The 71,603-nt window shown below is 40.2% G+C and overlaps 5 protein-coding genes and 1 pseudogene across 7 annotated transcripts; 1 reads left to right on the top strand and 5 right to left on the bottom strand.

Moving 5' to 3' along the window:
* Positions 1–9,586: 9,586 nt before the first annotated feature.
* On the top strand, positions 9,587–14,515 carry tmem150aa (transmembrane protein 150Aa). 2 transcript variants are annotated; one of them, XM_030791691.1, is made up of 8 exons: positions 9,634–9,830; positions 10,428–10,475; positions 10,641–10,727; positions 10,950–11,017; positions 11,970–12,097; positions 13,123–13,300; positions 14,214–14,387; positions 14,442–14,515. In XM_030791691.1, the coding sequence occupies exons 1-8, from the start codon at positions 9,766–9,768 to the stop codon at positions 14,513–14,515; spliced, it is 822 nt and encodes a 273-aa protein (XP_030647551.1). In that variant the 5' UTR covers positions 9,634–9,765. The 2 variants fall into 2 exon arrangements, with proteins under 2 accessions (XP_030647552.1, XP_030647551.1); XM_030791692.1 differs by having other exon boundaries at positions 9,587–9,830; positions 14,214–14,515.
* A 4,421-nt stretch (positions 14,516–18,936) lies between these two features.
* On the bottom strand, positions 18,937–21,219 carry rnf181 (ring finger protein 181). The gene is made up of 6 exons (XM_030791971.1): positions 21,161–21,219; positions 20,525–20,623; positions 20,220–20,353; positions 20,022–20,137; positions 19,510–19,584; positions 18,937–19,405 (listed from the first exon to the last, which is right to left on the bottom strand). The coding sequence occupies exons 2-6, from the start codon at positions 20,608–20,610 to the stop codon at positions 19,346–19,348; spliced, it is 471 nt and encodes a 156-aa protein (XP_030647831.1). The 5' UTR covers positions 20,611–20,623; positions 21,161–21,219; the 3' UTR covers positions 18,937–19,345.
* A 219-nt stretch (positions 21,220–21,438) lies between these two features.
* On the bottom strand, positions 21,439–28,429 carry vamp5 (vesicle-associated membrane protein 5). Of its 2 annotated transcripts, none has more exons than XM_030791469.1 (3): positions 28,144–28,429; positions 25,311–25,454; positions 21,439–22,897 (listed from the first exon to the last, which is right to left on the bottom strand). In XM_030791469.1, exons 1-3 carry the CDS (start codon positions 28,144–28,146, stop codon positions 22,727–22,729), a joined length of 318 nt encoding a protein of 105 aa, XP_030647329.1. In that variant the 5' UTR covers positions 28,147–28,429; the 3' UTR covers positions 21,439–22,726. The 2 variants fall into 2 exon arrangements, with proteins under 2 accessions (XP_030647329.1, XP_030647330.1); XM_030791470.1 differs by lacking the exon at positions 28,144–28,429 and adding an exon at positions 27,145–27,156.
* Positions 28,430–29,775: 1,346 nt separating this feature from the next.
* LOC115827912 (vesicle-associated membrane protein 8-like) lies at positions 29,776–35,869 on the bottom strand (annotated as a pseudogene).
* A 4,795-nt stretch (positions 35,870–40,664) lies between these two features.
* Positions 40,665–44,656, bottom strand: LOC115827559 (vesicle-associated membrane protein 8-like). Its single transcript, XM_030791439.1, has 3 exons — positions 44,508–44,656; positions 42,250–42,414; positions 40,665–41,504 (listed from the first exon to the last, which is right to left on the bottom strand). The coding sequence occupies exons 1-3, from the start codon at positions 44,538–44,540 to the stop codon at positions 41,316–41,318; spliced, it is 387 nt and encodes a 128-aa protein (XP_030647299.1). The 5' UTR covers positions 44,541–44,656; the 3' UTR covers positions 40,665–41,315.
* Positions 44,657–46,014: 1,358 nt separating this feature from the next.
* On the bottom strand, positions 46,015–54,479 carry ncaph (non-SMC condensin I complex, subunit H). The gene is made up of 17 exons (XM_030791813.1): positions 54,268–54,479; positions 54,080–54,170; positions 53,870–53,959; positions 53,621–53,738; positions 53,229–53,383; positions 52,538–52,727; positions 51,120–51,199; positions 50,300–50,511; positions 49,901–50,046; positions 49,595–49,701; positions 48,812–48,931; positions 48,480–48,587; positions 47,895–48,038; positions 47,289–47,399; positions 46,933–47,009; positions 46,435–46,510; positions 46,015–46,074 (listed from the first exon to the last, which is right to left on the bottom strand). Exons 1-17 carry the CDS (start codon positions 54,477–54,479, stop codon positions 46,015–46,017), a joined length of 2,097 nt encoding a protein of 698 aa, XP_030647673.1.
* Between the last annotated feature and the right edge of the window lie 17,124 nt (positions 54,480–71,603).

Here is a 71,603-nt window from a genome sequence, read left to right on the forward strand (position 1 = left end):
TGTAAGGTTTTTTTTCATAACCGGTTGCTGTAGCTGTTGGAAGTCATGAAAAACGCAAGAAATCATTAAAAAGTGACACTGCGACAGCAAACAAGCACATGGCAACTTTTAGGAAAATAAAGAGTTGTTAAAAAAATTTGTTTGCCTTTTTTGAAGAATTATTGTCTACAAAGTGGTTTGGGTTTGTTCCCTAGTTCACACTGAGTGGTGTAAATATCTAGTCATGAGTTCGTATTGTATGGCTACAACTTCCATGTTGTGGCTCATTTCACTATGCACACCAACCCCCCCCCCCCCCCCCCCCCCCCCCGACCCCCACCCCCCCACCCCCACCCCCACCCCACACACACACACACACAACCACACAGACAGTACCAGGTGTCTGAATGCCGCATAGTTGATTCTGTCTAGGTTGGCTCTGTTTTTGAAGTTAATCACAGCTTGTCTCCCATATTGTGGTAACAGACGCAGGTCAGTCAGATCAATGGAAAGATCCTCAATGCTTTCATTAAATCTTCTCATGTACTGTAACCAAATAACACAGGCAGATTAAACTCACCAATAAACAATGAAGACTGATCCTAAATGCCAAAACATTCATGCCAGCTGTTTGTGGTAGTAAGTAAACATAATCAATCGTGCTGAAGAACATTTAATCTTCATAAATAGAATCACTAATAGTGTTACTAGTAAAGCGGTTTGTGGTGTTTATCTTGTTTATTCGTGAATGAGGTGTGTCTTTTATACCAAGCTCGCATTGAGGAATTGGTCCATGTTGAAAATTTCGTTCATGTGCATCGTGTAGAACAATGATATTCCTGAACTGCAGCCACTGTAGCACAAAACACACAGAGAATATTCCAGAAATGATCTAACCACAAATATTTCACATAGATAAAATTAGTGTGAGGAAGGGCTTACTGATATATCTCCGCAGTACTAATGTTGAGTTTTAAGACTGGATGATCCTGAGAGCTGTTTGCAGCCTGGGTGGTATTATAGGGTGGTGTTGTGGTGGTACGTGGAGAACCCGTGGTTGTGATGGGGATCTGGGTGGTGTTTGCTGCAGTGGAGTTAGCGTCACGTGAGATGTTGTAGAACAGGAAGATGTCCGACTCGTTGCTGGGCTTTAGGCTGCTGAACAAATTGTCCTGCGTATCCAGGAACTTTTTAAGGAGATAACAGTTAGCCAGACAGTTAGACGAGAATATTCTGTATTCACTAATCCCTCATTCGTTCTAATGATGGGACTAAGTCTTTTCAGCTGTAACACATTCATAAACCTGTTTTAGATATCTATGTCATAGATTTTTAACCACCCACACTGTCATATGTGTTTATCTAAACTCTCTGTATTAAATCCATATCTGTGTGTTTTATTTCAGTTTTGTTTTTTTTTAAATGTCTTAGCCAACCTTTCCTCACCTGAAAAAGCTCCCCGTTGATCCAGCTTCGGCAGGCCAGCGTGTGAGCGTTTCCACCGAAGAACAAAGCGATAAACACCATGATGATAAAGAGCCACGAGAAGAGGAAAGTTAGGCCTACAGCACTGAGGAAACACAGACAAGCTCTGTAAGTTTCATCACAGCAGCGTTAAAAAAGAAAAATATGAAGGCTCGTACTTCAGGAATGAGATGTTTACGCTTAAAATTGATTTTCAGAGTGAATGGTGGAATAATCATGATTTCATAAAACTTATAAGTGTCCAAATGTAAATATGTGTTTTTTATTTCATTTATATGTTTTCTGTTATCAATATTGAACACAATCAAGCAAAGCGTGGTGAAGTTGTTGTAAGGTGATGAAATGCATACTAACGCCCTGAGTAGATAGACAGCTGTCAGTCTTATCTGGGTCTCCAGGTGGGCGGGGTAAACAGTGGGATTGACCGTCATTGGTATTCCCATTGAGAGGGCAGCAGTCATGAGGAACACAATGACCAGAATCAGGGTGCAGAACAATACTGCCACAGCCCACCTACAGAAACAGACAGTTCAGTTAACATGACATTTGACTTCTTCAATCCCTACGGAGAACTCTACTGTTACTCTTACAGCAGGACAAGGTCAGAGAATGTCACTTTGAGGATGTTAACATAAGTTGTCATGGTTCTTTAAACGCTTTTTGTGTTAGACGGAAGTAAGTTTATTATACTCTGTGATAACTATGTTTAGTTATGCAGGTATACAGATAGGTACAATACACTTAAGTTGTTGTCATTGCCTTCTTGAGCAAATGTGAGTAAAAAGGTCACATTGTAGATCCACAACTTAAACTTAACTTAAATTTAATAAGAGAGATTATTAAACAAAGACTTACATGAGATGAGATCAATGTGAAAAGCAGATAAAAACATACATAAAAAAGATTCGTTGAAAACAAGAATATCAACATGGAAGAAGTGAGAGGAGGGTCCCAAAACACATAAAACAGATTTAACTCCATTGCTGAAGTTATAATATGTCATAGAATAAATGTTACCTGACATAATCATAATAATCAATGTCATCTCCGTAAAGGCTGAGGGCAGAGTGAAAATCAGCCGCTGCGTCAGACAGAGACTCTAGAGAGGGAAACCTCCGACTGCTGTTCTCAAAGATCTCTCTGGTTATGTTCAGGTAAAACACAACCTCTACACATCAGGAGAGAGAGAGACAGAGAGAGAGACAGAGAGAGAGCAATAGAGAGAGAGAGAGAGAGAGAGAGAGAGAAAGAGTGAGAGAGAGAGAGTGAGTGAGAGAGAGAAGAAGAAGAAGAAGAAGAAGAAGAAGAAGAAGAAGAAGAAGACACTGAGCCCAGGGTAAAACATAAACGGGCAAATGAAATGCAGATTATTATTTCTGCCTATTATTTTATTTAAAATTATGCGCAAATACTGTAATTACACTTATTTCAAAAAGTTTACAAAAATATTCCATAAAATGAACACAACATAAATGAATTTTTCATTTCATTTATTTATTTATTTTTTTACCTGCAACGTTTGGTTCAATCTGACGACTAGTTATTTGTGGAATGGAATGAAATGAAGAGTTGGCCTGGAGAGATACCCAACATTAGTAGTTTACTATATAAAAAAAATCATATTGCAAATAAAAATTCAACACTCATAAACTCAGAACTGGTACATTCAGCACTCACCTGTTCCACAACATTGTCAAGACTAGGCAAAGTACCCAAAACTCCAATGTTCACATCAGGAAGCTGTTCAGAATTTAAAAAATAAACTGTAACCCATGGCAACCATGAATATTAAAGCCACATTCTGTACCAGAGCAACGTCACCAAAGGGCAAAGCAATGAGACAACAGGACATCAATGAGCTACTGATATTAACCATTAATTATTTTCTCATAGCATTCATTGATTTGGGTTGTCCGTACCTGATCGTAGTCGGCATCTGTCTCTAGGTTTGTTGTATTCAGGAGATTACAGCTTTGTGAACAGTTGATTTTGATACTCTCCACTCGCTGTCGTAACTGCTGCAGGCCTGAGTACATGCTTGTTTCCCTATTCCGCATTTGTGTCCTCAGCGTTTTGATATTCAGTAGATTATCCCTGGAATCGGTCACATCTGTCGAAATGAAACACAGAACAAAAAGAAAAAAGAAAAAAAAATGAAACACATGATAAGTGTATGGTAAAAAAATACAGCATTTACTCATTACCATCGCAGAGACCAGATCAATGCCACGATTTCAAATGTTCAGATGCATTTGAGAAAATGGGGGTGTGGCAATGAATATTGTATATACTCTAACTAATGTTTTTATCTATTTATATTCAGATAGGTCAGACACCTGAAGAATCAAATTCTGACCTAATGGCCCTAAAACTGTAATCTCAGTCTAATACTCTTACAAACCGTCTTCCAAACACCTCTAACATAGATAAATCAAAGATTCAAACATTCCTCAAGAACCGCACTAGCTGATTTGAATGGGGTTGCAGAGAGAACACTCATACTGGGGGAGCCCCTGAGGGTTAGATTTGGTTTATGATACAGACATCTTTAGCATTGTTTAAGATTTGGAGATCAGTGATATACCTTGTACAGTTAGAGTTGTAGCCCGTAGTGCATTGTTGACTTGAGTGCTGAAAGATGAGATTATCGCCTCGCCAATCACAATCCCTGTTTCTGTGGGAAAATCATGTATTTTCTTTAAATCTAAACACACAGACAGACACACACACACACACACACACACACACACACATTGCTGCCTCACCAATCACAATCCCTGTTTCTGTGGGAAAATAATGTAATTTTTTTTTATATCTCAACACACACACAGACAAACATTATACACACAAAGAGTAAGACAAGGACCTATTTATTTCTTCTAATTACCATTTACTTCCTCCGTGATGTTTGTTTGGGGAGTTGAAAACTGGTCAACAATGGTGTCGATTCTCTGTAAAGATATTTTTCTTGTCAGAAATAGGTTGGATGGTACTGGTGATAAAATATTGAGAATATTGCTGGAGGTAAAAAAACAATAATAAACCACGAAATAACAGAAACGTGGTTAGAGGGGCTCATGTACTTTAGCGGTTGCTTCCAGAGCTTGCCAAATATCTCCAGCGTTATTTCTGAGATGATACAGGTTTGGCCTCATATTTTCACGCACTCTGTTGTTTGTGGTAAAAGTCAAGGTCACTCCGGCCCTGCAGCCATTCAAACACATGCACACACACGCACACACACACACACACACACACACACACAGACACGCACATACGCACACACACATACACAGAGAGAGAAAAAGGGAGTAACACGTAAGCAAGAAAAATTAAAGATAACAGTTACCCTGTCTTGAAAGATGATAATTGTAACTATGCAATACTCACATGTAAGCTATGATATGTGTTTACGGGAACAGATGTGGATAGCAAGTGTAACACAGATATATTGAATCAAAGCTCATTGAATCATAAAGAATAAGAAGAGTAACAACAATTTCGTTCTCACAAGAGAAGTATCGTCACAGCCGACATGCACGTTAGCAGAGTAATGTCCCTCCGATACCACGGTAACTGTGATGACACCGATGAGAACAGTGGTGGTGATGATGATGACGATGGTGATGAAGATGGTATTGTCTCCAGAGAATTTGTTTTGGGATGGAAATATCGCCAGGCAAGCACTGCACCCATAACGGGCATAATTATGACATACAGCAGTGCCAGAATCAAGCAAACCACGTAGCCTGCCTCATACCGCGCAACCTGTAAAGACGTTATTGTTACAACACATTCATTAATTTTGTTAACTATCACAAGTCAACAATGCAAAAAAAAAGGCACACACCACTGCTGATTATGAGCACTTCATTACCTTGTAATAAACACATATTACTAAAAGTCTAAACAAGTATTAGTAAAAATATGTTTGTATGACGTTTGTATGTATATATAAATAATACGAAGCTGTATAATAGTATTATAAGGCTGGTCTCAAATACAGGACCAGAATCAGAGGGCACTGGCTCTCACAATATTTGTTTCATATCCTGTATCTTCATAACAGAATGTTGATAGCTGACAGAACTAAATGGTATTTCAAAAAAACATAAATAAATAAATTAAATAAATAAATAAATAAATAAAAACACAGTGTGACAGGGTGGAACTAGTGTGACTCCCAGGCTCCCAGGTTTCCAGCGTTGCATGTCTTTAGTAAGCATTGACTTTCAATGTTATGAAAAGTATGAGAAAAATGTATCTGCTGCTAAACAGACTGTCTGAACAATCAGATTTCCATGTAATTTTAAACCCGTTTAACAAGTTAACACACACACACACACATACACACACACACACAAAAACAAAAAACAAAGAAAGGTAAAGGTCTGTGACTGATTCCGTACCTCTGAAGTGTCTTGTTCCTCATTTCTGGATGCTTTAGATGCGATTTCTAAAGTTAAACACAACAGAACTTGTTTTGGTGAATGCTAAAAAATCATACAAGCATTGTTTTCATGATCACAAACAGCATACAGACTAAGACTGACCTAATGCATGCTGAATGCTACTATTAACATATGGACTCAAAAGTTAAAGTTCTGTTTTGTTCCTGTTCCAAGGAAATCTATTAAATCTACTTAGCGCTGACTCTCATGTCTTGCTGTTTTGTTACATCGAACACACTGTACCCCATACTTACTTGTAGTGCATAGACACGGTACGATAATAATTAAACTCAAACAAACAAATTATGAATACACATTGGTTACACCACATAACTCAGTATAATCTGAAACATACAGTAGTACAAGCACCATAAAAATGTTTAGCCCATCCCATAAAACAGAATTAATGAAACACAGCATTAGGCACAATTAAAGTGAAGAATACATCTATGTTAGTTAAGCCAGGATGTACTCACCAAATGGAAAGTCATTGGGTTGCACAGCTTCGAGGAACAGACGGGCAAAGTTGTACAGAGGCTCCAAAGAGTCAATCTGACTCCGGATTGGTTGCCCGGGTTCTTCGGTCAGATTAAATGGAAACTGGAGATTGTCACGACTGGGACACTGGATTACTGAATCTCCCCAGCCCAGTATAACCATTAGCACCACCAGTGAGCTGATACGCATTACAAGCATTATGACAGGACCGATGGTACCCTGAAAAGACAAAGAAATAACACTCAGAAGTATTAATCATACAGTAATGCAGAGTCAAAGTATTCTGTCCACCATTTACCCAGAGAGATGAATTTACTTTGTTTCTTTATGATAACATTTGTTCTGCTGTCTCTGTCTCTCTATGTTTCCACATTCCCCTCTTTCATAATAAAGTTATTATGAGATGGGGTGATTGAAAAATAAATGTTAGTGTTATTTACACTCATTTTGGATTTACAGCATGTAAAATGATGCCATTGTGGTAATGTTTTAAACTATGCAAAATGATGACATTATGTTAATGTTTCAAACTATTTCTATTACCCCCTGAACCTACAACTCAAAGATTCACAGACACTAAAACTGATGTGCCTATTTGTACAAATTAAGCAGACAAAAATGGACCTGCAGTGACGTATTTGGAAATGAATCAATTATAAATGAATCTCATAAATAATAAGTGATTGAAAGCTCAATTCTGGTACAGTAGAGTTCCATACCTGTTGAAGTGGGATTCATCGGTGAGCTCATTAATGTGAAGTTGCGTTCACTCACACTGAGTACAGTGCTGCCTCTGCATTAGCATGACTAATGAAGGTTTGACGGAGTTGCATTGCGAACTTATGTCACGGAGGAGGGGAAAACCCGTTCCACAGGCTTAGGCTTATTCATGTTTTTTCTCAAGAATGAGGAAAATCAGTAGAATCACACACACAGACACACACACACATGCGTACATGCAGATACTTGATGTCTAAACTAATTAATTTTTCTTCCCACGTACATTACACATAGTATGTGAGATGTGAGATATTCTCTGTGAGCACATATTATTCACTTTTCTTTTCTGCCCGCTCAATTTGTTTCAACAAGTCATTATTATTATGATATGAAATGTTTTCAAGTTTAAGCAAAGTCATGATGATTATTGCTTCTGATGATACTGGAAAGGGTCACCAACCACTCTCAGTTCAATGAGTGGTAACTATAAACTTTGATGTCAAAGTTTATAGAACTCTGTCTGTAACTGATCCAGGATCTCAAAATAGGTTGTAAGCCATCACTATATTTACAAAGGCAATTTGCCAACCGCGCCAAACAGCTTTACAATGTGACTGACAAAGTATAGATGGGTATTTGCACGTGGCTATTTTAAGACACACTTTCTCAGCTTGTTTATACGTTCCTCTCTAGTTTATCAACACTAACCTGTATCAAGCTTCATCTCATTGGTTGGCACTAATCGTCTCCTCTGAACCAATCTATCTTGGGTAATGGAGTATTTTTTACACTCTATGTTGGGCTTCAAATGTTAGCCAGGCAGTCCATAAAGAACTACAATAATGGTGCGATCTCGGCCAGCCCAAAAACGAAGAATTTCTGTCCCTTAAAGTGACATACCCTGGGTTGTTTAAGGTTGGAAGCGAAGGGTAACAGGACCGAAGGTATGTAGACTGCGAAGTTTTTATCATATCGTAAGCCAACTTTATCATAACGTACTCATATTGCCTTGATAGTTATTTTTCCACCTGCATTCATGGTAGATAATGATTAACTAAATATAATTTCACTAGTGTCGTGGTTGCTGCTTGAACGCAAGCAACGCTAATCTATCACCAGACACCGTTAATTTACCCTTAGGTAGACCACCGTGTGCATCGGTTAGCTATCGTTAGTTAACACTACCTGGTCAACTGAAATGTTAGATATTGACATTACTCATTTGTTTCGATGAGGATCTTACAAAGATTGATTGTAACAGCTGTTGGTAGTCTGCCAGCGGCATAATTTACTCAACAAGGTCGGGTGTTTATATCTTTATTACCATTCTAGCTGGCAAGTTTCAGCCATTAGTTTTTTTTTTTTAATCATCTTTGACTATTGCATAATATCAAGTGTTATACAGCAACTGCAAAACGGCTCCCGTTTACATTAAACTAAACTTTACTACATGACAAGCTAAAGATACTAGTCTACAACACATCGGTGTGTAACATAGGTTAACCGTTACCTAGCTAGCTAACTTCGATTAACTGTTGCTAATCAGCTAGCTAGGTAGATCAGCTGCTTTCACGTAAACTAGCAGTACTGGAAATATATGTTGTATCCCATATTCCGTTGAGAAGCCCATTGACGTATGATACGATATCTTTTTTCTGTCAGGTGACATCCCATTGTTTAACTGCATTTGAGCAGCAGTAACTTATGCTAGCGAGATAGTCTAATGAAGCCAAGCACCTTCAAACATTTTGTCAAATATGGGAATGCTTCTAGAAAAACAGAAGGAGGAAGTATATCCGTATCTAAATGGTCAATATTTTCGTCAGATCCCCTGAACAAAAGCTTAGTGTCAGTAAAGGTTTCATATTTCATATGCTATTCTGGTGCATTTTCCGTTTTCATCAGTTTTACACAAGCTGTTTTTGTAGCCCACGAGAGGAAAGGGAAAATACAATTCTTTTAAACACTACGTGACATTTGCGGGGCATATATTCAGACATTTACTTTTAAGAGGGTAAGAATGACCGACATTTGTTACGTGAGTAGCTCTACACAACAGTTTTCACAAAGTGACATTTTGCTCAAGATTTCTGAGTAACTACACATCTCGTAGTTTTTTTTTTGTTTGTTTGTTTTTTTTTTTAACATTTTCCCTGCTGTTCCAGCCATTATAATTAGTTAACCAGAGGCTGTATGGAAAAGTAATGTAATCATATCTTTCCAGCTTGTGCTCTTTGTCATTGTTACTGAATGGAGCCACAGGCAAATGTTTCTTTGGGAGAATAACTGATTAGTATTTTCAACTTTCATTTACATCCATTGTCTGTATCTGGTCCTCCTCTTCATTTTATTTCCCTTTGCACAGTAGCAATCATTGTAATGTGCTTCTCTCTCTCTCACTCTCTCTCTCTCTCTCTCTCTCTCTCTCTTTCTCTCTCTCTCTGTAGGAAGTAGCCAGGGTGCGGAGGGAAAAGGAAGTAGTGTCCCATCCCTTTCCGTCTCTCATGTTCCTTCCTTGTGTGGCCCCTTCTGTGTGTCGTCCTCCCGTCAGCTCCCCTGTCTGTCCTGCCCCCCCTGTCATCTGCCCCCCCGTCCCCCATGCTGTGGACAGGCCTGCCACTCCACCAGCCCAATGACTGCCTGGATCATTCTGCCTGTCGGCCTGTCTGCGTTCTCCATCACAGGGATATGGATAGTGTGAGTGGTCTGTCGGTCTGAACGTAGCCTTTCTTCTTCTTCTTCTTCTTACTCTTCCTCTTGTTATTACTATATTATTATTATGATTATTTCATATTTTAGTGAAGACAGTGAAAATTTGACCTGTAATTTGACCTAACAATGGTCCCAGCAGTTCACTAAATTTCAAGTGAGGGATGCAAATCACAGTCAAAGCAGATTAGCTTCCTGTTTTCACGGGCGCTAAGTTTCACAGGTACCAATGAAAAAACTCTGTCCTACATGAGAAACTGTACCATAAACAGAGAGGCAGGAGGAATGGGACTATTAAGCAACAAGCCACATGAAAGGAAATGTTTCTTAGCTCTTATACAGGAGGTCTGTCAGCCAGCGAATGATAGCTATGCTCTGATCTAAGACCTGATCAAAGCCCTTAAAAACTGAATTAACTTTGCAAGTGAATAACATGATCAGGTCAGCGCTGTCCAGTGGGTATCCACAGGACTGGAGTTGAAACAAAGTGTATTAAGGGTTAATACACAGGGAGATGTTGTGTTTTCTCACTAAATGCTTATTGTACTATTTTTTTTTAATCTACTTTTTTTGTTGTCACTATAGCTACGCGATGGCCGTAATGAACCACCACGTTTGCCCAGTGGAAAACTGGTGAGTAGCCAGTCCTGAATAAGTTTCATTGTACAGGTTTTCTTTTTCTTTTGTTTTTTAAATGTAATCCTTAATTCACCAGGAATAATCCCAGTGGAGACTGACAATCTCTTTTGTAAAGTAGTTGTGCATTTGAAGCTCTGATTAATCCCGTTTCATATACAGGTCTTACAACGTCACATGCGCAGAGGAGACAGCTAAACCAGGTTTCCCCAAGACATGCTGCACCATCCAGGACATCCCCCTCATCAGGTCTGTCTCTTTTCATTCATCCATCCATCCATCCATCCATCCATCCGTGCATCCATGCATCCCTCCACCCATCCATCCATTGGCCTTACATCCATCATACTTTGGCCTTTGGCCATTTATCAGTCAGTCAGCCAGCCCCTTTCTGGAACAATCTATCTCTCTGTTCATTCATTCATTAATCCACCTCATGTGAGTGATATTGTGCTGTGTGTTGCATTACAGCAAATGTGGGTCTTACCCTCCGGAGAGCTGTCTGTTCAGTCTGATTGGAAATGTGGGAGCGTTCATGGGTAAGAGTGCACACACGTACCTCTCTCAGTATATCTCTCAGTATACACCCCCCCCCCCATGCACTAACCTTCCATAGAAAGCATAAGAATGGTCCATTTCATCACAGCCAGTTGAGTTTCAAGTACCCTTGTTATCTTTTTTTTTTAAATGTATTTTCATCAAATTATTGTGCTCCAAGACTGTGGAGGTTAGCGTGCGGAAGCCTTGTTTCTCCTCTCTGTGTAAAGTTGAATGGTTTGTGTGTGTATGTGTGTGTGTGTGCGTGTGTGCACATACGCATGTGTGTGTGCGTGTGCGCGCGCGTGTGTGTGTGTGGTGTTAATGAGAATGGTATTTCTGAATGTTCTATAAATAGATATGGCTGCCCACAGAAGTTGTCTTTGTCTCACTCTCTCTCTCTTTCTCTTCTCTCTCCCTGTCTCATGTCCTTCAATGCACTCTTTCTGTCTCTCTCTCTTTCTCTCTCTCTCTCTCTCTCTCTCTCTCTTTCTCGTTCTCTCTCTCTTCCCCCACACTGATCATTTTTCTTACTGATCGCACTCACTGCTCTCCTTTCTGCTGTTACACCTCCTGTCTCTGTTTCATCTTTCCATTATCCTCCACTTCCCTGATTCCCTTCTCTATTCTTTACCACTACCCATTTGCCTTCTCTTTCACTTGCGTTTTTTCACCTGTTTTGCATAACGCCTCCCTCTCCATTTATTTTCTCTTTTTCACCCTGTTATGTGTCTGGGCCTATTTCTCTCTCTCTCTCTCTCTCTCTCTCATTCTCTCTCTCTCTCATTCTCTCTCTCTCTCATTCTCTCTCTCTCTCTCTCTCTCTCTCATTCTCTCTCCCTCTCTCTCCATCTCTCTCTCTCTCTCTCTCTCTCTCTCCCTCTCTCTCTCATTCTCTCTCCCTCTCTCTCCATCTCTCTCTCTCTCTCTCTCTCTCTCTGTATCTCTGTGCAGTGGTGATGGTGTGTTTGCTGCGCTATGCACAGGTGATAGAGCACGGTCATCACTGCTGGGTGAACACAGGTGGGCTCATATCAGGCTGTGCCAATGCCGTCGGCCTGGTCATGGTGGGCAACTTTCAGGTTAGTACGTCAAGAAAAAGCTCAGGGCGTAGCCCGACCTCTGGAACTTTCCTCGGAGGACAGTAGAACGTTCAGTGGTAACTCAGAATGACAGAAGCCTCAGTGATTGCTTCCTGGAGTCCTATTGTGATGTCACTCTCCTCTCATACATATCCATCTGGATCATTCTCAGACCCCTCCCCTCTGAAAATAGACCCTAACAACCACATGCCTGTCTAAAACCATTATCCAAAAACATACAGACCGGCCCTAATGCCCCCATACGGTCTGAGAAAGGTCACAGATTCCGCATCACTGCAGATAACGAGCCGAACCTCACATAATCATCAAATAATCATCTGCTATATCTTACCATAATCAAATTACAGGAACTTAGTCATATCAGAATTAGTTTACTGCAGAGACAGATGGAGAAGGAAGTGTAATTATGTTGGGGTGCCTTGATGAAGTAAAGAATTAAATCAGATCGCAGGGTGCACCCCGATGAGCTACCGGGAACTGGCAGCGTGTGTGTGTGTGTGTGTGTGTGTGTGTTCGCGTACGCGACGGAAACAGAGCGCTAAACACTGACGCAGACAAAGTCTTTCACTTGATCTCTGCACACTGCGTTTTAAATATAAGATCGATATTCCGGCAGTTTCCGTTAGCATCAGTCACTCTGACAGAACTGTGGCAGAATACAGCCTCAGTAGACTTAGACTCACTGATCTGAATTGATCCAAGTTGGCTTTACAGTTTCACTGTATTTGCTGTAGTCTTATTACTTTTCCCTCAGAGTTTTTTACATTTTAATTTTACCTTTCTTGGTTTGTGTTATTATAAACTGACATATACTCAGTTCTCAACTGTGTATTAGTATATACACACACGCAGTATCCAATGTTAATTATTGTCATGGTTGATATTTTTCAGTTCATATTATTATAAACCGGCAGTTGCTTGATTCTCAGCTGTGTATTAGTATACAGGCACACAGTATGTAGTATTAATGATTGTTAGGGTTGATCGTTTTTGTTTTGAACCAGGTCGACCATGCGAAGTCCTTGCACTATGTGGGCGCGGGCGTGGCTTTCCCAGCAGGCCTGCTGTTCGTGTGTCTGCAGTGTGTGTTGACGTACCGCGTGGCCGTCACTGCCCTCGACTCCTGGATGGCCCACGTGCGAGTCTCTCTGGCCGTCGGATCCCTCGTCTCCCTCGTTCTCAGTATCCTTGACAACAGGATTTGGAGGGGGGGAGGGGAAGGTCATTACGGGTCGGTATATCCGTCTGTGTTAATGTAGCTCCGCCACGGCGGAAAACTGACCGTTCCACATCCATCCCCTCTCCTCCATTCAGCGTATTCATATTTCACTTTCATTACATGGGTCATAATGAGTATTAGTGTGTAGATCTGTTTGTTTTCTCTCTGTCATTAATGCTCTTGCTCAGCAGGAGGGACTGGTTCAGCCTTGTGAGCTGTGTTTCTGAAGGATGTCTAAATTCTAAAATACTGAAAAAGTGACAGTTGCTCTGAATTCAGTAAAAACTGAACACGTTGTGAGTTGACATTTTAAAGGCCCACAGTGTGTTCTTTCCCTTTGTAGCACGGGCTCATACTTTTCGGTATTGTTCTATGCGATTTAACATGCGCTTTTGTGCACTGACCAGAGACAGATGTGTGATGAGGGAAAGGTTTAGATTGTGTAATATTACTCTGGATTGATAATTAATTAGGTGAAGCCATGAATAAGGCATGACTTTCCTTATAATCCAAATATGGTATCTGTTTCTGAGGGGCGTTCCTTCCAGGCTCAGGGAGGGCTGTCTCTATAGGATTTGGCTGTCCAATCAGGTTATGGAGCTGACAAAAGGAGGACCTCATCTCAGAAACAATAGTACAACAACTGAATAATGTTTTTAGGCTGTTTTTTCCTTGCAGGTTGTCCAGTATTCCAGTGATGTGGTGTTTTAGGACCAACTGTTGATGTCTAGTGGGTTAGAATAATGAACGGCGTGATAACAACGGCGTTTTTTTTAGAAATGGCTGTTGTTAACGGAGCCTGCGTTGACAAAATGCTGAAAGACATGACTGTTTGGACAGGTTCGTGTCAGATTCCTTAACCCCCTCCCTCTTCAGGCGGCATCTTCTTCATCCACGAGAGCTTCGTCCTTCAACACGCCGCCGCCATCTGCGAGTGGGTCTTCACCATAGTCATCCTCGTCTTCTATGGGACCTTCACCTACGAGTTCGGCACTGTCACCTTGGAAACCATGCTGGCCGGCCTACAGCGGCACCACCGCCACGGGATGGGTGTCATTATCGGTGGAGGGGCGGGGGGCGGGGCTGTGGGCGGGGCTTCCAAAGGCCTGAAATCCCCTGGAGGAAGCAGCACCTCCACCCATCTAAACTGCACCCCTGAGAGTATTGCTATGCTATAGTTACTCCCCTCTTCACTGGTGCTACTGGTATCTGGACAGTACTGAGCACATTGCTACTGGTGTCTGTAAAGGTGTCAAGGTTGGGTAGGTGTGGATAACAGGTTGATGGTGATGACGTGAGGTAGGATAAGAGGGATAGATTTGTTAGGGTTTTTTCCGTATTTCGAGGTTCTGGCTTTGCGTTCTTTTTGGTTTCGGGTATTTTTGTCCTGTGTTTTCTCTTTAATCGTGGTCCAATGTTGCCTTTTAAATAAGAACTTTTCAGGAGGGTTGTGGTGTCTTTCATGCGATCAGGATTTTTGAAACGAGGGCATTTCGAATATGGTTCTCGCCAAAAGCCTGTCTTTCTTTTCTTTACATATTAGTACGTCAACATTCATTATTAAAGGTTTAGTTAATGCTTGGCGTTTGGATATCTTTAAGAATCATAATCATCAATTTGTTTTGACACTCTGTGTACTGGGCCCATATCTGCATATCGTTCTTTGGCTCTTGAAACACTACTATCAGTCCATTATGTTTTTTTTTTGTTTTTTTTAATTTTGCATATGGATTATTTGCACGCTACGCAATGAATGAAATGAGTTGTTTTCTGTTTCTATTGTTGTTAGATTAATGGTGTTTGGCACCTTAATGAGTATAAAGAATTCTATAAAGAAATGATGAATGTTAAAACAGTGGTGATGGAACGATAGCCTGTTATACCGTCACTTGATTTGACCTGGTACACTTTCTGCCTTTTGTTTATTGATCACCTCAAAGGGGACGTTCGTCCGTTTTCCTAACTGTAAAACTCGTTTTTTTTGTTTTTTTTTTTGGTGCCTAAGATGATTTTGAGATCGGACACTTGCGTTTGTAGTTTTTTTTTTCCCCCACATCAGATCACTCCTTTCCCACAATCGCCAAAAAAAAAAAAGATGCCCCAAACTGCATGGATTTACTGTGCCTTTAATGGTGGTGGGTGTTTTGATATTAAATTATATGCTTTTTTTTTTCCTTTTTATTATTGGAATGTCCCAGATCTTTAAAAAAAAAAACCAAACAAACAGATTTCTAGCCAGCGTAAGGCTTCCTGTATCTCTTGTAGGTTGTTTGATTCTGTTTATATTCATTCACACAGGCAGCTGCACCAAACTGTGTCTCACATACTGGTTTGTAAACGGAGGGACAAAAATCTTCTATTACGCGGTCAGCTTGTGGCAAGTGTGCACTGATTATATTTGCGCATTTCTAAAATGTAAACAATGAAAGATATCGGTAAGCACTGAATCCGAAGGAGGCGCATGTTATGATAGTTCCAAACATGAGGAAAAAGGATGAACTTTTCCTTTGGAAAAATGATCATAGAATAGTGTGGAAACATATCTAGGCATGTGGTTATTCTTTTTGTTTTGTTTCCTTTTTTGTCTGTTTGTTTTTTTTGTTTTGTTTTGCACATAGCCATTTCTATCTATCAAAGCAATGATTTTGTGTTTCTTTGCTGTTCATTTGATCTCTGTGTTACTGGTCAGAGTAAATTGCAATTCACCCAAAAGCCATACATTTCATATAGAGAGCACTCCTTGTAACTCGACTGTGACTTCCCTTGAGGTTTGTGCACTGAGCAATGCCATTGGAACACAGTAAGAGTCTACTGATTGGATTTGTTATAAACTGCCTTGTTTTGTTTTGTTTGTTTGTTTGTCATGAACTCTTAGTGAAGTGATTGTATGTCAGCAGCACTGGCTCAAGTCGTCATTCGGTCTTTATTTTGACTGTGCTTTTGATTTGTCACGCCGGTGTTTTGTCAGCGTTTTAACATCACATCTCACATGGCCATAATCTTCTTACTGTGAACGTAGGACTTTGAATTCCTGTCAGAAAAAAAAAACGAAATTTGTATAATTTGTGCCCTTTGTTGTTTTATATGTCACGAGAGGCATTTGCCACTGTAAAGAGGGTGTCATTGCGGTACTTGTTGCCAGTGCTTTGAACAGAAGAGCAATATCAGCATGTCCTTAAAGTATTAGGCTAGAAATGACAGTCTGCTGTCCTGGCTGGTTCCATGGATACCAGACATGAACTTTCTAATGCATATTTTCCTTAATAGCAGTGAGTAACATGGTGGATTAAGAACAGGCTAAGATGAATGGGCAGAGGTTGCTTTGCTATCGTGTCATCAGGTGTAACTTATATGACATAAGTGCAGCTGAGTTCCAGCTGAAAAATATGTTTTACAAGTGATGTGGGTCTGATTGGGTTGGGTCTGAATATCTGGAGTCTTAAATTACTCATTTCCTACTGTTGCACTAGAGGGCGCTCTTAAAACTTGTTTGTTTTTGTCACACAGACCAGCAACTAACCTATAAAGTGAATGTTTGTGAAATTGTGATTGAAGTGTCCTCCCGTGCAGTTTGCTGTCAGACTGTAACATGTAAGACAAGATCAACACAATCACACCCAACATGTTTAAAGATTCTAGTATATTCTTACCCTCTGTCCTTTTTTGGAATGGACATCCACTGGTTGTTTTCATTAGCAGTTTATTACACATGTGCCATCTTGTGTTGTCCAGTGGTCATTACATGGTAACATCAGCTCCAGCAGTTCAGATTTTTGCACTCACTGTGTCCAGTTGAAGGAACTTTTATATCCTTGCCAACTACTGAATTATTGCTCTGGTCTGTTATTGTTGACAATGTACTGATTCTCCTATACACTGTTCAACCTCTAGATGGTTATATAACCGTCGGCAAAGTATTTTGAGTTAAATTTGTATGAGCTACCTCTGTGCTTGTTAACTTGCTCCGTGGTCAAAAGCAGAGACAAAGCTACTCTGTTTCTATGTTTGAGTGAAGGTTAGTAATGCCTTATGGGAAATGTATGTTTGGTCTCCATTGCCACTGAATGGATAGTCCATACAAAGGACTACAACTCCAGAGAAGCTTGTATATGATTCGGTGTTTGGTTTGTGAGGTATTTGAGCTGTAGAACCTGGACAAGATCTTTTTATTCGCCTTGAACGCGTTTACTTTGACCACTTATTTTTCTTTTTTTAAATGATTGTGCAGAATACAGAATCGCAATACGTGTTAACTAAATACAAACAAAATTTCCCCAAATCCAATACATTGTTGTAATACTTGCTGAAGTGTCTGAGTGTATGTCAATGGTATTCATGTGAGCTGGGCTTTATAGCTGGTGCTACAAGCATTGCTGCAAAATGTATGCTACCTTAAGACAGTGGTGGTTATGAAGAGGCAATTAAGCTGAATGTTGTGACTGGTCACGTATCTATGGTCTGTATGCATGAGAATATGCTTTTACTAGGATGCTATGGAGGTAAAATTTTATATGCAAGGCACATTGAGAGAGAAGCAAGAGATATGTTCAATATCCGTACTGATTGTTTGGACTTCAAAGCTACAAAAGAGCTTGTGGACTGAAACGTTGGCACATAGTAATGGATTCGCAGTGTGTGACTGAATTTTGACTCGTGTGTATTATATGAGTCATACTTGTAGATGGGAGTCGGTAGGATTTTATTGGCAACCAGTAAAGTGCTTGGCGTCCTTATCAAAGGCTGTGGAGGATCTGTCCAATCAGCTTTCAGATGTGTTGAGAGCCAGGATGTGGTCCGATGTCAAAAGAAAGAGATACTTTTCTCGCCTCAATCCAGACAATACATTCTAAATAAGTTCAGACTACTCTTGAATAGCCAGGTGCTGAATTGTTTTTCAAACAAAATGCCCTTCCTAAGCAAAGCAACATAGAGTTCAGCATCTGGTGATACAAAGTAAAAACTATCAAATCCAGTGTTTGCTAGCCAAAAGAAGGGGTCATTGTATTTTTGAGATGTACTGTCTGCCTGTAATTTTCTTTTTTCCTTTCAAATGGGAATTATTTTTCTGAAAACATCAAAAGATGTGAAAATATTTTTTATGGACTCAGCTACATCTAATGAGAAGAGGAGTAAGGGGAGATGAGGTTCACACACCATATTACTGAAATAACGGTACAGAGAATATTTTTTATTTTATAAAGTGCTTCTGTAAATAAGTTAATGTTTATGTATCATTACAATGATTTTTCTTTGATCAGAAATTTATATTCATTGATGAAATAAAATGAATTCAGCCAAATATGTAAAAACATCTCAGACCTCTGTTTCACCGCTGAAAACTGCCATTTGTTTCTAGACTAAAGACTGAGCTACCGTGAGGTAATTTTCCCTCCAAATAATCAAACAGTTGACATTGTGATCTTTTGGACAGTTTAGTGTGTTAGTCTAAACAGAAGAATTACAGAAAAAAACAATTTTTATCGTAAAATCAACAAAAGCGGTTCCTTTGATAATACCTCTGATTCACTCACTACTCAGTCATACCATTTTTAAAATTTTATTAATTCACTCTCCTTTAAAAAGTTACAATTTTTTTCCAAGATCTCAGTATGCAGCATTACAGCACTGTTTTAAAACCATTTAAAAAAACAGACATCTTTAAATGGTTGACTATACATTGACTCTTCAATAGGATGACAAATGAATGTTCCAACTCAATAAAACATCAAACCAAAATGAGACATTTCTATGGCTGTTTCACTGGGAGCAGCATGTGGTCCCATACATAATAATAACCATACACTATTCAATGGTTTCAGAATGTATTTGCATATAAAAAGAAGTTCAAAAGCATTCACATTTAAGAGACTTTGTTAAAGCAGAAGAAAAGAAAAGGTTTGTAAGCCTGGTCCCTGCACTATTTATTGTCATTTTCATCTGACTGACATCCATCCGCAGTTTGTCTTTAGTGCATTTCTCATGTTCCGGGTTTACCCGCGATTGCACCGTTATGTGTACATGGCGTCGTGTAGACCTTCCAGTCTGTGTTCTCTCTGCTTTCTCCTTTCCTGTGAGACACAATGGTGAACGCCAAAAACAAAGACATTAGGCTTAAGACTGAACAGTCAATGAGTGTCTATGTGTTTGTGATTAGTCATAAGACCGTGTCCACCTTGTCTTTCTTGAATTCCTCATAATCAGGATTGTCTGTGGGTAGTTCGTGGCGACACAGTGGGCATGAATTAGTCTACAACAGAAAAAAAGGACAGGTTAAATGAACTATATTGATAAACAAACTGTATGAAAATGATCAATTTAGTATATTTATTTTTACTGTATCTATATAATAACATCACACAAAACACACTCTCTCAACAAATGGAAGCTCACCTAATCATTCAAAATGGACAAATCTGCCGCTTTGATTTCACATTCCGGCCCATATTTAGAGTAGTTTGCAGTGACAAATTATAAGAAAATAGTAGATGAAGGTGCTTTAGAGGGAATGGGGTGAGAGTTTTTAAGCATGGGTGATTGCTTAATTCCAAGATGGACAACTCTGGCCCTAAAATGCACAACTACAGCTGGTTTTCACCGTTCTTTCCAAGAAAGACGATGCATGTACTCTTCAGCATTAACACTGACAGGGAAATCAGGTGATCTTTTTGTACACTTTATACCCACCTTGCCTAACCAGGGAAGTATACACCCTGAATGAAAGAGATGCTTACATGGCATCTCTCTAACAGTCTCTTGCTCCTCAAATTCCAGCAAACACACCGGGCACTTCAGTCCTTTATCTATAAAAGGGGTATAAATAGAAACATTAGTCTACATCAGAGTGGGGTAAAGGACAAACGATATAACCGTCTTGAGATTCACCCGCTTGCTCGGGAGTTATGACGACCACAGGCAAGCTCTGGACCACGGCTCGTGCTGCTGGTGGCGGTAGCCGTTGGTCCCAGTCTGACGCGTCAAAGGATCCGGGGTCGATATCCAAACCCTGCATTAGCGACCTGTTACAGCAACAAAGTATCAGCAAAACGTGAAATTATGAAGGAAGCTTATACTAGTTTTTCAACTAAACTCGTTACTGATCGATATCGAAAGTATGGTTTATCAAGACGCACAGTCAAGTTGGATATAAAAGAATTTGACCTCTTGTGTTTTGTTTTGGGTGACCTAACCTGGCTAACTCCAGCAGGGCGTTCTGACGATACTGCTCTTCGGGGATCGTCGGCTCGCAGTCATGCTCATCGAAATACGAGGTCATTCTTCTGTCCTTCCTGACATCTCCAAACAAGGGATGCATCAGTCGACCATCATTCACTTACTGCTACCTACTAAACTCTTTCCTAGCTAACGTTAGTTAGGAATCGGAAAGTTACGCGGACATTATCACGTCAAAATTCAAAATTACGATAAATTGTTACTCAACTTTATTCTTACTTAGGTTGATACACCGTCAGCTGAATGATCTTTGCCACAACTGTTCACTTCAGTCTTGCTGTTGTCCAAAATAGCACATTAAATGACCCAACTAACTATGGATGTCAAATGTTTGGTTCATTCCTTTTCTTTTCTTTTCTTTTCTTTTCTTTTCTTTTCTTTTCTTGTCTTGTCTTGTCTTGTCCTTTCTGTCCCTCTTTCTTTCTCATTTAGTGTAGCTGATTAACTTATTTACCAAGTTAAGTTTGCTAACCTTAGGTGCGCGTAAAGCAGACATGACATCCTTAGAATAATGGGATATTACACCATAAACTATAATATACATATAAGACAATGTTTAAGAAGCCCAAATATCAAATATTATTTTACGATACCTGATTGTTACTCCCGTTTATTATATTTATAAGCCCTTTGGTATGTCAATGCATTGTCATCCAAACCCAACCGGCATCAACATTGAACAACTCAACCCTGTTCAGGAAACTCTTCACAGCCAATCAGTCGTCTGCGTTGTCCATAGTTTGTGTGAGAGGTCATTTCCGCCTCTTTCTAACTGTCAGCACGAGGGGGCGCAGTAGAGGCAATTTGTTTATAATAATATGTAAACGAATACATGCATGACTTGGTTTTCAATGGTTTATTCTTTTTTATTTTGAAATTAATTTTCACTTTTTCATTTGAATATGACAAATGAGTAAAGAGACAGTTTGCAACAACAATAACAGGAGGACCAGAAGAAATTATGATTATATTAAAGCAAAAATAAAACTTCACTCTGATAAATGAAATATGATACATTTAGGTGACTACATATTAAGACAGATGAAACACATTTCTTTTCAGCAGCAAGAGTTTGGCACACCTACAGACCTATTCATATTTCAGAGCATCAAAGTCTAAAATTGATTTGCTCACACAGAATCTTTATGTCATGGAAAAGTCTTGAATGGACTACATTTTGAGTACAAGAGGTTTGAGAATGCGTGAAATTGCTTATGTCAAGAATGTGGTAAATTCTAGAAACACCACTTTGTTCCTAACTGCAAACAGTAAATGTTTTCCTAACAAAGACTTCAGTATGTTCTTGAGTTAACCCATGAGAAATCTTATAATTGCAATTTAACACAGTAATTTGTTTGCTCCTCTTATCCCAGTGTGAAAACAACCATATAGACAGCCCATCATGGACTTATCCTTCACATGTTACCCAAATAAAACATAGAAACAGGACTGCGAAAACTCTCATTGTGATCACATTCATATTTCTTTAAGTATGATGAGAGACTTCAAGTGTTTTTGAAAAAGAACAAAGAAAAAAAAGAAGGAAAACATTCAGATTAGAACTTTATTTTCACTGGCCTTATAAGAAAAAAAAAGGGGGGGAAAAAAGCAATGAAAATTTATTTGTGTATGTGGCGACTGTACTGTAAACTACAGTAATATCCTATGACAATGAATACTTGAATCAACATGTAAACCTGTTACGCCTTAACAGCTAGAGCCAAAGACTGACGTTACCCATGAATGTTGAAAGAGGGAGCAGCTGAACTGGCAACTGTACCATTTAATTTCCTACACTGACACTAAGAGGAATAAAAAAAAAAAACTTGAAGGAGAAAAATGTATAGCACTAAGTGACGTCGGTCAAAGCTTTCGCTCTTGGTGCACTGGTTAGCTCCTTGAGAATGGTAGCAATGGCCTCTCCTTCAATCAGTCTGCTCCTACTGACAAAACAAAGCCTGAGAATTCCAGAAAATTCTGACATCACAGGTCTGGCTGAATAGAATCACGCAAGACACTAAAGCTAAGGCTTGTTGTAGTGGAAACAACTGTTTCCATCTCTGCCAACTTACTATGTCTGCATACTGAAAGCTCAACCAATTGCAGTTCAGCTGCAGACACTCTGTAGTCCATGTTTATTTTTTCCAAAGTCCGAAGGTCTAGTTGTCCCCATTAGTACCAGAGTTACTTGGCAACAGATAAACCAGGAGTAGAATTACGATCAGCAAGACCACTACAGCCGCGATGCTTCCCAGTATCACTTTCATTTTTATGTTTTCCCATCGTTTCTTCTGTTTCACTTGGGTTGTGGTCTTCTGAAATGCCTTGCTCTGAAAACACATAAGGGAAAAAGAAATGTTAAAACTCACATAAGCATTCCATTATCCAGAAAAGAAAAAAAAAGTGATCTATTGAGTCCTTGGCTGAATGTAAAGTTCTTGAATATATATATATATATATATATATATATATATATATATATATATATATATATATATATATATATTGAATATATATATATATATATATATATATATATATGCATTCCATCTCTTTATTATGTAACATTTCCTTCTCTGTGTTTTTCTTCCTTTTTTCACTTGTTCCTTTCATTTTTCCTTCCTCTCTGTGCACTCTGTTACCTTTTTCACACATACCCTACTGACCACTAAAGTGTTAACATTAAATATTGCCTTAAAACTTAAGCTTAGCAGAACATGTAGCAGTAGCAATATCAGCGGTGGCATCAGTGGTAGCATCATAGTGTAAGGTAAGCATATGGTATAAACAATAATACTAAGTGGGTTATACATTCGGGTATGTAACTCTGGGTTATACTGTAGTTGGGAGGACTGGCATAGCTTTTTGTTTTTCTCGCTGCTTTTTATTTTGTTTATCCTACTGACCCACTCAGACAGCATCTCCTCTGGGAATGATGTAGAAGTGTGATGTAACAGCTACAAAACTATGTGAGAACAATGTGACCCTGCTGGCTGAACCCAAGACAAACACACACACACACACACACACAGACGAGGCGTGAAGTTTGTTTCATTCATCTTGTAACATAAGGAAATAGCATTCTAAAATTAACTTGGTAAACGACAGTCAGGATGTAAACTGTACATTCTCTTTCCTGCCAGCTCCACCTAAAGGGTATTTATAGACTCCAAAATGACATTTCCTAACTATTCCCTGGACTGTACTGGGCATTGGAACTCTGGAAACAGTTACTCTGCAAACAACAAAGGCTGCATCGGTAAACATGATCCTTCTCCTGATTGGAAGGTATGTTTAAATTCAAACCACTGTTTGTTGAAATTAAACAGATTTTAACCACACAGGATTAAAAAAAAAAAAAAAAAAGTTCAAGAGTTCTAAGTTATTGCTACGTTAGTCTCTTAGCACATCTCTCTTGTAAACAACAGAATCCACAGGGGAGCTCGAGTGTTTCTGGGAAACTGTTTTGGAAATATTGGAAATACTGTAGAGTGCCACAAGGGTCATTTCTTATTAGCTTGTCCAGTGCCTTAAATATCTAATATCAATAACATGTCAATAATATGGTGTCAACTGCCAAAGTTATGTTGATGATGTAATACTATCCATTACTGGTAATGCTGATCGTCCCAATACACCTATCATATATTATCCAATATTGTAAACTGGTAACAAACTAAGAGAGACCTTTCTCAGCATGACAGATTTTTTAACACATTAAAGTAATAGTACATTGCACATTCTGGCTGTATGTTACTGCCTATCTAGGCCTTTTTAGAGATAAATCTAAGATTCTACTGCTTGCTTTTATAACTAGCAATCATCTAGGGACAGCATACATTTCTAAGCGCCTGCCTTCAAATGTCTCCAACACAGTTCATTATTCTCTCACTGATATTGCGGATCACGCCCCATAAGTTGAATTATGAGAGACATGGTGACGTGGCATAACAAACTGAATACTGTACTCTACTTTAAAAACACATTCATCCCTGAATATTACGTAAGGGCCTGATACAATTAAACAACACCCTGTAGTGATGATAAAACATGATTGAGGCTGTCACTAAGTAAAAGTCATACATTTTCATTCACAAGCTGTTACATGATTGAGGATTTGACTGACTTTGACCATTTGTACCGGGGCAAACTAAATGACAAAAAAAAAAAAAAAAAAATTCACCTGAGGAGACAGAAACGGCCAGTTAACAAACATGTTTAATGTTAATCCAGATGTTGAAGTAATATGAAAATTTCTGATCTATCAGAGCCAAGATGGAAGTATAAATATCAGATCATGCAAACACTTGAATGGTAACACAACAAGAGGCTATGAAACTGTCCATAGAAACAAAGGTTTGTTGACAAGATGAAGAAAGAGTGAAGAAAATGAGAAAGGAAGCCTCAGTTCTCATTTTAAAGCGTATTATTACACTCAGATGTAGGAACTGTATTTTTTAGGGCATGTAATGAGGGTATTTCCCAAATGTGATGCACACTGTGAGTTTGATAACCTATGCAAATATGTTCAGACTTTCCACTTGTTGACAAGATAAGGGTCCAACGGTAGAAAATCTCAGTAATTTTTGAATTATTCCGCCTTCTCTGTTAATGTTTTTTGTAGATATTTGACTAACCTCGAAACCTCAGTTTTGAAAATATCTTTCTGAAGTTAACAGTCTGACATGAACAGCTACAGCGGTGTATGTGGTTATATAAAAAAAAAAAACCCTTGACTTTCACCTTCTCCAACAACTGGTCAGCGCGGTTCTCCAGTTCTCCCAGTTTGCCTGCCCGCTCGTCAGCTTTGTTGAGGTTATCCAGCATAATGACTTTCACTTCCTCCACCTCCTCCTGTGCCTGCTGCAGACGACTCTTCCCGTTCATCTACAGAAACGAGAACATATCGCTGTCCGTCACATCTCTCATCATTCAAACTGAATACTCCGCTTTAACACACAGCACATTCATCCCCGAATCGTACGTAAGTTCGTGATAAAATGAAACGACAGGAGATTGTCACCGAGTAAACGTTGTACATTTTTAATCACAAACTGTAATATAATGGAAGATTTGACTGACTTTGACTAATACATGACTATTATGATGACTATTATATTCCTACTAGGACCATTATTGTTACTACTATATGACTATTGTGACTATTATTATTTGACTATTATTTTGACTATGCTGGGACAAACTGAACGACAAAAGAGAATTCACCTGAAGAAGCAGAAATGGACAGCTTACAGGCGATATTTAAGGTTAAATCAGATGTTGAGGTAATGTGAAATTTTCTGATCTATCAAAGCCACCAAATTTAACAAAACAGAAGCATGAAGACCAGATCATGGAAACACTCAAATGGTAAATCTGCAAGAGGCTATGTGACGGTCCTTAGAAACACAATTTTGTAGACGAGAGGAATGACCTGAATGTGTGCAGAGAATTTATGGTGGTGAGGGCAGTTATTCCACTTTCCCAGAATCCTTTTGTTGTACTACTTTAAAAGGACTATTTACTGTAAGCTTTGAAGGTTTCTGGTATGATGCCACTCTTTCATCTATCTTTAAAGGCACAGGGTAACTGGCAACGTGAACCTTTCATTCAGATAAATTATTTATTTTATGTTATATAAACATCTTACTCACACATATTATGTGCTTAATATGTTTATTTATATTCAGGAACTAATATGAACTTGGGACTTCCTGTGGACCAAGTAAACTGGCTTTTCACAGGCGTCGGCCTTATCATCTGAGGACAAAACAAGCCACAGTGCGGCTGGAGGCTTACTGTGACTAATGGCCGTATCGACCAATTAAACAATATGTTTATTGTGTACAGGCTACATCATGGGTTCGCACCATGGACAAAAAGGTACATTGTAAAAGCCACGGTACAAACTATTTATGAGACAAAGATGAACGTATTTTGGGTCAAAAGCGGATTTGCTGTCACCTCTTGCCCCTCTGACCCAGTGATGGGAAGTGAGTTGCTCAGAGGTCAAAGCAGAGGCAGTAAATATGTTGGCACCGACAGGAAACCAAAGGAGTCCAAAACAAAACGAATGATTGTCTCAGCGAAACCTGACTCATTTTTCTTATTCAGCTGCATCGACATTAATAAACCACACGCCCACTCAACACAATAAGAGGAAATACGCAGAAGTGATAACTGTAACGATGACAAATGCTTGGGAAGATAAGGTGGCATGGCAAAAAGAGCAGGACAAGTTACCTGGAAAACGTGATTTCCATCATAACTTCATGTTTCTATCAAGTTAATCACCGATTAATGTTCACGCTGTGTAAAAACGTAAATGTAAACATGTAGTCATTGATTAATGTCAATTCTACCCCTAAAAGAGACTTTAGATGTCTTACTAAAACTTTGAAAGAGTCCACAGTACTAGACCAACTTCCTGTGACAATTTTTCATCATTTAAGACTGTGTAAAGGGGTGAATGGATAATGTGCCTATGGAGTGGGACATGTTTTGTCAGGTTTGCAGTGACGTAACATTACAACGAATAATGTCTGAGAACAAGGAACATAATGTCTGGTTCTCCTACCTGTGCTACCATAATTAACTGATGGAAATACCTTCCTCACTTAAACTCATGAAAAAGAAACCATCGCCTACACAATACAGTCAAAGAATAATATCATTTTTTTCCCCTACAAGTGCTAATTTCAGACTCACCACTGAGAGCCCTATTATGAATAGCATATGCTGAATTATTGACCGGCGGCAGACGGAAAATGGTTTCCTTTTTCGGTTCCTTCACTTCCTTCCTTTCTCTTACCTCCCTTTCTCCAGAGTCCTGCATATGCCTCAATGGGTATTTCCCAAAAAGCTGAAAAGCCCCTCTCCCAAAATGTCTCTATTACACACTGTCAGTACCTTTACTCCTTTTCTTTTGAATGCTGCTTTGTTAAGAAATAGACTGATTTTGGAAAGAGTATTTTGATTCACCTGCTGATCAGGATGTTATAGATGAGGTCAAAGATTTCAGTCTGTTCATAACACAGAATTAAAACGTTTGTTCCAATATATTTTGAAGGGGTTGTTCCACAATGAGTAGGTTATTAAAATATAACAAACACTTGACTAGTTTTGCACTGCTTTTGTCACTCATTGAGAGATACTTCAGACACATTAATTCTATAAACTCTTATTAATTTTGTAACAGTTGCTCAGTTTTATCAAATGACTTGTCCTCACAATGAGCCCGACGTCAGAAAATGAAAAGTGTAACACATGGGTTACAGTGGTATCACTGCCTGCCAGCGGTAACTGGAAAAAAGACTACAGCGTACCTTTTGCACAAACACCCCAATGGCAGTAAAAGTTCACTGTATACACTGAGACCTGCAGACACTCGATCAGAAAAGACATGTAGCGACAAATCAGCAGTTGTGGATCTGACTTGCAAGTCTGTGCATCCAGCCCTTGTAGGCAAGTTCTTCGTTTTTGTCTCCAGGGTGTGGCCAGATATAAGAATATTGTTCATATTTTAATGATACCAACAAAGGCAAAGACGAAAAGTATATGAAGAAACTTATCTTACCATGTTTGTATTCACAGTCTTCACAACTTTACAGTCGTAAACTGTCACCGACAACACCGCATCAGACAGATGATTTTTTTTTTTGCCTCTGATAACTCAGACCGGGTATAAAACAGTCGTGGTTTGATAAGCAAATCAACTCAGCTCTGTCCCAGTTACTTCTTAAACGCGTCCGTAGCTGCGCTCACTTCAACGGGTCGACAACTGTTATCTTAACTCTGGCAGTCCTCTCGTGAGTACACTCTGGAAAGCAACTCTCTTTTTGCGCTGCAATATAGAGGAACGCCCTCCTCCTGTGTTAGGACGTCTGTGTGGGAAGTCCGAAAACGTGATGAGGCAACGACACTGCGTTTTTAAATATCCTCTCTATCAAGTTTCCGGTGCGCCCCCCGTCCAGCCCCCAGCCCCCAACCCCCAACCCCAGCTTCTCAGAGTATCAACTTCATTAACAGGCGGTTTGTCCATTTAGGAGAGGTCAAAATCTGGTATAGCTGCCATGACCTTCGTTAATAAACATTTGTAGGCTGGTAACTTATATACCCGCTTAAAGAATTTGGATAATGATCATCCTAGAGCGCTGGATGAAAGCGTAAGCTTCCAGTAAGCGACTATACGGCAACCTATAATACCCCAACGAAACTGAAAGTATTTGTCTGCTGTCTGCTGCTAACCATTCTAGTAGACCGTTATGTGTTGTCTACATAGGCTACTGGTCCCTTGTAGTATATTCGTTCGAAGTGTTTGAGTTATCACAACGTATTGGTTATAGCTGCTGAACAACATTGTTGTACAAAGACCATCCTAAGTAGTGAAACAGCCTCGAGTGATTATCTTAGCATTAAGAGAATAACCTCGAGAAGCAGCAAACTGTGACATGGAAATGAATCTGATTTTATGAAACAGAAACAATCAAAACGAAAAGCGAAAAAGTGAAATCATTTTCTCGTTCTTCGTACTCCCACAAACGGAAATGTTATTGTGGTTTGGAGAGCGCAACTTGGGAGAGGCAAACAAGAATACCGCAAGAGAAAAGTACATGTTATTATAACTGGTTAATTGAGAAACTGTTTATAGGTCGGGGGTTTCCTATGTAGGGAAATCAATCATGATGGGAATTTCCTTCATCATATTTCCAAATTTTCTAAAAAAAAATGACATACTTTTATAAACATGAAACAACCACTGGAATAGGAATGAAAATAAACAGATATAGAGCAGCAAATTACTCACCCATATGTTTAGATTTATGTAATACATGTTTAGACTTACATAAGAAAGATGATGGTGACTCTGATATGAGGTACCTTGACATAAGGTTATCTTTCCAGTTCAAACACATCTGATTTCTTTTAAAACACAGAGGACACACTGATCCATATTCAATCATATTCGCCAATAACATCATTTTTATGAAATTCTGTTCCTTTGACGCACACTTTTCATATGCATGCCAATTTTGTCTTTTTTTTTATGTCAGTGGAAATGTAACTCTTTGTCTGAGCAGTGCTGAGTGTCACAAGTCCCCCATTAGTAAGGGTAACAATGGGTCACTTCTGGGAACCCCATGGGGAAAAAAAACAATGATTTGTTTGTTCTCTCGTCCGCTGATTCAGTGGTCACAGGCAGAGATTTTCATGCGGGTTTTTCACACGGACTAACACACAGATTGAGAAATGACACAGATCTTTTGAAAATCCCTTTCTTATGAAATCCTGTTTAAAATGTATGCAAGTTTATCTGTACGTAAACTGAGTGTATACCTATATACCGGCCCTTTAAAAATCATAATACGAGTATACACTTTGTATCCCTCTACAGACAATCAACATCCTTAAGAATAAATTAATGAATAAATACTCTCATTAATATTAACTAAGGACTCTCTACTGTACACAGAAGTATGATTCTCAGAAGATTAAGCCATTCCAGAATGTCGATTTGTGAGGATTTGTGGGGATGACTTGGCGTGATTCAGAGTCTAGAATTTTTAAGATTCTTAAGGAAGAGGCTGCAATTGAAACCAAAGCTTTCACTGATTTAATTCCTTTCCATTCAGCTGGGCTCCTAGACAGCAGTTAGAAACAGGACCCATTTACGTAACTGCTGCCAGAGAAAGCTAGTGGAAATTGTTGGTTTTCTAGCAGCAATGTTTCTAGGCTCCAAGCAAAGGATTAAATTCCGTGACAGCAAGAGCTATAAAACTTGTAAACATTGCTAATTGTTTAAAATGTCTCATTTATGCGCTGTCCTTTTTACAATTAATGGGTCTTCAACTTTCTTTTTTTTTTTAACTCTGACTGGATGTGTGTTGAGACAGAGTCAAGCACAGTTTACATCACAGTTTATGACTGAATGAAATATTTCAGTGAATTATTTGAATGTGTAATTTGGGGGGAGGGGCTGTCTACAATGCTATCAGCATCTCTCAGTGTCAGACATAAGAAAGAAAGAAAGAAAGAAAGAAAGAAATGTGAAAATAAAGTTTCAGTGAGAGACTAGAAAAAAGAAAAGATTTGTATCTGACATCATTATGTTGGTATTAAGCACAGACTGACTCTGAATGAGCATTGATGTTGTCTCGTTCTTTGACTCAGCCGGCAGTGGGCATATGACGCCCTGGTTAACGAATGCCAAAATGAAGCCAACCCCTCTGCCTGGCTCCAGTGGAGGATTCGATCGTTTCCTCCAGTACCTGCTTGGGCAATTTTTCCTTTTAGAGCTCCACACTCTTGCAGGATTTTACTCCAGTGCTGATCTAGCACACTTCATTTCATGCTACAATTCTGAGGCTCTGAGGAGCGACCTATTAGCTGAACATTGTATACCTGTAGTGGGTTGAAACTAAAGCCAGAATACACTGCCAGCCCCAAGGAGGACAAGGATTGGCTAGCCCTGCTCCAGGACAACACTAACCGATTTTTCACTTTAATAGCTTGGACTTCTTGCCATTACAAAAATATCGGCCACCACAAACAAACAAACAAACAGACAAATAAACAGCGAGGGAAACTTGAATCAGCAGTTAACGGCAGATCAAATCTTTATTTTAAAAAAGGAACAACTTCCAGATTGAGAGCACGGCTGATTGTCCCGACACGTCTAGATTTACACTGAAAGCACTTAAGAGGGCTCACGATTTATTTATTTATTTATTACTATTAACACAGATCCCAGGGCCCTGTTTACTTGTCAACATTAAATTAAATTTAAAATAAGTGTTGAATTCAGGATAAAGACATAAAACTTCTAAGAAGGCCAAAAATAAAGTAAATAAATAAATAAACTCAAACCTCATACACTTACAGAGGGTGTGTAAAGAACACTAATGAGGTTGGTTAGCAAATATACAGACTAATAAGGTGATTTAAACTATTTACACACACAGTATGATTTTCAAATATCCCAAAGGCCAAACAATAAAACAGCTCAGTATTCCAACAGGAATATTACAGTAGTCAAACCCAACGACACTAAGTAAGAAAATTTAAATTGAGATTAATCACAAGACTTCGTAACATGTCAAAAAGTTCTATAATATTGAAGTCGTAGTTTGTAGGAACGAATGTTGGAATATTTTACTTTTCACAGAAGGCCATCTGGAGAAATCATACATTTCCTTCAGAGTACAGAGGATGACAGAAAAGCAGTGTTTTATGCCAACAAGTTGTTCGACCTAACATTTTTGTTCGCTCTAGGATTTATGTTCCTTTCTTCATACCAATCTTTTTTTTACCATTTAACGTCAGCTTTCTGTTTACAATCCATGTTGGCTGTGTTGAGTCATCAGCACAAGTGTGTTCAGTTCCATGATGTTTGTGGAACTGAAAACCACTGACAGGTTCTGAGAGAGTAGATACTGCCCTCTGGTGGTCAACGTAGTACTAAACATATTCAAACCGAAATATTCAGTAACAGGAAGCCAAAGCCGAAAAAAGAGGAACAGAAACAAGAACATCAAACTGTGTTCATCCCCCCCCCCCTTGACCTTTATCTTGACCTTCAGAGTGCTAATGCACACTATTAAAGCTGACCACAAAAGCACTTGGTTACGGACCAATCAGATCATCATCTCATAACTGACAAATGGTCTAAAAATACTGTAGCTCTGACCCACAATTACTTGGAACTGTCTCAGTATTTTCTACTCTCTCACTCTGATTTCACAGACCTTCATAGATTTGACAGTGTTGAAAAATTAAAGCAATCCATTATTAAAATGAACCAATTCAGGACCTTTGCCATAGCTTAAGGACTAACAGTGATGTTTATGGTGTTTACACCATGACCAGTGGGCTGAAGTAAGAATTACGAGCCATTGGTCTGTGTGAACATATGTGCAAATAAAACTCTGTGTGTGTGTGTGTGTATGTGTGTGTATGCGTGAGGAAGGGTAAGAAACTTTATGTATTGAAAGGAGAAATACCATTAGAGATATCTGTGTGTGTGTGTGTGTGTGTGTGTGTATGAAGGAGAGTAAAAGACTACTTATGTATTGGAAGGAGAGAGAGAAACACCATTAGAGTCATCTGTGTGTGTGTGTGTAAGTGCGTTTGTTGGTGAGATCAGGGTTTAGATGTGGGTAAAGGTAGCGGTGCAGGTGCAGGGGCGCTGGTCGGAATCACTCCAGTGGCCAGCAGCACGATGATGAGGACGATGATGAGGACAATGACGATGATCACCACGACCAGCTTGACGTTCTTCCACCAATAGGAACGGGCCACTTTTTTAGAGGTTTCTGAGAAGGTCTGAGACTACAGATGAACAAAGATGAACATAGGCCTGTCAGCATGGACACAGTATGAGTGTTCTTGTGGTGTGTGTGTGTGTGTGTGTGTCCACATAAGTGTGTGTATATAAGTGTGTGTATGTGTGAGTGTGATTGTCTGAGACAGGTGAAGTCTGAACATGTGTGTGTCTGTGCGAGTGTACTGTACGTGTGCACTGTACGTGTGCATGCATGACGTGATCCGTGAGCACAAACACAGAGGAATGCATTGGAGGTGAAAGGAGGAAACGATTTACTGGAAAAATGAACAAACTTAGAATAAGGAAACAGCCATTTGCATGTATGAAGAAAAAAACAGGTCACAAGACACAATCATAAATGAGATAGAAGTCCTTGCAGTGCCCAGACACAATCTGACAATACATGCAAATTCATCAGAAACCATACACAAATGATGTAGTGGTTTATTTGGGACCCAGGTGTAGCAGTGCACATCTGAGATTGCGAATCCATGTCCAGTTCTGCTAGTTTACGCATGTGAGAGATCTGATATTATAGCAAAAAACCTTTCTACTGATTTTATCATCTCTGATAAGCATCGTCACGAAGTAAACAGCAAGTAAACGTGAATTAAGCCAATGCATGCAAAACATCTGTAATGACAACAGTATAGGACTAATAGACTCAAGATGTGCAACCAACAAAGCAAAAAGAAGCAGGAAACATGTGGCTTGAAACGAAGGTTTTAGAGACTGAAGAATGTGTTGCAGGGAAATGTAAAAAAATGAAGAAAGAATAGACATCGGCCGAAATTGTAAAGACACACACTCACACACACACTCACACACACACACACACACACACACACATACCGCATCCTTCAGATCCTCTGATTTGTTCCTCAGGTTGTCCAAGTTATCTATCTGTGTCAGCATACGATCCACATTGCTGACCATGGTGTTCTTTACCTCGTCAACCTGGAGCTGCAAATCCTTAAGCCGGTCCTTCTCCTGGACTGGCTCTGCCCCTCCCTCCTCCTGCACACACACACACAGGCAGAGGACATTCACGACTAATGGGGTTGGGGAGTGTAATTGACCTCATCAACATTAGATCATCCAAATAACACTTTTAAGAGTAACATTCAACTTGAAAGTTTTGAAGATGAGGAAGTAGTTTTTGAAATGTTTTCTCACATTTTCTTTCCTTTTTTTTTTTTTTTTTCAAAAGAGAGAGCATCAGACAGGCAAGCAATCCAGATCTACCTGAATTTAGACTATAACAATTCAGAAAACTAGGACTAACAACATGACTAACAAATATTTTGAAAAGAATGATGCTCAAATGGTTCGCTGAAGAGTTGCAGAACAAACAGTTTGCAGGTGCTCTGACTTGGTTGAGCAGTGTTGAGGTAGTTTCTCAAAAAAAGTAATTAGTTACAAGTTACCAATTACTTCTTTAAATTGTAATGAGATTACTCGGTACTCCTTTTGAAAAGTAATTACACTGTTCATTACTTTACTTCTGAATTACTCTCTAAAACGACAAATTCCCCAATTTTCCACATAAAAATACAAGGACAAACATCATAGTCCTTTCATTACTTTATATTCAATGCAATATTCGCATCGTGCTTAAGAACAGCCCTTAGCTGCTCTAAAATAACTGTAAAGCGCAGCCTCATTCATGAGTTTACATTTCTGACATCTTTTACACCGTATTTTCGGGTTTTCTCAAATGTAGCACACCTTGCTAGCTAGCTAACTAACTAGTTGTCGGTCTTGTCCCATTTGATGAGAGCTACTGTTAAGGACCCAGTCTCTCCTTAGTGACACATATTATAGATACACAATTAAGGTGAACAGGTGTGTGTCGCGTCATAGCTGCTTCTATAATCATGTATTTTAACATCGCTGGAACACTGTATTGACAAATTAGCACCCAGGACCGGTGCTATCTGTTTTGTAAGTTAAATTTAAATATCCAGGACGAAAAACATTCTTTTGAAAAGGCGTGTGTAACGCCGTAAAGGACATTTTAAGGTATCACTTGGATAGTACTCCCACAAACGGTTTACAGGGTAGCCTATTTGTAACAGTTCATCGTTGAATACGCTGTAGCATAGATTCAACCATTCGTACATACATTGTTGAACATTAGTTGAACATTAGAACATTAGAATGTTCAACAAGATTAACGAAATGGTTTACCAATTGTTTGTTGAATATGTGTGTAAACATTAGGCTACTGAACATTTGTATAGCATAGGTTGACCCTAACCCAACTCTAACCCTAACAATAGTTCAAATTCAACTAAATTATTCTGAAAATATGTGGTTATGAATCGTCACATGTAAACCCTCTGTGGGCGGCCTATCCAAGTAAAGTGTAACCCATTTTAATAATCCAGTAACTGTAATGTGATTACTGAAATTTGAACTGTAATGCTTCACTTCGTTATGGAGGAAAGTAATATAATTAAGATAACACGTTACTTTGTAACGCGTTACCCCCAGCACTACGGATCAGCTATGATGATTAAATTAACAGTCCAGCGGGTAGCAAAGTTACTTTATAAACACTGTAAATGTAAGCCGTGTTGTCTGAGCAGTTTCTTTAGTACGTTTGTCAGTTTGGTTTATCAGTAAGTTGCAGTATAGGCCTACAACACAGCACTGCTTTGTCGCTAAACGCTTACGGCTGGAACTTGAAGAACCTGCTGTACTTTGCCTGACGTAGATCACTGTTTTGAAAGAAAAGAATAGTGGCTATTCTTTTGCTTTGTTGCGTGTCAAAAACTGTAAACCATTCACCTGTATGACCTGCATGGTAGATTCGAGACGACGATGACAAAAAACAAACAAACAAAAAAGTTTTAACTACTAAAAAAAAAATCATAGAAAAAAGAGAGCTAAAACAAAAAGGACATACATTGTTAAACATGAGAAACATTGGTTCGGCACTTACCATGCTACTTGGATTGTTACCAGCCAGTCCCATGTTCTACACAAAATGTGGTAACGTTGTCAGTTAAAAATGACAAACTTTATACTAAATGTATTGCTTTATAATAGAAGCCCCACCTATTTAAATCTAATTACATCGCTATTATCGTCCTCTTGAGAGCGTTGGCTTATGATTTACGGTAATAAGATGGGAAGGTCACTTTTACACAAACGTTATACATCCGCATTACTGTCATACACAAGCATTCCTGCATGCTTATGTTGGGTTTTCTTTCCCCTTCCTCCAGTAATTCAAACTGAATGAAACGATCTTTCATCACTAGAGTGTGGGCTATAATGGAAAATGTTCTGTTAGTATTTACTCACTTTTAAAACAACTGTAATTTAAAACAAACAACAAACAAACACCCCCCCCCCCCCCCCCCCCCCAAAAAAAAAAATACTGCACAAAATTTGAGATTATGAGTGGAAACGTTTTGCAGGAAGTGGACCCAGTAAAGTTTTGAAGTGAATTTTACTCCTCATAACCACTGTCTCAGTTGATCTGGATTGAACATCCAGCTTTTATGGAATCCAGTGAACCATAATGGGAGATCCAGAAGTGTAGCGCAAAGCTGGTGGCTTTAATGACGTCAACTCTCTGATTTTTCCACAAAAAGAATGAGAACAAAGCCAGACCTTTGTTTTTTTGATGATGTAGAAATCTGTTATCTGTCTGTGTGTATCACATAATCAGAAGCAGAGTGGAGCATTTTAAAAGGAAAATTTAAAATTTTTTAAATGTACACAATACACATAGATGTGACAGCATTTAAAGTGACAAGACAACACATAAAAAGAGAAATTCAGAGAAAGTATACAGATTAAAAGAAGCAGTAACAGAAGAGTACATGGTGTAGCTAATATCCACTTACAGCGTACTTTTCCCTATGGTTGTATTTTTATTTAACATGACATCCATTTTGCTGAAACCACTTCCACTCTAAATGAAGAAGTTTCACTGGCCTGGCCATTCTACACATAGTTCATTTTAAAAGCCACATTCATATGACATTCAATTAGCTCCTCTTACAGATATTTCTTTTGTAATTTCACAGCAGTGGTTCTTTTGTAATATAGTCAAGCGAATGTGAGAATATTTTTCTCAACATAATAAGTGGATGATAGGAAGATAAAATACTTTAATGAGGGAAGAAGAGGTTCCATATAGACTGCGCGTTACAAATGGTGTTTTGTAAGTATGTCAGATAAACAGGGAGTAAAATAAAACGTTCTCAACTTAAGAGCCAACACTGAGAAACTTACTCAAATTTTCAAAGGATGTTTCTTCTTGCTTGTTCTCACACTGATCTTCACAAAGGCTGGGTGGGTATGAGGAGTCCAAATACAACTGTAGCCATTTCATTTTCATAAATCCAGTCCACATTTAGAGCAGTTCTTATGAAGGAGACTAGACTTTTCGAGTGGTCATGTTTTATGCTGATGTTGGTCGTGTTGCCAACTTTATGAAGCTCCAGATTCCGTTGATGAAACACATTAAATGAATTTCATTGTTAATTCAGCACTATTATAAGAATATTACTTGCATGGTAAAAGTCTCATACAAGGCTTAACCATTCCATGCAGTTTATCAGACCGTGCAAGCATCGTTCCTAAATTAGTTTCAATTTTCGGCTTAAACCTTATGGTCTGGGAGGTAGAAATATTAAACAAATTCATACTTAAGAAAACTTCTGTTTAATACGCCAAAAAGACAATATTACAGATTGACAGATGAGAGATTAAAACAATGTTCCTCTGCTGGTGGAAGTTTGGATTGAGAGATAAACTTGCCTTCTCATTGGCCAGATGCAGGAGAGCCACAAATGCCAAAGGAACTGACAGGTTGTTGGCCATGGAAGCAGGAAGCCTGAGAAAGAACAAGAGGAATAAAATGTGTATTATTCATCCGTGGACCTGTAAATCTTGCACGCCCCAGGGTCAAAGCTTCCTGACATTATCCTTAACTCTGTCCCGGTCAGGAGACTTTTAAAGGATGTGTGAAGATACCGAAAAAAAAATCTAGTCACTATTATTTAGTGTGTGTGCTTCCTAGACCACTCCTATCCATTTTCCATTTACTCTCATTTCCTCAAACTTGCCATTTCAATTAGATGAGTCAAGCTGGCACAAAGGAGGTGTCACAGAATGAAGGAGGTTCTGGATGCATGCACAGGTTTCTCAGTTAAATTAGAAATAAACAGGATGAAATAGACATGATGATACTTCTCGGAACTTACAGGTTTCGGGATTTGAACTTCAGGTTTACAGAGAACATTGACAATGCTATTCCATGCAACCAGAGAAGGGAAAACTAGGAGTATATACACTGAACAGAACAAGATTAGACTAACCAAAAACAAGTAGAAGTAATGATTCATTGAAGAAACCAGGAGGACTATGTGTGGGTTTAACATAAAATGGCCAGCAGAGGGGGATAGAGAACTAGGGCGTGACAGTACTCTGCCTCTAATGCTGAAGCTCCTGCCGCAGGACAGACCATCTTGGAGAAACTGAGGAGCCAGGAGGACCAGGAGACTCGGGGAGCACACAGATAGACACTGAGGATGGGGTAGGAGACAGGATTAGACAGTCCAGAGGCTCTGAGGGCAGATCAGGAGAGGGGGCTGGGCTGGCTGGAGGCTCTGCGGGTGGGGCAGGTGATGGCAGGCCCACAGGCTCTGCGGGTGGAGCAGGTGACGGCAGGCCCACAGGCTCTGCGGGTGGGGCAGGTGATGGCGGGCACTGCTGCAGGTCCTGGAGATGGAGCCACAGCAGTAACAGAAACCAGAGCTGGAGAAAGAGCCTCCGCAGTGATGGGGACAGGACCAGGAGCTGGAGGAGGGACCTCTGAGGCAACAGGGCCAGTACCAGGGAGCCCAGAGGTGAGCACACCCTCTGCAGTGACAGGACCAGCAGCAGGGAACCCTAAGGCAGGCACAGCCTCTGTGGCAGCAGGACCAGGAGCAGGACCAGGGAATGGAGTCCCAGAAGCGGGCAGAGCCTCTATGGTGACTGAATCGGGAACCAGTGTCCCTATAGTGTTCCTGTGGTAACCTGATCCAGAGGTGGGGCCCCTGCCACAAGAAAATACCCCACCAAATCTGGATCTAGAGTACCTGACGTGAGAGAGGCCCCTGCCGCAACTTGATCCAGAGCTGGAGTCCCCACTGCAACTGGAATCCTCAGCAGAGCAGGGACAGGAGCAGGATCTAGAACCTTCAAGGTGGTTGGAACAGTGACCTGGAGCACTGAGGTGGCAGGTAGCAGCAACAAGTGGTTGGATGCTGATTGGGCAGAGGGTGCTGCCATTGTGGGAAACAAACCCAGCTCATCCTGATCCGAGGTGACAACTCCTTTGTCATGCCCTTCTGGTGGTGTAGTTCTCCAAATCCACCTTGACTTCCCCACTGTTTCCTCTAGCGGTATAAGCACTACCATCTGGTTATGGTCACGGGGAGCACACGCACACACACACACACATATATATATGTGTGTGTGTGTGTGTGTGTGTGTATATGCGTGTGTGTAGAAATGAGTGGGACTTTTAAAAATCATGATACAAATATACATTTTGTCTCCCCCTCCTCAAGAATAAACAAACAAACAAACAAATAAATAAACATTCTCATTAATATTAACTACGGATTCTTTACTGTACACGGAAGTTTGATTCTCAGAGGATGAGGAGATTCCAGGATGTTGATTTGTGGGCATGACTTGGTCCTACATGGACTTCTCACCATTACTAAAATACTGGCTTTTACCAGCAAAAAAACAAACAGTGAGTGAAACTCAAATCAGCACACAATCACAGATCAAATCTTTATTTAGAAAATGACTCATTTCCAGATTGAAAGCTTTTTCAATTCAACATGATCTTCAATTCCCCGACACATTTAAATTTACACTAAGAGCGCTTAATTGTTTTTATTTATTAACACAGGTCCCGGGGCCTTGTTTATTTGTCAAAATCTTTAATTATATTTAAAATAACTGTTGAATGCAGGATGAAGACATAAAACTACCGAGAAGGACAAAAATAAAAAAGTAAATAAATAAATAAACTCAAACCTCATACACTTACAGAGGGTGTGTGAAGAACACTAATGAGGTTGGTTAGCAAATATACAGACTAATAAGGTGATTTAAACTATTTACACACACAGTATGATTTTCAAATATCCCAAAGGCCAAACAATAAAACAGCTCAATATTCCAACAGGAATATTACAGTAGTCGAGCCCACCAACACTAATGAAGAAAATTTAAATTGAGATTAATCACAAGACTTTGTAACGTGTCATAAAAATGTATAATATTTAAATGGTAGATTGTAGGAACCAATGTTGGAATATTTTACTTTCACAAAGGGCCATCTGGAGAAATCATACATTTCCTTCAGAGTACAGAGGATCACAGAAAGGCAGTGTTTTACGCCAGCAAGTTTGGAATTTGTTCGACCTAACGTTTTTGTTCGCTCTAGGATTTATGTTCCTTTCTTCATACCAATCTTTTTTTTACCATTTAACGTCAGCTTTCTGTTTACAATCCATGTTGGCTGTGTTGAGTCATCAGTACAAGTGTGTTTAGTTCCATGATGTTTGTGGGACTGAAAAGTGCGGAAAAGTTTAGAGAGAGCAGACACTGCCCTCTGGTGGTCAACTTAGTACTAAACACATTCAAACCGAATTATTCAGTAACAGGAAGCCAAAGCTGAAAAAGAGAGGTACAGAAAAAATGTCTAACTGTGTTAACCCCCCCCCCCCCCCCCCCCCCCAAAAAAAGGTAGAACATTTGAATCTATACACATGCAGGTAACAAACTGGTTTGATTTTGACCTTCAGAGTGCTAATGCACACTATGGTGCTGACCATAAAACCACTTTGTCATGGACCAATTAAATCATCTTATAACTGTCAAAAGGTCTAAAAATTGACCTGAATCACAACTACTTGGAATGTTTCAGTATTTCCTACTCTCTCGCTCTGATTTCATGGACCTTGATAGATTTGACAGACAGCACTGAAAAATTAAAGCAATCCATTATTAAAAATAGCTGATTCAGGACCTCTGCCATAGCTTAAGGACTAACGGTGATATTTAAGGTGAGCTGATTTAAATATCAGGCATTAATATCTGATCATCCACGCTGCCCTTGACGTATGTGGAATGTTTAGTTGGTGAACGGGGAAGAGCAGTGGGACAGGACTGCTCATGAAACAAGACACTGTCCACAGCTGTTAATCAGACACCTAATGTTATGACCAGCAGGATCTGCTACTTTGACAGAGTTATGAGACACCATGGCATGGTGTGTGTGTGTGTGTGTGTGTATCTGTAAGGGAGGGTGAGAGACTATTTATGCAATAAAAAGGAGAGAGGGAAACACTATTTGAGATATCTATGTGCGGTGTATGTGTGTGTGTTTGTTGATGAAATCAGGGTTTAGATGTGGGTAAAGGTAGCGGTGCAGGCGCAGGGGCGCTGGTCGGAATCACTCCAGTGGCCAGCAGCACGATGATGAGGACGATGATGAGGACGATGACGATGATCACCACGACCAGCTTGACGTTCTTCCACCAGTAGGAACGGGCCACCTTGTGAGAGGTGTGCCTGAAGTTCTGAGCCTATGAATGAACACAGGACTATTAGCATGGACACAGTATGAGTGTGTTTGTGGTGCATGTGTGTGTGTGTGTGTGTGTGTGTGTGTGTGTGTGTGTGTGTCTGTGCGGGTGTACTGTATGTGCGCATGCATGATGTGATCCATGAGTAAAGATAGTGAGAACATACACAGGAATGTATTGGAAGTGAAAGGAGGAAACAATTAACAGAAAAAACCAAACAAATGCAGAATGAGGAAACAGCCATTTGCATGTATGGAGAAAAAAACAACAACAGGTCACAAGACACATATGTACATGAGAAAGCAGTCCTTACAGTCATGTGACACAATCTGGCAATACATGCAAATTCATCAGAAACCATACGCAAATGATATAGTGGTGTATTTGGGACCCAGGTGTAGCAGTGCACTGAGATTGTGAATCCATGTCCAGTTCTGCTAGTTTACGCATGTGAGAGATCTAATATTATAGCAAAAAACCTGTCTACTGATTTTATCATCCCTGATAAGCATCGTCACGAAGTAAACAGCAAGTAAACGTGAATTAAGCCAATGCACGCAAAACATCTGTAATGACAACAGTATAGGACTAATAGACTCAAGATGTGCAACCAACAAAGCAAAAAGAAGCAGGAAACACGTGGCTTGAAACGAAGGTTTTAGAGACTGAAGAATGTGTTGCAGGGGAATGTGTAAGAAATAAAAGCAAGAGGAGACAGCAGCTGAAATAGTGAATACACACACACCCCAGCCTGGAGGTCCTCTGATTTGTCCATCAGGTCGTCCAGCCTTTCTCCACGTGCCAGGATACGATCCACATTCTCGGTCATGATGTTCTTTACCCCGTCCACCTGGGACTGCAAAGTCTTGACCCGGTCCTTCTCCTGGACTGGCTCTGCCTCTCCCTGCTCCTGCACACACACACACACAGAGGACATTCATGACTGATTGGGCAGGGGGATATCATTGACCTCATCAACATTAAATCATCAAAAAGATACTTTTAAGAGCGATATTCGGCTTGAAAGTTTTGAAGGTGAGAAAGTAGTTTTTGAGATGCTTTCTCACATTTTCTTCAAAAACGACAGAGAGCGTTAGTTGTGCAAACAGTCTAAAGCACTTTCCTCTTTTTTTTTCGACTCCCCCCCTCTTTCTTCACTTTGAAGCAACTTTACTGGTCACTGGTTCTGAGATAATGTTACATAGTGTCTACAGAAGAAAACCTGCTAATGTTCTTCTGGTGTCTGAATGTGACCATCAAGAGTTTTCCTGATTGACTAAACCAGGAACTAACTTGAAGAGCAAACAAGTCCATAGAAGAAAATCCACGCTACTGAAATTACAAACAAGTTTTCACAATGTTGAAAACCTGCAGATTAAAAAAAACATGAATCAAAGTGATTTGTGAAGGACTATTATGGACTCAAAAATGTGAGATTTACAAATGTCACAAGGAACAGTTTCTGAGCATAAAATGAACTACTGTGTTCAGCAAAAGCTGACACTTTAACTTTCTACATCCTGTTCACACTATGAAGACAGGCACATTCTTATCACATCCTCAAAGTGTGATAAAGCTGTATTGCGTTACATTCAGAAAGCTACACTTAAAACACAGCTTTTGCGCCATTTGACTATTGTCTGTAATAATAAGGACACACCTTTGAATTTTGCACGTCATTCCTGTATTACACCCATTCACTGTATACACATACAGATCTTTCCTACTTTTTACTGGGTTTCAGGGTAAATGTTAAGTGACCTCTGCATACTAAGGAGTGCTTCAACACATTGTGTCACATATGCGCTAGCAATAAAAAGCGTCTTAGAGGCCCACTGGAGAGCCACCATGCATAAACAAAACCATCGCCGTAGCAACACGGAGCTGTGATATATCGCTGCTTCACTCTGAGTCATTCCCCTTCTGTGTGTGTGTGTGTGTGTGTGTGTGTGTATGCACCATTAGGAACATGAAATGGGAGGGTGTTCTCATATGACATCACATTCAGAGAGAACATGAGCAGAATGCAGTGACACGGGTTCCAGTGACCATAAAGTACAATGGTTGGAGACAACAAAAACATACAAAATGGTAGCAAATCATATAAGTAATTCATGATTTAATCCATCTTTTTTAATGAGTCAACCCTAGACAAGAACACGTTAAACAAATCAGCATAAAAAAAGTTTATGTACACACAACTACAAATAAACCCGGGCATTGACATGGAAAGTATCTCTTTTTTTCATAAGTCTCCTTTACATAAATGAACTCTTCTCCCACGGAATCTTTGGCTGTTCACATCAATTCATTACTGAACAAATGCACTTCTCTGACGTGGAGGGACATTTTGCAAGAGTTTAAAACTGGGGTGTACTATATCCTATAATAGCTCAGTGGTTATTCGTCTTCACTTTCCTGATCATTTGTTTTCAGAGCATGAATCTGAACTTAAACTGCGCACTAAACTAAATTTCTTATCGCAAGAATTCAAAAAACTACGACACAGTTAACAAATATTTTGAAAAGGAGGAAGTACCAACGGTTTTTTGAAGAATTGCACTTGGTAAGGGCTTTGACTCGATTAAGCTATGGTTAAACTTAATCAGTCCAGTGGGTAACTTAGACGGACAGCAAACTTACTTTATGAACACTAACAATTTAGGTAAACATGTCTGAGCACCTTCTTTAGTTTGTTTGGTAGTTTGGTTTATCAGTAAATTACGTTATACAACACTACGCTACTTTGTCGCTAAACGCTGGAACAGGAACTTGAAGAACCTGCTGTGCCTTGCTAGACGTACATCACTGTTCTAAACAAATGTCGGCAATTCTGCGAAATTGTTGGATGTCAAAAAACCTAAATCATTTAGCCTTATGTAAGGTTCGAGACGATGGTGACAAAAATATTTGTATTTGTTATAACGACATTATAGAACAAGGAAAGCTATAACACAAAAAGCATTCATTGCTAAACGTGGCAAACCGTAGTTCGGCACTTACCATACTATTTGGGTTGTTATCAGCCAGTCCCATGTTTTAAACAAACTGTTCTAACGTAGTCAGTTAAAATGGCAAACTCCACGCTGAGTGTATTGATTTTTTTAACAGAAGTCCGCTGTGTTATGTTCCTTAAGGGGCCTAGACCGTTCCGTCCTGCTGATAACTTCCTGGTTTGGGTGTGCTTAATTTCTTCTGTTTTGACCCAACTACGTCGCCAACACCGTCCTCTTGAGGGCGTTTGCTTTTGGCCTACGTACCATACCTGACACGCCAGGTAATAAGATAGAAAGATCACTTTTACACAAATATGTTATACATCAGCATTCCTGTCTGCATGCATATGTAGGGTTTTGTTTTACCGTCCTCTAGTGATTCAAACTTACTGAAAACGCTCTTTCTTCACCAGTGTGGACTACTAAATGTTGTAAGCATTTCCCACTTTTAAATTAACTGTAATAAAAACCTTTGCACAAAACTGGAGATTAATAGGGGAAACGTCTTGCAGGAAGTGGACCCAGTAAAGTTTTAAAGTGAATTTACTCCTCAAAATCATTGTCTCAGTTGATCTGGATTGGCCATCTAGCTTTTATGGAATCCAGTGAACCTTAATGGGAGATCCAGAAGTGCAGCGTAATGCAGGTGGCTTTAATGAAGTCAACTCTGATTTTTCCACAAGGAGAATGAGAACAAAACCAGACCTTTGGTTTTCTTGATAATGTAAAAATCTGTTATGTCTCTGTGAAACATAATCAGAAGCAGAGTGGAGCATTTTAACATTTTTAATTTTTAAGACACACAATACATATAAATGTGACAGTGTTTAAAGTGACAGGACAACACATAAAAAGAGAAATTCAGAGAAAGTATACAGATAAAAAGAAGCAGTAACAGAAGAGTACATGGTGTAGCTAATATCCACTTACAGCGTACTTTTCCCTATGGTTGTATTTTTATTTAACATGACATCCATTTTGCTGAAACCACTTCCACTCTAAATGAAGAAGTTTCACTGGCCTGGCCATTCTACACATAGTTCATTTTAAAAGCCACATTCATATGACATTCAATTAGCTCCTCTTACAGATATTTCTTTTGCAATTTCACATCAGTGGTTCTTTGTAATATAGTCAAGCAAATGTGAGAATATTTTTCTCAACATAATAAGTGGATGATAAGAAGATAAAATACTTTAATGAGGGAGAAAGAGGTTCCATATAGACTGCGCATTACAAATGGTGTTTTGTAAGTCTGTCAGATAAACAGGGAGTGAAATAAAACATCCAATTCTCAAAAGGATGTTTCTTCTTGCTTGCTCTCACTCCGATCTTCACAAAGGCTGGGTGGGTATGAGGAGTCCAAATACAACTGTAGCCATTTAATTTTCACTGATTCAGTTGACATTTAGAGCAATTCTTATGAAGGAGACTAAGAAAAGACATGGTTTAAGAGTCTGGGGAATGAGATGTGTGAACACAAACATGAAGGACTGATTTTTTTTTTCCTCTTCTCAAAGGCCTTGTTTTATGATGATGTCTGTCATGTCATCCACTTTATGAAGCTCCAGATTCTGTTGATGAAATGCATTAAATGAATTTAGTTGTTCATAATTCAGCACTATTCTATGATGAGATTTTGAAAGTATAACTTGCATGGTAAAACTCTCTTACAAGGCTTAACCATTATGCAAATTATCAGATGATACACACACTGTTTCCAAATTACTTTAAATTTTCTGCTTATACCTTTGATAAACACAGTGATACACTTTGGTAAATACAGTCTGAGAGACAGAAATATTTAAAAAATTCATGCTGAACAAAACCCGATCTGATTAACATGCCAGAACAACAAGATTACAGATTGACAGATGAGAGATTAAAACAATATGCCTCTAGTGGTGGAAGTCTGGATTGAGAGATAAACTTGCCTTCTCATTGGCCAGATGCAGGAGAGCCACAAATGCCAAAGGAACTGACAGGTTGTTGGCCATGGAAGCAGGAAGCCTGAGAAAGAACAAGAGGAATAAAATGTGTATTATTCATCCGTGGACCTGTAAATCTTGCACACCCCAGGGTCAAAGCTTCCTGACATTATCCTTAACTCTGTCCCGGGCAGGAGACTTTTAAAAGATGCATGAAGATACTGGGGGAAAAAAAAAAGTATTATTATTTGTGTATATGCATCTCAGACCACTCCTATCCCTTCTCTGTGTTTACTCATTTCCTCAACAAGCCATTTCAATTAGATGAATCAAGAGTTTGATTAGCTGGCAACATGCAGGTGCTGGGAGTGTTTAAAGTGTACAAATCATAAAAATGTAAGATGGCTGCAGGTCACTGAGAGATTACATGGAAAGAAAAAGGTCTACGTTTGGTGTAAGGGCAATGAAGCATTAGTAGCAGAGACCAAATGCATAATGTAATACCTCTGGAGCAAAGTTCTGGTGGACTGGCTGAATGACTTCTCTCCAGAAACTTCTGCTGTCTGTTCATTAGCTGACTCCTGCAGAAATGACAGGGGGAAGAGTCATGAGGAGGACAAAAAAAAAAAGAAAGAGAGATAAAATCAAGCAAGAAAGGACAGCTAAGTCAGGTATTGAAAAAAAAAATACCAAATAGTACACAAGGCCAAATATCAGAAGAGAGGGGGCAAGATATAGCTAAGCTAGGTAACAGTTGACCACTCCATTAAACAAAACAGCTGAGGAGTGAGAAGATTAGATGTGAGAATAGAGTGGGATGGATCCAGTTCTGAGAAAATGACTTCGGGGGTGTGACCAACCTGGGTTGGTTTTTCAGGGCTGTCAGTGAGAAGATCCCACATCGTACTTTTCAGCCTCTTCATGTCCATCTTCTTGGCTGTCTTGGCATAGTTGATCTCAATCGTGTTTACCTGGGGTAGAAGTGAGGACCTTTATGCTCAGTGTATAATTAACCCTACCTGGCATGGGAGTTGGGAGACACTGCCCTAATTATAGAAATCCACTCAATCTTTAATGCCTTCCAGAGGCAGTTCTTATGCAGAATTTAAGACGACACACAACACATATCAAAAATACATTTCTGAAAACAAAAACAAGGCAATAAACGGGATGAAAGGAGAAGCCTTGAATGCCAATACAGAAGGCTGCAGGAACATCCAGGCACAGCATAAGAAAAAACTGATTTCTGAAATTGTGGAACCTAAGTCTCTTTTTCAACCCAGTCCTTCAGTAACCTCTGCCCTTTGTATGTTTACTTAAGCTGATTCAACTTCATCCGAATGATCCACTGCTTCCCAGTTCGCAGGTGTGCTAGCGCAGGATGGATGAGACTGACGACAGGGGAGAAGGGTTTTAAGCACTGGGCTGAGACACACTTCAGGCCATTTTATTCTCTGAGACCTTACCTTATATGGCTCTGGTACCAGGCAGTCCTCACCGTATGTGGACACGTTGGCAAGATTGGGAGATCCTGGATTCGCACCATCGATCGCCGGCTGCGAGTCGTCTGATCCTGCAAAGGCGTCGCAGTCGTCGTCGCTGTCTGCTCCCTGGAGAAGGTAGCGATGAAGAGGATGCAAACGGCAGTCGTGGCTCAATCTACTGTATGTAATGTACCACCTAACAAACTTAGTGTGACAGTACTTTTTCCAGTTCTGCTCTTGGTGGTCCACAGAACTGCACATTTTAGATCTCTCCTTGCTTTAACACACCTTACTGAACACACCAACTAATCATCAAGCCCTAAATTAGCCAAATCAGAGGAATGGGAGACCTAAACCACCCAGAACTGTGGGCCTGCAGCACTGGGTTTGATAAGCACTGCTGTATGCAATCATCTATTTTCTTCCCAGTATTTTATGAAATGTACATGCCATCAAACAGAGATATTTTTTTTCTTCTCCTAACTCTGGCGATGTAGAAGCACTGATCTGAGGTCAGTGTAATACAGTCAGTGCTTCCATGCTGGTATGAGACAGTTCTGGGTTTACCTCCACACCAGGGCAGAAGTTTGCTGTGTCGTTGGCGTTATTGTAATCGTATTCTCCGATGCCATCACCCATTTCCCCTGATAACCTCTTCTTTCCTTCTGCAGACAGCTGGGAGACAATTACGTTGCTATTAGTGACATGGACATGACAAACAATAACTCAATCCATAATACCCAACAGTACACAGTCTGTTTAGACTGGAAACTGCAGCCTCCATTCAACAAGCCTGTCATTACATAAAGCTGTTTTTTAGATTACGTCTTTGTGAAAGCCAGTGTAGAAACAGCCTGGAGTAATGAGAGAGAAGAGAACGGAGTGGAGAGCTGACTCACCGTGTTGGAGGGTTTCATGTTGAGCTGCGATAGGGCACTGAGGGGGTACTGGAAATCTGCTGGTAGTGTGGTTTTCTTATTGTTGCTGTTCAGGGCAGACTTACTGATGGTGGTGGCTGCCTGGAAAACACAGTCCGTGCACTTATCAGAGATCCACACCGGTTGGTCTCATTCACCAACAGTGGATTTAAAAACGTAAGTGGGGTTTACTGAACCCAGATAAGATTGTTATGGATGACCAGCAGCCAGGATAAAGAAAGTGATTTTAGGTCATGATCTGAATTCTAGGAAATTACTCAGTTTTTACCATCTTCGGGGAACCAAAACAAAAAACAGCATAAACAACAGATCTTTTTTTTCACTCTCGTTTGAGCACTTTCACAGCAGAGAATTACTGGAGCGCTGAGATGTCCCCATGGCAACCATTTTAGAATAACAGGCCACTTAACCAGAGAAAGATCACTCTGTGCTTTAGTCCACAGATATACATTTACAAAGGGGAATCGACAGATCCCTCAAAAATCTGTTACGGTGGATAATTAGAGAAAAAGACGAAAATAAATAAATGTATATATAAATATATGCAAAATATTAAACCCTTTTAATAAATAAAAATAATGAAAAAGAACATCATCTGGCAAAGGCAGCATCTTGTGGAGCATAATTAGACAAGACAACGTAATCTATGCTGTAGCTTCACTTGAGTACTGTGGGGGAGTGAGGGCAGCTAGGTTTCAGAAGTGAGAGAGAGAGAGAGAGAGAAAGAGAGAGAGAGAGACTTACTCTGGTGGTACGGAAATAATTGTGAAAGTGAATATCTTCATTGAAGTCAATTGCAAAAGGGGCTTTTGGTGCCCTCTTCCGCGGCTCCTTCTCTGGCATATGATCCTCTAAAACAAGTCATGAAAGATCTGCATGTTATACATCAGAGACGGTGTCTCCTTCCACAGGATTTTTTTCATTTACAATCTATTTTTATTGGATTTTAAAGTCTCTTATACATAACTATGAGTATTTAAGGCATATAAATCTATTCCATACATTCATATAGCTTTATGTGCCTTAGATAAAGCCCTGAGACAGACTCACGTTTGTGACCGGGTTTGAAAAGCCAGTAGCCGGGTCCGACCCATGTTGCCATGGTTCTGGGACTGAAATAGGAGTATTCTCTGGGTTGAGAAGACAACTGAAGGCACATTGTAGCGATGTCACCTTCCCCAATTGGAATTACTCCTCTGCAGACAGACAGAGTGAAACAAACCATTGCCTAAATACATAATGTACTATTGAACATATAAACCCACGCTCTTACTCAATACAATTTACAAACTGTACGCGTTTTTGAACATAACTAATTAAGCCTGTCGTCACTAAATTTATAAAGCAAAGATACCAGGTTCCATAACATGAACAGTAACTTGCTGAACTAAACTAGTCCTAAACTAATTCAAGTGTAAGGAACCCTTTGTGAAGAGTCAAGCGTCTCACCGGCCCTTGGACGGACTTGACAGCCCGCAGGCATCTTTGTGCTCCTTTGCGTCCCCCTGCCCCCCATAGTCCTCCAGCCCTCCGTCATCTCCGTCTGCGTCAAACTGGTCCCCGAAGTCCTGAACCTCCTCTTCCGCGTCCGGCTCTACGTCCGCATTCACGTCAAAGGCGTGTTCTCCCTGCTTCATCTTCTCCAGCATCTGGTTTATAGTCTACACAACACATTATGCAGCAGTTAATACAAACCTGTTTACAAACAGGCACAAGTTCTTTTGATCAGGAGGTTTTATGAGAACATCTGGATAAGACTGGTGTGAAAAATTCCACCAAGGTATAGTGCGTCCTGTCAGTGCATTAAAACACTTCATAAGACATTTCTATATGATCATGATGAGCGGATGATTGATTTTGATGGGATCTGATTATGATGAGTGCGTGACTGGTTTTGAAGGGATCCTTAAAGAAAAGCATTATACAAATTACCATTCACAAATGCTGTGCTGTGCTGTTTGATGATCAAAGTCTGTTGTGATTGTTAGTGCTCCGTTGCATTACGTTTCTGCTAAAAGTGTCTGTGTTTACTGTGTCTGCGGATAGTACAGGGCCTCAAGCAGCATCTCTGATGGCAAAACAGGTTTGAGGAGGTTTTTTTTTGTTTTGTTTTAAGGCCAATAGTCCGGAAGCCTCACAATCTGTAAATAAAATCAGGTGCCGGATGCATGAGGCTGCGTCTGATTTAACCTGACGTTGGTGAAGACAGGATGGGTCATCAAAGGCCACAGGCATCAGGCTGTAGAGCAAACAGAAAAACAATGCTAACCTGATCAGGTGTCCATCTAGTGAAAGAAAAGTCCTCTAGGGATGGACAGATTGGTCTCTCCTCCAGTGCTTTCAGATTCTCTACGGCAGAGAGAAGACATACGCAGTAGTCTACACCATTCCAATCGACATGATAAAACACATTACAGACTACGGGCAGGTCTCCTTGGCAACCACGTGTGAGGATGTGATTCTGACTATGGGCAGGGGTGCTAAAGCCTGAATGAGAAGCACCGGTGAGTCTTGATGTCTCACACTTTATGCATTCAAAATAATCCTTCCTGAAATTGCTCGGGATATGAGGGTCTCCAATAGGTCACCCATAGCAGGAAACTTCTGCTGGGCAGAGATGCAAACAATAAACTAGGCCTTCTAGCAGAATCAGGACAGACTGTGCAGGAGAATATAAAAAAAGGAGAGAAGTGATGTCAGGCCAAGGGAAGTCATGGAGCATTACATGGGAGACAAAAGAATTTTCAGTTTCATTTAAATCAGCGGAGGCTTCAGCTCCTTTGCAAATTATTTCTTGTTATCTTGGGATTACAGCCTCTTTCAGTTATTAAAGTACCGGAGGGAGTCAATGCGTTGTTTATGAGTTTAATCTATTTTAAAGAAGTTCCCACTGAAACCATAACATTCATTTTATTCTTCTAAAGAAGCAACAGCAGACAGAAGAGAGAGACCACAGTGCTTGTGTGTGAGTTTTACCTGTAAAAGACTGGACAGGTACATGTGAGTGAGTGTGTGTGTTTTACCTGTAAAAGACTGGACAGGTACATGTGTGTGAGTGTGTGTGTTTTACCTGTAAAAGACAGGACAGGTACACGTTGTGTGAGTGTGTGTGTGTTTTACCTGTAATAGGCTGGACAGGTATATGTTGTGTGTTTTACCTGTAAAAGGCCGGACAGGTACATGTGTGTGAGCGCGTGCGTGTTGTACCTGTAATAGGCCAGAGAGGTATATGTTGTGTGTGAGTGTGTGTGTTTTACCTGTAAAAGACTACACAGGTACATGTTGTGTGTGAGTGTGTGTGTGTTGTACTGGACAGGTACATGTTGTGTGTGAGTATGTGTGTGTTGTACCTGTAAAAGGCTGGACAGGAACATGTTGTGTGTGAGTATGTGTGTGTTGTACCTGTAAAAGGCTGGACAGGTACATGTGTGTGAGTATGTGTGTGTTGTACCTGCAAAAGACTGGACAGGTAAATGTTGTGTGTGTTGTACCTGTAAAAGACTGGACAGGTACATGTTGTGTGTGAGTATGTGTGTGTTGTACCTGTAAAAGACTGGACAGGTACATGTTGTGTGTGAGTATGTGTGTGTTGTACCTGTAAAAGGCTGGACAGGTACATGTTGTGTGTGAGTGTGTGTGTGTTGTACCTGTAAAAGACTGGACGGGTACATGTTGTGTGTGTTGTACCTGTAAAAGACTGGACAGGAGCATGTTGTGTGGGGACTGCTGTACAGGGGGACTGAGAGCGCAGGAGAGTCATGTGCGACGGGAAACGTAATTCACAACGGTTGTCCTCACTAAACAGCACAGACAAAAACACTCCAGCCGTGCTGTTCTCATCGAAAGACGCAGCCATACGCTGGAACATGGGATCCACCTAAAACAGCACACAGCAATGATAACTCACCCAGTGACCGGGGCAGGACAAACATCTTGACCAATCAAGTTCTGCCATTAGTGTAGAAGAAACAGCCCAATTAATCATTAGTGGTGGGATTACATGTACATTTGAGGGCAGTGTTTTCAGTGAGCTATTTTTAATGATCAAATGTCCACAAATACCAAAGGACAAATACATCACAGCTTAGGATCTTTACAGTCAACATCTCTGTAAGAAACACAATTAATCAATAAGTGGCTGTATTTGTTAAGTATGTTAACGACTGATTGAAGGTTTGAGTCAGGCTGATGGACAATTCACAGACTAGCAGGATAATTTACATCAGTGTACGAACAGAAGCCACTGCCCTCCAGTAAAAATACTTAATGTTGTCTCCTCCTAGACAAATACTACTATCAATTGACCACCTGTCTGTTAAGGTTACTTGACAAACGATGGCATATAAAACACCCTCCTGGAATAACCAATGGACCTCACCTCACACTTCATCTCTGACTCGGAACGGTTGATGTTACTCAGATTCTGTTCCACCGTTTTCTTTGGCGGCCTCTTCTTCTTAGGAGCCTGCTTAACCGCAGCCTGGTCTCCCTCACTGCCCTCTACGACCTCAGCCTCCTCTCCAGCATCCTGTCCTGGGGCATTCAACAAAACAACAATCAACCTACGAGTGTCCAGGCTGCCCCACACTTGAATGAAATATGAATGAAACATTTACTACTTTGATAGTGCGCACAAATTTTCTCATCAAAAGTCTCACCGGGAAACAAACCAATTTTAGAAAGGTTTTAAAATGATGACTGACAAAGGTGATGAACACCAGCAGTTTGAACTTGGCCTTTGTCCAAGACACTCCGCGCGCTCACGCCTACCTTCTTTAGGCTTGGTCTCCGAACCCAGACCCCCAAGGACTCTGTATGCGTCAGCATGAACCGCGTCCACTCTGACGGCATAAATCTTAGTGCTGGCATCCAGCGTGCCCGCGGCCACCTAAACAGACCGCGAGTGTGCAAATATTACGACCGCAGTGAAAGCTGTACAGTACTAAAGAAAAACAACCCACACATAAACCTGTGCCAATTTAATCAAGTGAACATTGCATATAAATGTAAGGGTCGAACCTTAAAGTTGAGTTCAGAGTCCTTCTGCTTAAGAATGTCTGCCATGTAGTCAATGAGGTGCAATCCAAATGCATTCTTAGTGGTGATTTTCTATAACACAAAGAGAGAGGGGGACAAAATGAAAGAATCGCAAGAATGAAAGTTGATCAGTGACACTGGAATCAAAAGCTATGTCCAAATGTCAACAACATTAAAAATTTAAGTACTCACATTCTCTGTTGACAGTTTGATGCAAGTAGAGTAATGCTCTGAGATTTGAGCAGTTGACAGTTTGGGCACTGCAGCAGGGGTCCCTGTGGCACTACAGAGAGATATGCACACACAAAGCATAATTAATACAGATACAAATTCATACACTATGGAGGATACTCGGTAAGTTAGAGAGCTATTTACTGTACCTGTGACCCACAGAATCGTTAATGGAGGAGTCAGCTATCCCGTGAAGGTCTGTGACTTTGGACCTCCGCCTCTGACGTCGCTCTTGCTCATCGTCATTGCCTTGAAGGGAATCCAGGAGAGGCGTACTGGTAGCAGACAATGCCGCTTTGGGTCCCAAAGACGGCGAGGACCACTGACGCGGCCGCGAGGTCGGAGTGCTGAATGCGCTCATAGTGGCTGTTGGAACAATTGAATAGTAAAGCGGTGCTCAGTTGTTCCTTGCGGACTAAATTTACACCGTGCAATGTCAAGCTATCTGCGAACTGAGTTAACTCGATAGTACTAGCTTGCTTGTTCCATTTACGTTGTCACAACGCAAATGCCATATCATGTCAAAAAAAGTTTGCTATAGCTGGTTAGCGAACATATCTGTGTCCACTTAAATTGCCTAATACATTGTAATCTGACAGCTTTAAAGGCAGCAAGACGAAACATTTCCACTGAACTAATAATAAACATTGCCTAGCGAACAAGTTCGCTTGCTAGCTGTTCAAGAAGTGTTTACTTGCTAACGGATACATTAGCTTGAAAACAAAAACGTCTCCAACTTGCCAAAACACCGTTCTCTAAAACAACATATTCGTCAATAAAAAGATAAACACCTTGGAAGGCAGCTTGTCCAAAATCCAACAATGAATGATATTCCGAGTTTATACTGGAAAATAAAAATTCGACACAAGTCTTGCTCACTTACACGCTATTATATCGTCACTTTCCAACTTCCTAGTAAAACATCCATTTGAAAATCAGCGCCAAACGGTTATCTGCGTCAGACGTTACGTAAATACGTAAATACGTAAGATCCGACCAGACAGCTGGAAAGGGTAGAATATCACAGAACGTTTTGTTAATACATAAGCCAAGTAAAGAAAATAACCGAAATGAATGAAAGAATAAACAAATGAAAGGATAAAAAAAAAAAACAAGTATAAGAGAGAAATATTTGTACATTCAACATTTTGATATGTCATTAATATGTCTTTCTTTCCTTCTTTCTTTAAATTTAAATTTATTTATTTCAACTTAGGAAAAGAATGATGAATCAACAATTAAGTAAAAGAATCAATAATAGAATGCATTCATTTGTGCATACATACATACTGAAATTCTGACTTTTTTTAAATGCACTGAGTAACTGTCACATATATATGTATGAATATATGTATGTCTGTATGTATTTATTTACACTGGGTCATCTATGTACATGTTTCTAACCTGAGTAAATGTACAATTATCAAACTGTTTACATGTGACTGTCTAACCACACAAATTTATCATAGAATTGACAGAGGAGCACTGGTGATTCATTTCAACATTATTATGCAAATACTAACAGTTGTTTTTTAGCTGTCTGTTTGTACCAATGACTGTAAAAAGCATGGACAGCATAACGTCTCTAAAAAGTGAAGCAATCACAGGTCTAGCGCCCCTGCTGGTAGACATCAGTATAATATGTAGCACCGCCCATCCCCATGTGTTTCAATGACAAAATAGCCTATTTTCCATGTCACTTTTCTCTTGTAAATCGTCTTTCTATCTATAGTATCCAATTCGAACACTTCATTTTCCCTATGCTAATATCTGCACATTTTTTATTTTTCTCCAGAAATTAGTTTTTAAAACTTTATTCTACTATATTGCAAGAAGGCATGGATACACTTGGGAATGAAGTGATTGACAGCCTTGGCTGAAAGAGACCAGCTGCAGCACCTGCATTGCACCCTTTCTGTTCATTACATGGAGTAGCTGAGTTTCTCAGGCAACCTAGTCTAACCTACCATTGTTTTATCATTTCTTATAACTGTTAAATTTAAATGCGCAGGACCTTGGTATTAGGAGAAGGGGCCGGCCATAGGTGTATCTGACTTACACACAGTTCGACTCTTGTCTCTAGTGCACAGACTCTGGTTCCAGATAGCAGCAGAGAGTCCCCACTGGGAAAATTCTGGCTCCAAATTAGACAACATGGCGGTGGACTTTTGGCTTCATTTCTATAGAACGGAAGGGCATGGAGCCACGCTGTCCATGCTTTTTACAGTCATTGGTTTGTGCCATTTAGGACAAAAGCTCTTAAAACAAGTCACACACTAGATGGCAGTATAGTTCTGGCATAACTCGATTTATTACCTACTGCACACTCCCGTACCAACAACCAACAGTTCAGTTCAACCCACGGACTCTAGGTGTAAGTCTGAGTACACAACCAGACGTAAGTTTGAACAGAACATAAACGGAATACAATAGAAGAATAGCAAGAGATGCTGTATCAAGTGAAGGCAAGGTATTCTCTTCTCTTGCAGAACTTGTGTTCTCCATTTTAATATCATCATTCTCGTTCTCCCTCTCTCTCTCTCTCTCTCTCTCTTCTTTATGAGTCCTATTGATTTTCTTATCAACCAAATGCTGCTGACACTGAATGACTTGAGAGGACACATTCACCCGTTTCCCAATCAATCATCCTCTAATTGTGAGGTGATAGCAAAAAGTCAACAGGATTCCAGAGAAATCGTTCATTTCCCACAAGACCGGATGGGAAGCAGAGTAACGTAGAGCAAACTCCCTCCTGATAATAAAATGCGTCGGCCCATCCCCTGTTTTGAGGCTCATTTAAATATCTTGCTTTCTCTCATCAAGATTTCATTAATGGTGATGCTGTTTCACACAGGGGTCAGGTTTTCCATTTTTACCATATGTAAATTACTTGTCTAATTGGCAGCTACATTTAAAATACTCCAAGGTCATTGTTTAAATTGTCTTTCTTTCTGAAACAGTCAGAAAGTGAAAGCGGTTTTACTTCGCCCCATTTGTAAACTCATTAACAGAGACGAAAGTCTTTAGACTAAACTTCATTCAGTCACATTAGCGTGATTCAGAACGCTGGAATTTTAAAAAGTTATACAAGTAAATTAAAGTCTTTAAGACTGCAGCTCTGCCATGTTTGTTTGAAACTCAAAGCATATCATTCTGATCTTTATTTTTCAGTTCAGCGATAGTAGTTTGTTTCAGATATTGTTCAAGACCAATGACCCCTAAGAAACAATGGTCCAGTAAAGTCCCTATAGTACAGGGATCTTCTGCTGACCTCTGTTGGATGATGAGGACAGACTTCTGTGAAGAAGCTTGGCAACTTCACAAGGAGTTCCTTATTTCACTGTGAACTCATGACAAGTTCCTCAGTTCACTGTGAACTCAGGAGGAGTTCCTCAGTTCACTGAGAACTCATGAGGAGTTCCTTAGTTCACTGTGGACCCATGAGAGAATCAATTCAGAGAGAGCTGCTGTGGATGGGGCGAGGACCTTCTGAGGATTCAGCTTCATGGAGATCCTTTTGAATTTGAAACACCATTCATTTTTGGGAGGAAATATTTTCATGACAAGAGTGTGCTTTTGGTTGATTTTGAAATTGCTGACTCGCCGACACGTTTGATTTGCGGCATTCTCCACTCTGTAACCCGAACATGCAATCTTAACCTGCCATATATACTGCACAACAGAAATGAAAACCTAGGTTTGCATTGGAAAATATGTGTTTCAGAAATTGGGCCAGCACCGCTGTGCCTCTGCTGAATAAACATATCTATCACACGGCACCTTGAGTTAGGCTGAAGTTAGATGCTGATCTATGAATGGAAGCATGGAGTGAGAAAAATGTTTGATTTTTATTCAATACAATTACCATTCAATTGAACTGATTATTATTCAAATTATGATTTTAACCAGATGGAAGATAGCACACAGTCAAAACAGCCCTCTCCCAAGCTTGAGCTGAGAAGAGAGGGATAGATGATTAGGAAGGGGAGGGGGGGGGGTGAGAAAATTATGAATGAAATAAGAAGATGTAAATGTTATTAATGGGGTTTCTGACAAAATTTGAAGACAGACTTGCAAACAGCACACACACACACACACACACACATGCACGCACACACGCGAACACACACACACACACACACACACATTTTTCAACAAGCTAGATGTCAGTGAGAAAAGCTTGCAGAGGGACTAATCAAAAGTGGCTTTAGAGTCATCAATAAATTATGATGAAGTGGTACACAGAAGCTCTGTTCTCTCGGCTTCATTCTCTCTCTCTCTCTCTCTCTCTCTCTCTCTCTTGCTTTCTTACTATCTCCACCTCTTGGAATGATAATATCTCTCTCAAAGGAACAGAACTTAGATTCTTCGTGAAAGCTTATAGAGCTTATCTATAGCATAAAATCAAGTTATGTGGGAGCACGTTCATTGAAGCTATGCTGAGGTCTGCTTCAGAGGGGTTGTTTTGTTGGTGCTGCGGATGTTCTCCTGATCAACAGTTTGGTTTCCGCTTTCTGTTTTGTTTTAGCTTTCGTTTTTTTTTTCACCAAAATGTAATGATCTAAAATGCACTCAAAATGACATTGATTTTCTGCCCCATTAACAGTGGTGGCTATTTAGATAGCAATTTTCTGAATAAACAACATTTAAAATGTCATGTGGATTAAACAAACAAACACAAACAACCCCTCCCCCCCCAAAGACCTATTTCTGGCCAGTGCAGAGTTTTCTGTGTAGAGCAACATCTTGATTATCTGTCTTCATTTATTCTCACAAGACATGGGGTGGAACAGCATCTTTTACTGTTCATTTTTTTTTTAAAAAAAGGGAGCAGCGCCACTTAAAATCATTATACCTTCCGAAATCAGGGAGCGTAGCTCCTTAAACACTATGTGTCATACTTAATGCATGAGAAAGTATAAACACACACACACACACACACACACACACACACAGACAATTCAGTTACAAGGAGGCAATTGTCAAAATAGGCCCATTTGTACAAGAGGAAACACATTATTTGACCGCACAGTTCTGCTGACATGGACACATAAATTGGCTTCTGCTCAAAGCTTACACAGTCTGACCTATACAGAGACAGCTCAAGGTCTTCTCTTGCAGAAACACTTCCTCTGATTGATTACTATTGGTCAGACTTTGGAGTGACAGCTTCAGCATTGCAATCACAGTAATTGAAATCAATAAATTTTGAGAGACAAGGACTGGAAAGAGTTGGCCGGGACATATTAATTTCTGACCTAAGCGTCTTGGTCCGTCTCTTGAAGCGTGCGCCTCCGTTTATTGTTGATTATGTCTGTCAGTAATAATTATTGCTGAACAGAAATACAGACAACTGTTTATGAATGTTAGACAAGGTTTACACATAACATCTTCTCCCACTTTTCAGTGGGCAGAGTTGAGTAAATGAATTCATTGAACTGGAGTAGGTAGGTTTTAGGGATGTTTATTAGAGGAAGCCGGATGTAAACATACTGTTTGCCAGTAGACAGAAACAGGTTTAGTTTTGTTTGCTTCAAAAAGAGAGCACTTGTTGCACTGTATCTTTTTTTTTTTTTTTTTTTTGTAAGTTGAAGGACATATCACTGATTTTATTTCCGTTGGGTGGACAGAAATGATTGAGAATTTGATTTTTTTGGATGTAGGGAGAGAATACGGAGACTTAGTTCATTGCAAAAAAAAAACCCCAAAGAGGATTGAGGGGGTTTAGTTCTCCTCCACAGCAAGAAAGGACAGGTTTGTGTTCTGTTTGTTAGAGGGAGAATTGATGGATTTAAACTTAAGCTTTGTTTTTCAGAGAGGTTGAGCAAATGGGTGAAGTTATCAGAAAACAGATGGTTTCTACGCAGTCTCAGGCTACGACAGAACATCAAAACAATGCCTTCATCCTTCCTCCCGGGATACACCTTTATCCCAACGTACCTTAAATGCAAAATTGCGACAATCATTTTTTTTTTTTTTTTAGTTTCGTGTCTAATTTCTCTCATCTCCCAACGGAGCACGATGACTTGCAATGGTACACCCTTTTAATTAAAAGATTTGCCCAACACAATGGAGCAGAGATTCCTGATTAAGAGATGTATTCATTAAACTGGCCGCGTCGCCTCCACGATTCCGAATTCTCTCTGGACTAGGCTACGCTAATCTGCTAACACCGGAGCCTGGGGTGGCGTGACAAAGAATTGACATGACATTTTAAGGCTGATAAGTCGAAAAAGAAGGGTGGAAAGAACAGAAACTTTCAGTTGGAAAGTGCTAGGAGAGAGAAAGTACTAGAGGTGTAACAGAAAGAGGGGAATAAATGAAAACAGAGGAGATAAAAGAGACACATTCCCAGTGGAGTCAAAGGGACATTATAGGCTCAGTGTTCATCAGATCACTGTCTAAGATCATGATCATTCCATTCTCTGGGTAAGATTTCCCCAAAGTCCTAAAGAAGCCTTGATAGTTTTTTTTAGAAGGGTTCTTGAGTTTATTTCTTCATTCACGCTTTAAGCGTCTTTGCTTGAGTTGTTTGCCCGGATCGGATAAACTGTTTGCTGATTGTGTTTGACCTTCGTCATGGACCAGAAAAGTACTGTATTAAAGCGTTGAGTCTATAAACCTCTATTCTCATTTTCTAATTTTCACAAAGAAATATTCTTCCTTCACAAAGGAAGATGGTATTTTAGTCAATCAACTGAGTAATATGTTGAGGAACAAACCCAAAAGCAGCAGCTGTGTTCTGTAAACTATCACAAATTATGTGGCTGCTCCTTTATCAATGTACTTTTTGCAAGCCAATGGCAAAGATGGTTTACAGCCAATAACTAGACATAAAAGAACCTGCATAATAATTTGCTAAGGGCAGAGAAAAAGGGAGAGGGAGAGAGAGAGAGAGACAGACAGAAAGAGAGAGACGGAGAGAAAATATGTTTAGATTTTGTGGCTCAGACTGAAAATATGACTTCATTGAAAATGTGGTACTTTGGCAAATGGGATTTGAGATGAAAAAAAAAAAAGATGGATAAACAGTTGTATAAAGCTGAATTTCCAGCCTGCATTTGAAGTGGGGCATAACCAGGAAATATTATAGCAGATAGAGTCTGCGAGAGAGAGTGAGTGTGTGTGTGTGTGTGTGTGTGTGTATGTGTGTGTGTGTGTGTGTGTGTATCTGTAAGCATTAGTATGGGTCAGGTCCTTTGAACATCCGCCCTAGCTTTCATATTTCATTGACAAATAGTTTATTCATACCAGTTCACTCCCACCCTATGATTTCATACGCACATATACTGATTCATCTGTTTTCTGATCCTCCAAACAACCCCCCCCAGCACAGACACAGACACGTACACACACACACACAAACACACACAGACACGCACACGCACACGCACACACACACAAACACACACAGACACGCACACGCACACGCACACACACACAAACACACACAGACACGCACACGCACACGCACACACACGCACACACACACATGCGCGTGCACAGATATTTCCATTAATTCAAATTTTAGCCTCAAGTCCATTCAGAATCCTCTATTGATGGGTAAACTCTGTTCACTAAAAGCATTTGAACCTCCTCTCAGGTCAAGAGCTGAGATGGTGATTATAGTGTGTTTTATCATGTTTAAAGATAATTGAGGGTGTCTGTGTGAAAGACAAAAAGCCACGTGATTCATCCATTTGGAAATGTACTGCTAAAACACTGCAAATGTAATCAGTGTATATTATGTGTACAAATACTGCATCCCGTTTTCTTTGCAATGGCCAGAGTGATGTCACATTCACAGAATAATCAAGGTACCTCACACATAAAACATCTCTATTTGTAATTCTGAGAAGACATTCTCATCCTTTAAATATTCCAGGCATAGCACTGACCACTAATTTTACAAGAACCTAACCAAATATCTTGGAAACATTCCTGGTAACCTGAATATAGGCCTTGCCCAAAGAAACCACCACAAACCCCCACATTTCCATGTGCTTTTCTACTGCTGAAAAACCAGTTCCAGCATTTTTCCCTAGATTACTTTATGAAGCAGCATAGCACTTAACCAGTATTATCTTTTTGCTGTGACTTTTACAGCCAATCCTTTTGACTGAATACCAAACATTAATGCATATTAGGACTGGTTGAATCAAGACCAGTGCTGGCAGAACCACACATTATGTCTCTTTGCTGAAAGCTGTTAGTGCTCTCTCATGACAGCAGTGTCCAAGGGCACGTCTTTCATCTCTGTAAATTCTGTGAATGAGACTACTTTAATCCTTCACTCTTCAATGAGCCATAATCTTTACCTCACAAATGATTGTTCTATCAATCTATCCCTCCGTCCATCCGCCCTTTCATCTATCTATCTATCTATCTATCTATCTATCTATCTATCTGTTTATCTATCTATCTATCTATCTATCTATCTATCTATCTATCTATCTATCTATCTATCTATCTATCTGCCCATCCATCCATCCATGAAACTTCTCATGTAACCTGTTCCTGTCAATCAGGATACAGTATAGCACACCTTTCTCAACACAGACACCGCGCTAATGGAAAAAAAAGCTGATTTTGAAAAGAAGATTTTATGGGGACTTTCTGTCACAGTCCACTGGTAACAGAGGGACTACTGACAGTGGGAACCATCTCTGTCCTGCGCCGTGCACATATGCTGATCCCTGCTTCCTTACACTGTTCACCAGGACAGAGGACCAATGGGAAACAGGAAGTCCGTCTCCTTGAAGACCTTAAGCAATTTGCTCATGGCAGCCCTGTCAATCCTGCTTACTAATTCTTCTCTTTTATCACTCTTCTGCTCTTCTTCATCATAGGACTGCAAAGGTACACAGGATTCTTCCTCTAACGAACATTCGCACGCATACACACACACACACACACACACGAACAAACACACACGCTCTCTACACACTCCACGTTAACACATACACATTCATGCACTCCTGCTCCCACTCCTTCTCTGTCATCTAACTTATCTGGTTATGGATTCATATCGCAGTCTTGATATTAATGTGTGAATATTGCAGCCAGCCTCTCGACATTTAAGCCGCCTTCTCCACAGCACGATCTCTCAATCTCCTCTCATCCATCACTCTCTCTCTCTCCCTCTCTTCCCGTCCTCACACCCCTGGGCCCTTTTACCTTTCTGTCACACTGTTGGCGTTTATTCTTCCTGTATCTGTCACAGCCCCCAACCTATTTTCATTGGCCGAGGTTCCACTGCGAAATGGAGGGATGATGAAATGAAACATAGCTCGGTTTCCTTTTCCCGTGGGTTTTGAGAGGTCACCGGGAGAGTGTGTGCCTTTTCTTGTTATTTCTTGCTGTGACTCACACTGCAGTAATTTTGTGTGTTATACGAGTATTGTACTATTAATGACTTTAACCGAATGCCATTAAGAAGATTTAAGCTCATAATTAAAAAGCATCTAGCTGTACATGTACAGGTCTATGCACTGGCACAAGCCCACTGAGAAATATCTAATTATGTATTCATAAACTGAGATGAGACTTCCATTATCTCAATGAAGTACCATTTACATTTTGTCCACACACACAAAGACACGCATACGCTCACACACACACAGATACACACCAAAAATGTTTAATCTGCTTTTGAACCCTATAATACTGACCTATAAGTAAGGTAAAATCTACTGTCTCAGTTGCATGATCCGAGACTGGTGGGGACTAAGCTTTTTTGTTACAACCCCACCCCTGTGGAGAGAGTCTGTGTAATTTTCTGTATCTGCTGTATTATAATGCAGGTCTGGAAATGCATTCTGGGAAACGCGGTTTTAAAGGTGCTGGGGGTCAGTCTTTCCACCTGTGTGAGTGGCACCACTGCTAAGAGGCTGACGGATGTGGTACTAACAGATGAGCAGATAGCTGCTGATAACATCATGGGGGCATCCCTGGAAAACAAATTTGGATGATTTGTGACTAAATTGCTTCCCCCTCATCTCTCCCTGGAAAAGGCAATCACTCCCCTTTGCTTGCTTGACAACCAACTGCTGACAGCCCAGCCCCCCCCCCCCCCCCCCCCCCAACACTCATACACACATGCACACACATCACACACATACCCCCTATCCCCGCAATTCAACTGTCATAACTCTCCATGGCAACCAAAAGATTATGCCACATCCAAATCCATGACTTGAATCATTACCTGGTCCAAATCTATGATGTCAAAAAGCCTATCACAGGCTAATTACCAACAATGGGAATTAATGTGTTGCACGGCTACCTGGCCTTAGTACTAAGGATCTAGATCAGAGAGCCTCTTTTGGTTTGAAGCATAGTTTGAGTCACAGTAGTGGTTAGCTCATGCTGGGCTCTTGAGCACGAATTTAGGCTCTTTAACACAGTCTCTGGATGAGGCTGTGTCCTCTCGTTCATCTAAAGAGCTCTCTAGAAGTGTGCATTATGTCCTGTCCACTTCAAAATCTGCCAGCTATTGGAGAGCCTGTGCATTCTTGCTAGCAGATGCATTATGCTACTACGCTAACAGGCTAACATGATAATGTGCAGGCATGGACTGACCTTGAAGAGACAACAAAGGGACCCTCTTGAGCAAAGCAAGCATAAAGTTTACCAAAGCAGGGCCGCCATGTCACACAGTTTGAATCTCATTTGCTTTGTAGCCCGCGAATTTCACCGACTCCAGGCACAGAACACAGAGTCCTCGAAATACTCTCCTTTCTTTTGTTGTACGTGACCCTCTGCCGCTGCTGCTTGTTCGCAAACACTATAAAAGAAAACAACATCAAAGTTCAAAGAATTTAGTTATTCACTGAAGTTGCAATTTCACTGAGGAGAAAATGAAAGCCCACGGCTGTTCCTTCTAAAGAAGTGTGATAACACACTAAGAGTGTGGAAAAACCTAAGCATTTAAACAATCGTTCACTTGTGGCAGTTAACCGACCCTCAGTTAATTGAATTGCCACTGCCCAAGCTCTGTTAAGCAGTTTTAATATCAGTCTGTCTGCCTTTAATTACTGTTTAGCCCATAGTACATAAATGACCTTCAGTTGATTAGCTTAGCCATGAAGTATTCACTCAACAGACTCTCTGGCAAAATTAGCTGTCCTGACCTGGAACCATAGATTTTATGTTTCATTCATAATGATATATTGATATTTTGCTTTATAATCAGGGCATGCAGGACTTTCACCTTTTACCGCGTGTAGTTAAAAAGTGTTCAAAGCTCATGGGTAGGCTTTATATTTTGTAAGAGCTGAATTTTATGAGCTGAATTTTATATCTAACAAACGAGTTGTGAGTTGAAATGGGCAGTCAGTGTTCTGATATAGAAACAGTACTTTATTAGTAACATCCTATACTGCAGTTGAGTCTTACATGTTTTCAAGCAGCACCCACATATTAACACAGTCCTCAAACAACATTTCAACATTTCAACAGTGCTGACAAGTCAGACAGCAGCTATTGCTTTTAAGCTCCTGCTTCTAGTTGACAGCCATCTGATGATCCAGTCACAGTGCCGTGCCATGCCATTTAGTTCATGTGTGAGTTAGCACCAATTGTCAGCAACAAGTGCAAAAAGGTAGGTATAGCTAAAACTGACAATTCAGTCCTAAATAGATGGATGAATTTCCATTTATATTACCAACTCATGCCAGTGCCGGGCACACCGTGTTTGACTTGTCTAACCACCAATTCAGTTAACAAGGTCGCCAATTACTGTACTAATGGTTGTGGCAGCAGCTCGGAAAAAGGCCTCAGTTGCTTCATTCCATGTGACCTGGGAGTCAGCTAGAAAAGGCAAGACTTTTGTATGGACTTTGGGGATGCTGGTTGGGGGGTGGGTGGGCAAAAGTGAGATTGTTCACCACGTGAAACAAATACCCCTGTCTGACTCAGCAACAGCGCACAGGGTCGAACTTTTCTGTCTTACCTGAATTCAGTATATCCCACGTACATTACAGTTGACAGGCGAACAGATAATATTAATACTGACCAGTTGTCAGTATTTGCAGGATACTATGGTGGTGATGTTTTCAAGGAAGAATTCTTTGGGCTTGCACAACCAATGAGGTGAGTTGTTTTTTTTTTTTCTTTAGAACTACGTAAATAAACCTCCTTGTTACTGATGCGGGTCCATCAACGATGGGAACAGAGAGAGGCTATGCACCACGTTTAGCAGCAGAGTATCCTGTCAGCTTCTGAAACTGTATAATTCATCAAACTGTTTTGTGTGCAAAGTTGTCTGGTAAGATGGAGGAAACCATGGATACAGCAGTTGAAACTGTCAGTTGCATTTTCTGTACTTCAAACCTGCAGCACTGACTATTTAAAAAGTCACTCAAAGAGAGTAGAGCTGAATTCTTAGACTTTCTACAGTGCAACGATGCACAATGGCTAAGCAGGGGCCAGGTTCTGGGTGCAATTCTCTGAGCTGAGAAAAAACCTTTCTCTCGGGCCAGAAGTCTACCAGAGCAGGAGAGTTGTCATCTTTCCTATAAATTCCAGAGGCTATGGCTCATGTCACATTCTGTGTGATATCACTAGCGAGGCCAAACAAATCGTCTGCGCGGGTCCGTGGCGCCATGGTTGGAGACCTACCACGAAAAAAAAGTGACTGCATTTCACGCAAACTTGAACTTACCTAAAGGGGAGAACGTTACATTTTTCCACACTGCACGATGTCTCTGTGAAGGAGACTACATTTTCCATGATGGAAGCACTGCTTAAAAGTCTCACTTAGAACTTCAAAGCACACTTTGACAACTTCAGAACAATGACTGAAGCACTTTTATTTGTCCAAAGCCCTTTTGCCACTCATGCTACTGCTACGTGCCCAGCTGAACCTACGGCAGTGTTGTCCAGGAACATCATTTCAGAGATTAATCAGTTACAGAGCAACAGTGCAATCATAGCTAAGTTCAATGAGGAGGAACCGTGTACTCTTTGGATGCAGTCTGCACAGCAGTGCTAATTATAACAGATTTGCTGCTTACATTTTGGTCATGTTTGGATCTACCTACCTAGAAAAAGAACACTAATTTTTACTGCTCTTACCATATAATTACAGCTACTAGCCCTGGACACAGTATCATTTTCTAAATGTGGCCTTAAGGCTCAACACTTTGAGTATCAGTGTTTCATACAGTTCAATGAGGAATTTATGCGTGAATATTAAAAAGGACTTGTGCATAAGGGATACCACCCGGTGCCATGCCAGAAGCACACCACTGGATTTTTAGCTTGATGGCAGCCCCAGTTGGAAATCCCAGTTGGAGCGCTCGATCCCGAACCGATCATTGGCACAGATTATTTTGTTGCGTGAGACGGTTACAGGCACCGTCTTAAGGCTCCTGATCCGGTTGAAAAATGTGTCAGAGGCGCTCCGGTTTTTTTCAAGCGCGTTCGACATTTACAATTCAAAATCATGGCAAGCCGGCGTGGGCCGCGGAGCAGGTAGAAGAGCTGCTACACTTTCTGAGAACAGTCACCCCACAACAGAGCCGATGAGAGCTGAGGTTTGTAAGAGGCAGAAGTTAGAACACATACATGAGGAGATATGAAAATGCACGTGACATAGCTCCGTCGGACAGCAGAAACGGAAGAGAAGTTCAGGGAATGGTGGCAAGAACACGAATGCCTGTACAAGATGTCTTGCAAGATGTACCACAACAGAGACAGATAAAGACAATAGCAGAACATCCTTTTTTTTTTTTTTTTTAAACCCTGAATGTACCAGATGAGCAAAAGTGATAGCTTGCAAGGGTTTTGCTTATGTTTTAGAGGGAGATATAGAGAATTGAATCTGCATGTCGGTCCACTACACCACCATCCTCATGCCTGCCACCGGCTATGTTTCCACAGCGTGACAACTGTCCCCACTAGCTGCCACCAGTACATCCATGGCCATTTCCTCTGTGTCATCAGTATCTGCCTCCTCAGGGCCAACCTGAGCCCCAGGCATTTGTCAGGATGCTGCAAGATTTTGATTTTGCAGAACAGACAAAAATTCAAGGCCTGTTTTTGATATAGCCTGTCTAGACGCTTAGACAGAGATTATTTGGACTTAACAAATGAAACTATTGAATTACTATTGGAACAGCTGAATTTATTACATTGCGTTCCTGACCTCTGTGGTTACACATACAGTACATGTGTATAAATCAACAGGTTGATGACTGCCCATTTAAGTTCAGCATTTTTTTTTACAAAATGTTGGGCTTGGCACTTGGACTGTTTTGTGTGTGTACACATGTTAATATTGAATTTGAATTTGAACTTTTTTGAATTCATTTCTTGAAACTGGCAATTCTGTTTACATTACTGTTTTGTTTTTTTGTTTTGCTTTGCTTTGCTTTGCTTTGCTTTGCTTTGCTTTGCTTTGCTTTGTTTTGCTTTGTTTTGTTTTGTTTTGAAAATCAGACGGATGGGTTTTGTGACTTGTCATTGAGATGTCACATACAACTGTGTGGTACTCATGGCCAAAACTACAATGCCTTCAGAAATTCATCCTGAAGGATCTGATGGTGGGTTTCACAAGCCTCTGTCACAATGTTTGAGACTGTTGGAGGCTCCAGTTCTATATTGGAAACGTAGGGACTTGAATGATTCTCCTGTAGGAGATGGAGAACATGGAAAGCGTTCATTTAAAACAGACCTGAAACTAAACTGCTAAACTAAAGACAAAGCCGGAATGTAAAATCTCAGCCATGAACCTGTCTCCAGCAATCTAAGGGTGAATAAAAGTCTCTCCCCTCCGGCGACAGCCAGGCCCGTTTTGCTGTCCCGCTTTGAGATCAGAGGTCTAATTCTGGAAAGCAAGAAATCAAATTCTCAGCTCATTCTCAGCAACCGCTTGTAACCCATCGTGTTCTCTGTCTAACAACATGACAACGCAAATCAAGGCCGAGCACATAGACCTACACCTCACATAGACCTCATTATCACCCAGGGGTGTTTTAATAAGCCCGACGTGTATCAAAGCCTCTACAGTGAAGACGCTAAGTTGTACCTGACCATCCACCGTCATGATTGTTTTAGGCAGGTGTCATGCTGTAGCGGGATCCCATGTTCTCGCGGGATTAGAGACTCCGAGCTGATGTGTAAAATTCGGCGTGGTAAGCTCGTTAACGTTTGTGATTTGCATTCTTTCTGAATCGTTTAGTGTGTACATCTTTATGACTGACAAACTGTGAAATCTGCTCTTTAGTGTAAGATGCCTCATGTTTTCAGAATCTGTCAGGATTTTAAAACTCTTGCTGTTTGTTACCGGCATTAGTTATACGACAATCTTTTTCTTTACTGTCATGCTCCCCTTTTTTACCCCCCCCCCCCCCTCGCCTTCTTTCTCTCTCTCTCTCTCTCTCTCTCTCTCTAAAATGCACACACACTTTCGGGCTAATCCTTTCATCTATGAGAGACTTTCATGAGGCACCATTTTAAGCTCAAATTCTACACTCTTGTGGCTTTCTCCTGTACCATATCAGTCGTCACCTTAATCTCCTATTCGGAAATAATGATTCATTTCTATGAGTCTGCACACAAAAAGAGTTAAGGCCAGTGATATCTCTGAGCTGCCGAGCTATTCGAACACACACACACACACACACAGACACACACACACACTTAGACATGGAGATGTGTGACCTGGAAGAAGAAGACAGTACTTGGTCATTTAGTGTGGAAAGTCCATGACTACAATGACCAGTGTGACAAACCTAGCATGGACAGGCCTGTTCATTTTATCTGCAGTTAGCTTAGGTGCCTAATGTAAGGCCATTTGACTCTAGCCCTCAAATTGCATTGTCCTGCTGCTTTTCATCTTTACAATAAAGACTGAAATTCTGCTTGAAAGAAGCTTACATCTTCCTTTAAGCCAATCTTTGGAGTGTAATGGTTTGAGTTACAAAAACCAGATTCATGTGGAAGAGTTGAATAGTCTTTGTTTAGTGATACTCAACAGCTGAAAGTGCCCGAACTTCAAGTAAGTCTTTAAAATGCTCCATTTCCTTTGTTTAGATTAGTAGGAACACTGTTTCATGTTGCTAGGCAGCACAGTGACTCTCTCAGAGAGTTTATGGGTAAGACAGTACTTTATGGTTTTTATGTGAACTATTCACTCATAAATCTTCAAAGTTTTACATATTAATGACTGTTTACGTAGTAAAGCAATAAAAAATACAGTATAATGACCATACGATATAATAACATTGTAATAACACTCATATATCACTGTTTATTGACAATGACACTGTAATAGCACATATAAAATATAAAACTGTGTGACAAACCAGGCAATTTGGAACAATTACAATTTGTAATTTGTAATGAGTTTTCAAAGTTACGGTTGATTAAGCTTACACATCCATTTATACAAATGTACACTTTCCTAACTAATTGAAAGCATGCCAAAATAGTGAACAGCATGACAAACTAAGTAATCCTTTCACTTAAACCTCCTGGTTTTTAAGTAAAAGCATCAGTCCATGGGATATTTATGAAAAACAATCTGGTAATTCAATTTCTGACACTCCCTTTCAATGAACCCATTACGTAAGACATAAAAATATTAAACTGGAAATTAACCATAGATGAACAAACTTTTATAACTAAAGGCAATTGCAACCACAAGCTGTCCTCATCTGCACTGTCTCTGTCATTCTGAGTGGAATTTACTATGACTACAAATGTCTGATGGTGATGAACATTGCAGTATTTCGTGCATACAAAAGAGAAAGTCGAAAAATGCCCTGGCATGACCTTTTATCTTCATCCTAGAGCTAGCAGGAGGAAGGATATGAGTGCTCAGTGAGCAGTGTTGCAGGAGAGAGAGAGAGAGAGAGAGAGAGAGAGAGGGAGAGAGAGAAAGAGAGAGAGAGAGAGAGGGAGAGAAAGAGAGAGAGAGAGCGAGAGAGAGAGAGAGAGAGAGAGAGAGAGAGAGAGAGTTTGATTAGGAGCAGAGATGTCGGAAACAGCGGGGGATCTGTGTCAGTGAGGCGCAGGCAGAAAAGTCTTTGTGAAAACACCTCTCTGTCTTTCTTTCATTCCCACCCTCTCTACCTCCATCTCCTCCCTCTCTGTCTCTTTCTGTACCCCCCCCCCCCCCCCCCCCCCACACACACACACCCCACCCGTCCGCAACTCTGTGTGTTTCACACAGTGTTTGTGACAGAGGCTAAGGTCGATTAGCTCCCTCTGCCCTCTCCTCTCCCGGCTGCCTGGCTGAAGCACTCATTATCCGAAGAGGTGCACAGAGCACCTGCAATTAGCCTGTCTGCTCCCAAACGCACGTAATGCCTTAGCCGTCGTCGTGGCGGCGAGGGGGCCCATCGCCGTGGTGACCAACAAGAACGCTGCTGTCTAATGCAACAGTCACCTCTTTTAATCAGAGCGTCAACGGCCACAGTCGTGTATGACGTTAGCTTCAATAATAATAATAATAACAATAATAATATCAGTGCGCAAC

The sequence above is a fragment of the Chanos chanos genome, chromosome 14, assembly GCF_902362185.1.
Source record: "Chanos chanos chromosome 14, fChaCha1.1, whole genome shotgun sequence".
NCBI lineage: Eukaryota > Metazoa > Chordata > Actinopteri > Gonorynchiformes > Chanidae > Chanos > Chanos chanos.

Coding starts and splice junctions, on each gene's coding strand:
- vamp5 (XM_030791470.1), bottom strand. Junction 22,898..25,310: donor CTGACCAGTTGTTGGAGAAG/GTGAAAGTCAAG, acceptor ATGTGTTTTCAG/AGCAAGGCATTTCAGAAGAC.
- ncaph (XM_030791813.1), bottom strand. CDS start 54,479: ATGAGCGCATTCAGCACTCCGACCTCGCGGCCGCGTCAGTGGTCCTCG. Junction 53,960..54,079: donor TCAAACTGTCAACAGAGAAT/GTGAGTACTTAA, acceptor TTTGTGTTATAG/AAAATCACCACTAAGAATGC. Junction 46,075..46,434: donor TGCATCTGGCCAATGAGAAG/GCAAGTTTATCT, acceptor TTTCATCAACAG/AATCTGGAGCTTCATAAAGT.
- rnf181 (XM_030791971.1), bottom strand. CDS start 20,610: ATGACCTCGTATTTCGATGAGCATGACTGCGAGCCGACGATCCCCGAA. Junction 20,354..20,524: donor GCCCTGCTGGAGTTAGCCAG/GTTAGGTCACCC, acceptor TTGCTGTAACAG/GTCGCTAATGCAGGGTTTGG. Junction 19,406..19,509: donor AGGAATTCAAGAAAGACAAG/GTGGACACGGTC, acceptor TGTGTCTCACAG/GAAAGGAGAAAGCAGAGAGA.
- LOC115827559 (XM_030791439.1), bottom strand. CDS start 44,540: ATGGGACTGGCTGATAACAACCCAAATAGTATG. Junction 42,415..44,507: donor ATAACAACCCAAATAGTATG/GTAAGTGCCGAA, acceptor GTGTGTGTGCAG/GAGCAGGGAGAGGCAGAGCC. Junction 41,505..42,249: donor CAGAGGACCTCCAGGCTGGG/GTGTGTGTGTAT, acceptor GTTCATTCATAG/GCTCAGAACTTCAGGCACAC.
- tmem150aa (XM_030791692.1), top strand. CDS start 9,766: ATGACTGCCTGGATCATTCTGCCTGTCGGCCTGTCTGCGTTCTCCATC. Junction 9,831..10,427: donor ATCACAGGGATATGGATAGT/GTGAGTGGTCTG, acceptor TTGTCACTATAG/CTACGCGATGGCCGTAATGA. Junction 12,098..13,122: donor TCATGGTGGGCAACTTTCAG/GTTAGTACGTCA, acceptor GTTTTGAACCAG/GTCGACCATGCGAAGTCCTT.